This window comes from Dermacentor variabilis, chromosome 2, assembly GCF_050947875.1.
Source record: "Dermacentor variabilis isolate Ectoservices chromosome 2, ASM5094787v1, whole genome shotgun sequence".
NCBI classification, from domain to species: domain Eukaryota; kingdom Metazoa; phylum Arthropoda; class Arachnida; order Ixodida; family Ixodidae; genus Dermacentor; species Dermacentor variabilis.
Genome location: NC_134569.1, coordinates 43,474,228 through 43,535,175, shown reverse-complemented (window position 1 = coordinate 43,535,175; position 60,948 = coordinate 43,474,228). Strand labels below are relative to the sequence as shown.

At 45.2% G+C, this 60,948-nt stretch overlaps 1 protein-coding gene across 3 annotated transcripts; it reads left to right on the top strand.

Moving 5' to 3' along the window:
* The first annotated feature begins 794 nt into the window (after positions 1-794).
* LOC142571715 (uncharacterized) lies at positions 795-33,991 on the top strand. Of its 3 annotated transcripts, XR_012825929.1 has the most exons (8): positions 795-924; positions 1,644-1,765; positions 10,086-10,495; positions 13,556-13,769; positions 15,391-15,764; positions 25,447-25,493; positions 29,616-29,673; positions 33,878-33,991. XR_012825929.1 is itself a non-coding variant. In XM_075680263.1 (6 exons), the coding sequence occupies exons 2-6, from the start codon at positions 1,656-1,658 to the stop codon at positions 24,200-24,202; spliced, it is 1,197 nt and encodes a 398-aa protein (XP_075536378.1). In that variant the 5' UTR covers positions 795-924; positions 1,644-1,655; the 3' UTR covers positions 24,203-24,323. The 3 variants fall into 3 exon arrangements, 2 of the variants coding, with proteins under 2 accessions (XP_075536378.1, XP_075536377.1); XM_075680263.1 differs by lacking the exons at positions 25,447-25,493; positions 29,616-29,673; positions 33,878-33,991 and adding an exon at positions 24,114-24,323; XM_075680262.1 differs by lacking the exons at positions 25,447-25,493; positions 29,616-29,673; positions 33,878-33,991 and adding an exon at positions 21,921-22,489.
* Positions 33,992-60,948: the final 26,957 nt, after the last annotated feature.

The window sequence follows — 60,948 nt, the reverse complement described above, 5'->3', positions numbered from 1 at the left end:
CGCCGTTTGGCCACCTCTCCTATTCTACCACCTGGGCGGACACTTTTAGTTCGTACACCCGAAGAACAACAGGCGTACGAGAAGCGCCGGTGGGAACAGCATCGGGAATGCAAACGGCGCCGGCGCGAAACGACCACCGACGAAGAACGTTCCCGCAATACTTAACGAACAAATGACTACCATTCCACTCTGTGGAAATGGAATGGCAGCGAAAGCACTTTGCTTTTCGTTCGAGAGCTTTGACTGTCGTCAGCATTCGCTGCCATTCCATTTTTAATAGAATGGTTGTCATTTTTTGAAGCAAACGCGCTCCTTTCAAGCATCATCACGGGCGGGGGGTGGTCGCGACGGCTGGTGACTCAGCGCACGGTGTTTACGTGGTCAGTACCGTGATAAAACCATGGTCAGCACAATCCTTGGGTGTGCATCAAAGATTTGTTGTTTGGCACTAGAACGGCTGTCGCCTATAATGCCTGCGAACATACGCTGAAATATGATGAAGGTTAATGGCCTTCGGGATCGGCTCGCACGCGTGAGGAAGACTTCGGAAGTCACGCGAGGTAGCCATAGGTAGCCATGAATGAAGAAACAACAGGTAGTGCCCAACGGTTCCGACACTAGTGGAGAGAAGAAAAGAGATAGAGTTTGGCAGCGAGGCAATGCCTACGTCTACGCTTTCTTTCCTCCATGACTAAACCAATATAGCATAATGTGTTAAATAACTTATATTTATCGTGCAATTTTTTGCTTATAATAGTTTTTTTAAATTAAAACAAAGTAAATAGCGTCCGCATTTACAAGTACGTAGTTCACCACCAGTGGCGCTTTTATTGCTACCGGCAAACCGGCGCCGGCGTCATTTCTTTCCCGTCATTCATCGCATTTCTTTCATTTGGTTGTCCGTGTAGAATTCCGGCAAAAATTGTGAGTACTACTTGTTATTCTTATACGTCACGTATATACTACTTGGTGCTGACCGTATGAACCAACTCTGAATGTTTCGTGTGCGTTGAATGCATCGTTAAAGTGTCGCGCTGACTTACCCGCGTGATCATTCTTTGTCGACTATGAACTAGGCCTATCGCCGACGCCCGAAGACTACGCACTTGTTCAGTGTCACAGTACGAACTTGTTCGGAGTTGAAACTAGTGGCTTTCTGAGTGCTGTTTAGGTGCGACCTAGAAAAAATTGTCTATGTATGTTTGCTTTTTTGATAGGGTTTGCTGGTTTCATACCTGTCAACTCCCAGAGTAGGCCTAGCGTCGTCCTCGCTGCCGAGTGGGAAAATGGTGATGCGTAGTGAGAGGTTATGGTAATAATGACCTCACTGAGCGCTGCGGCTCCTCGTTTACATTACATATGTCGCCGTGGTCGTCGTTACGATATTGTTCGGTGAAATCTTGTTCAGGACTGTAGAGTGCACGCTTCTCGGAAGTTGAATCTATAAATCTGCACGCGGAATTTTATCTGTCTGCACCAAACTGCGAAAATTGCTATGGCAAGTACGTTCGCCAGACCGGCAATTAGGAGAGCAATTGGAACTTGGTTTTCGTACAAGAAGGGTTGCGTTTTGCCTTTGTATATCAATCGTGACTGTTAGCTTGACCTCATGAGTCTATCGCACTTCTCATGTTTCGTTTCAGCAACCGTGAAAGATGGATGGTGGAGGAATGCGTGGTAGAGGAGGCTACTCCAGAGGGATGAGCCGAGGGGACTTCACAAGAGGCCGCGGTGGACCCACCAGAGGCCGCGGTGGACCGCCTGGGTAAGCACTCGGCAGCTTTGTTGCATTCTATTTTTCACACAAGTGCGCATCATTGGGACCAAGAGTATGGCCACACACATTGCATGGAAATGGTACTCTTGAGGCTAAACAACCCGCTGAAGACATATATGTTAAGCCCAAACCCCATATGAGCGATTTTGCTCGAGACTGCGACGAAACGGGCAGTCGCGCGACAGATCGCCCGGTTATGGAAATCTTGAATTCGTTGCCCGGAAGTGCTATGAGCGACTAGCAATAGCGCAAAGCCGGAACTAGGTATACCGCGTCAACTGAAACGAACACAGGAGTGCACGGCCAAACCATAACTGAAAGTATAGTGCCGTCCAGTCATCGCCATTTACAGGTGCACTCATTTGTGTGACAGCACTGCGCGATGGTGCGCCCCCTATACTGCAATATATTTGTTTCTGTTCAGGTCATGCTTTATTTGACTGTGATCAAAAAGTATCAAAGAAAAGCTGAAATATTGCAGTATAGGGGGAGTCTTATAGCACAGTCCGGCAAATCTGTATGTGCTATAGCGCTAAATTCAACAGCGGTGCATATGCTGCAGCTTGCACAGTCATCTTTTTTCCGCTTTCAAACAAGAATCAAAACAAATGAAAATATTGTAGTATATAGGGGGAGCATCATTGCGCAGTGTGGTCTGATAGGATGTGCACGCTCGTCAGTGGTTATGACTGGATAGTGCCACTATACCTTTGCAGCGGTGCGACTATCTCCTCCAAAGCAGAGGGAGAAGATAGGCTCACATGCAGGTAGCGCGAGAATAGAACACGCGAGTGCGCCCAACACTGCGGCTGCTAAGGATGGAGTGTACTACTGTGACCTATTCTCGCGCTTCCTGCACGTGAGCCTATCTTCTTCGCCTGCTTTCGAGGCGATAGTTGCCCTGCTACACCTTCATTCACGCTTTGGCCATGCGCTTTGCTGCTCATGTTTGACATGACGTCAGTTGTACATCAGTGACATAGCACTGGTGCTTGCACGAAGTGAACGCGCAACTTAATTTTGATGCATGCAAGGGCATTAAAAGAAACATTGCAATACCTTCAAAAATATTTTATCCTGCTCTCGACAGCAAAACAAATAGTTACATTAGAGCATGTATTGTACCAGTTTCAGTTCATATTTGCTGCCCTCATACCAGCAACAGACAAGGTGATGTTACTTGCATCCATGTGGTTCAACTTGTAGGCAACAAGTTGACACAGCAGCTATCCCATTGCATATCTTGTCATTTTACACAATATTGCCTACATGGAGGTATACTTCACAGAAGTCTGAAACCATGGTGTTGGGCTGCTGAGCACGAGGTCGCGGGATCGAATCCCGGCCACAGCGGCCGCATTTCGATGGGGGTGAAATGGGAAAACACCCCTGTGCTTAGATTTAGGTGCACGTTCAAGAACCCCAGGTGGACAAATTTTCCGGAGTCCTCCACTACGGCGTGCCTCATAATCAGAAAGTGGTTTTGGCACGTAAAACCCCAAATATTATTATTAAGTCTGAAACCAAATATTTATTGCTAGTTCAGCTATGCAGAATGTCTGTTGTGGTAATACAGTCGAACCCGGATATATCAAACCTGCATACAGTAGAACCCCGCTGTTACGTTCCTCACTGCTGCGTTTTCCCGGCTGCTACGTCGTTTTCATCCGGTCCCGGCATAGCTTCCATAGGATTCAATGTATAAGGAACCCCGCTGTTACGTCGTAGCTGTGAAAACGTTCCCGCATGATACGTCGCAACTTAGCACCCCGAACCCGCCTGGGCTGAAGTAGGCAACGCGCTCCAACCGCCATTTTGGCTTTTGACGAGTTTTGGCTGGGCTTGGCCGGGCTTGGCTATGGAACTGGCTGCAAAAAGCCGCACGCCAGTTCGAGAGGCCGCACTAAGTGGCCATTCGTGAAAAATGCTCTCACTATCATCACTGTGATTAGGGTCACCGCATGGTTGTTGGACGGGTCGACTCACAGAGGAAGGAAACTCGGGAGAGGCCCTCGCGTCACTCTTTGTGAAGCAAAAGTGAAACCGGAAGTTGGCGTTGCTCGTGGCGTTGCTCCGCCTACCGGGACAGCTCTCCTCTCTTGTTTACATTTCTCCCACGCCGCGCCGCGCGCAACCGGGCTGCTCGGACGCGCGCGCTCCGCAGCAATACTAAACAGTCGTTAGCGGGTTAGCATGATTACGCCAAAGAGGGCAAAATTTCCCGCGGATATTCCTTCGTCCGTTGCAATTGCCATGGCGCGGTGACGACGAGGAGCACGAGCCGCATGATGCCGGGCAGTGGCCAAATCCTAGCTTTCGAGAAGCCGTCGCGGCTCTGGACCTCCTCTGCAGATACGTCGCACCTCACAGCGACGCTGACAGCAATTCGGCCTTCCAGGCTATTGAGAAACGTGTGGCGATTTCTACCGAGCGAAAGAAACGGCAAGCCATCATTCTAGGCTTTTTTAAGTCCTAAGCGCACTCTGTGGAAATAAATTGTCTATAGTTGAAGCTGCCCTTTTTTTCATTCATTTTCGGAGCTTTCCTCACTGTTGCGTTTTCCCGGCTGTTACGTTTTTTTCCCCCGGTCCGGTGAAAAACGTATGAACGGGGTTCCACTGTATTTCGAATTATTGGCCATATCGAACACACAGATTACCCCCTTGAATATACTATGTAAAAGTATAGGACAATTGCGTAGTATATCGAATTCTATTTTCGTCGGGCATTCGATATATCGAACGCCACGCCGCGCCCTGGAAGGTGCGCTTTTCCCAAAGACATTTGTGTCCGGGCCTCAGGGGAAAACATTTCCGCAGAGTCAGTCAGCAGGCTCCTCCTCTGCGCATGCGCGGCCGTCGCCTAGCAACTGAGATGCAGAGCTTTTCCTCCGTTCTTGCGCCCCACCGGCGCGAGCTCTCTTGCTCCTCTACCGCCGGCGTGTGCATTGGCAAGGGCATTGGAGCTCAGCGAAGAGTGCGCGGCACGGAGACGCGGTGACGTTTCCAGGCCACACTTCCTGGGAAAAGGGAGAGGGAGTGAGGGGTCGGCACGGTCGCTCGTGGGCCAGGGGAGACAAGAGAGCCAGAGAGGGAGGGCTCAAAAAACGAACACAGCGCCTTCGACGGCATATTCCGCCGATCTTTTTCCCCGCTCTCTTCTTTCTTTTCCCTTTGTTGTTCCTTCGCAGCCCCGTTGACTGCCGCTCGAACAGGCTTCGCTCGGACTGCTCCTCCTGCACATCACGCGTTTTGTTATGCATACCTCTGTTTCAAAGCGCCGTGTGTAGCGTGTGTGATTGCGGTCATCTGGTGAGCTATGGCATCCGCGGACATAAGAAAGAAAAAGAATCTGAACTTTGCAAGAAAGCTTGAAGTAGTCCGGCGTGTCGAAAATGGAGAAAAGAAGTCCTCCGTGGCAGACACATTCGGCATTCCGCAGAGTACTTTAAGTACATTGTTAAGAAACAAGCAGGACATCAAGCTTAAAGCAGGTGAGGAAAGTCGCTCGGGAGCGTGTCGTGTGCACCCTGCTGCTTTTGACTAAGTGGAGAAGGCACTCTATACGTGGTTTCTTGAAGTCCGAGCGAAAAATATTCCCGTGGATGGCCCGATGTTAATCGAAAAGGCCAAATGGTTTGCTACGGCTCATGGCAAAGAGAACCTTTGTGGTGGCACTGGATGGCTGTGCAACGGTTTAAAAACCGCCACGGCATTGTAGGAAAGGCCATTTCAGGTGAAAGTGGGGCTGTCAGCAGCCAGGAGATGCAGCAGTGGCTTTCTGAGGAGTGGCCAACGTTCACTGATACGTTTTCGCCTGCAGAGATCTGCAATGCAGACGAAACTGGTCTCTTTTAGCAAATGTTGCTGAATAAGACACTCGCTCTTCGTGGAACCTCATACCACGGTGGTAAAATGAGCAAAGTGCGTGTGTCGGTGCTGCTTGCAGCCAACATGGACGGCTCGTGCAAGCTTCGGCCATTCGTGATCGGGATGAGCAAGTCACCGCGCTGCTTCAAGAACTGTAAACAGCTTCCCGTCTGCTACGGCTGTAATAGGAAGGCCTGGATGACACGTCAACTTGTTGAATGGCTGCAGGCTTCGGACGCTGAGTTGGGCAAGTCGGGCCGCCGAGTTTGCCTTCTGGTAGACAACTGTTTGGCCCATCAAAAGACTTGCAAGCTGCAATTCGATATATCCGGGTTCGACTGTAGTAGCTTCCATTGCTGCTGTATGATAGCAGACAGTACAGTCGAACCTAGCTATATCGAACTCGTAAAAAACTTCGCTAAAAGTTCGATATAGGGTATATACTGTTAGAACCCATGTATAATACGAACCCGTATATAGTACGACGTGAAATTTGTGGGACACAAAATGGAAAAGAAAAGTTTTATCCATGTATAATAGGAGTTACGAAAACATTTCATGTATTTACTCACATAATGATTGCACCTCGAACTTGTTGCAGCAATATGTCGTGTGCCAAGTCTAGCTAATCATGATGATCGCGCTTGCCATTTGTCGAATGCTGTCAAATGCTACGCGAACAACTCTTGAGCATACCAAGCGGTCTGCATGCACCAAACATTCTTAAGCACATGCCCCATTTCATTCCTTTCATCACTTTCTGTACTTCCATAAAAAGAAGAAAAAGGCTGCAACCAAACTTGCCTGGGCTTTATTACTTGTAGGCTTCGTAGTGGTTTTGGCCAACAACGCCTTTCTCGTGGCATCTCGCGACCACATTGTTTTGGCAGCTCCTCACCTTTAGCCACTGTCTTGCGCTTGACGACATAGGGCGGGAGCTTGTGCCCGTATGCTGTGCATGACAACTTGACGGTAACTCGCGTTTTCTCGTTGCCAGTGGACCAGACTTCAACTTGTTTAGAGCCCTTTTTGTGCACAGCTAGTTGCAATGGCATGTCCAGATAAACCGGTGTTTGTTCAGCATTGCAGATTTGCCCTAGCTGGAAGTTCTTAGGCTTGCGCAGCAAAATAATGTGGCGCTGGAAATCCACAGGCAGCTCTTCGAACGATTTGGGCAGCTTTTGCGAAATCTCTTTTCCGAAGTTTCAGTTTCGTAGTTGTGCTAGCAGGTACCACATGTCAAACTTAAAAGGTCCCTGAATCGGTTATTTTGGACAAATTTTGTAGACTCTTGTACATTTACAGTAAAACATTAGTGCCACAATATAAGTGAAGCCTCTTGTATTAAGAGAGCTTCGTACGATTACAAGTTACCCTCCTTCCTAGCCATGCTTTTTCTGCTCAACTCGTTCGCCAAGTAATAAGGGCTAAGCTCAGTCTTCACTGGCTCTGCGTCACGTCGCATAATTTTGTCTATTTTTGGTTGTCTTGGAGCCAGCGTACAGCTTCTCCAACCTCTCCGCTAGCCTCCTGGCCATTGATCCCCTGCAAGAGCCATCCAAGCATTGTGTTGCTATGTTCTGTCACAGCACCGAGTGTGTGCAGTATTCCGGTACACATAGGCAAGCTGGACATTCTGACAGATGGGGAGAGGCATAGACTAGAGCCCCTCCATACTATTACAACTATGGTAAAGGAGCTTTACTGTAAACGTGAGCGGCCTCCACGGTGCAGCCACCTGGTGGAGCAGAACTTGACCAGTTAAATACAAAGCTATTTCTGTAACCAAGTGTAAAATGTTTTAAACATTTAAAAGGACATATTCACTATTACGTTCCTGCCGAAAATTTACACCAGCAGCATAGTAGAATACACTTGGTTACTGCTATATTAGCTCTGTGTGTGTCTGGTTGAGCTCTGTGTCACCAGGTGGCTGCACCAAGCAGGCCATTCATGTTTGTGCCTCCGCTCATCCGGCAAAATGGCCAGTCCACTTGTACTAGTAATCCTCCGGCGTGAAGTGACAGCTGCAAGGGCGTAGATCCTGGTGCGTATCGGATACCAACAGTGCGATGCACTGCAATATCGATGTGCTGCTATTTTGCAGCTTGTCATATCGTCGATCACTGCGTTGCAGCCCACAAAACAAGGGCAAACCACGGGGATCGCGAAAAGGGAGCTTGAGACCAACACTGAACCGCATAGCTTGTCAACACTGAGCACGAAACACAAGCACCCACTTGTTGTGTGCCGGAAGTGCTTGAGTGTAGTGATAAATTGACTGTGTATTCTCCTTCTGTTACTTTTTACAGAAACAAATTGGCCAACATTCCAACCTTTACGCACATTTTTTTTCACCACAACATGGATAAATTATCGGACGATAGGACCTGGGTAGCCAATCGTATAAGCTCGCCCAACTGATGCTACTTGGGCCAAACACATCAATTGGGATAGGGCAGCTGAAATCACAGGGGAGTGGCACTGCTGTGAGCAATAGCAATGTGCATTTTTAAAACCTTATAATAAATTATGCTTTACATGGAGCACCTTAATGTGTCACTTGGTCATCCGGATTTACCTGAACAACTCCGTAAATGTGCAAAATCATAAAAATAGTTTCAGGGTCCCTTCAAAACCTGTTTAACAGTTTTATGTGCATTTGAATGGTCTTTCTTTCCTTTTTTTTTTTTTTTTAATTTTTCCAATTTGAGCTTGGAAATGGGATTTACTTGTTGATGGGATGTGGTTGTCAGCGTGAAGTCTGGTGTATGCAAGATGCCTGGTAATATTCATAATTGGAAGCGTCAGTGAGACACTACGGTAATACAAGGGCATTGATTAGATAGAAATGGTCTATCGGTAAAGCCTTTGTTACGTGGAAAGAACAGGGTCAGCAGCCAAATGTTCTTTGAGCCAGTGTTTTTGATCTGTTGTAAATGCTAGACTCCTGGCATCAGAAATTGACACCTGCCATCGCACAAACCAGGTCAAATGGCCATTGAGCATTTGCTGTAGAACCAGCGAGCAAGCACTTGTGCGGTGGCTTTTTCTGTCGGGTAATTGCAGATGCTCTTCGAAATAATGACATGCAAACAAATAGTGGGTCACACAGGCTGCCAAAGGTGGTTTTAATGCAATCGCAATATACTTTGTGTTACATTGCACTGTTCGAGTCGTGCAGTGCTAGTTCACTCTAGGGTGTCTGGTAACTGGGAAATGTCAGAAAGAACCTTGAAAGATTATAGAACTGTCGAGAAGAATGATTAAGTGCACTGCCTAAAGGTAGACTTAAATGAAGCAAACTGTCCTGACTGGAATTTCAGCGGTGAGTGCTGGCATGGCAATACGATAGCATGCCTTCGTCGTGCCGCACACACATGCAACTAAAAACAGACGGCAGCTGGCACCGCGATTTCAAGTGGAAGTTGGATGAAGTCGAGCCCTGATTGGTCTACGCTGCCTGCCTGCGTTCGCCGTTTTTGGTGGTCGGCGGGCTGCCAGTGACAATATTATGCTTCGCTTGATCAGCGACAAACAGCTATGTTTTGGCCGCTGGCCACTGCGTTTCTGCTGGAAAATCACTCAATGTGTGTGAGCCTTAAGTTGCAAATTTCTGTAGGTTGGTTCCCCACAAAGCATTTAAGCTCATTGCAGCACCCCCAAACCAGCTTTCGTGCTCAATAACAATTCTGTTCTTGACCACCATTTAAAAAAAATGTATTTGCATGTTATGTGTAGCAGTGGCTTGCACGTTAATGGGCATTCTCTTAAATTTTGTTTCTCCAGATTGTCCAAATTTTAGTATCTTTGAAAAAATATTGTGTTGGATTAGTTGCTGTTGCAAATTTCTAAGTCTGTATTTTCTTGGGATGAAAAAATGCTTGGCATTGTGCTGATATGAGACTTGCAGAAGTAACAAACATATTTCGGACGTCTTAGTGACCATGGCTAAGCTTGGCTGAATAAATTTGGCTTGCAAACAATTTTTTTTTTTCTCTTTTTCCTCTCTTATCTTCTTCGGTCCAGGTGAAAGAAAAATATATTCTGGGGGGGCAAGAAAGAGTGCTCATGCTGCTTGTTCAGGGCTCAGGTCCATGGCTCAGGTCCTGGGTGGTTTGAATGGTCCATCATGTATTAACAAAGCATTTCATGCAGGTTTTAGTTTCGTCGAGAGAACGTTTGCAGTTTTTGATGAGTTTGCATGGCAGTAGGCTCTGGCCACCTTGTTCCATGTCACTAGCGGTGAGAAGGCTTGTACCGCTGGTAATAAGTACTTTCTTTGTCCTGGTTTTTGTGTACGGGGTGTTGACACTAATAATAATGCTGGTAACCGGCTTGCTCACTGCTGTCAAAACTAGAGTGTTCTGTCAGCCACTTTGTTTTGCTTGCCTCGTTTATGTCAGCAATGTTACTATGTTGGCATTTGTTCATTGCAGTGCTTTCCGAGGTGCGCCACGAGGAGGCGGGGAATTCCAAGGGCATGGGCGGGGTGACTTCACACCACGAGGTCGCGGAGATTTCTCACGAGGTCGGGGTGGTGCTGGTGACTTCTCTTCACGAGGCACTGGAGAGTTTGTCCCCCGAGGTCGGGGCTTTACGCCGCGTGGACGTGGGGGGCCTCCCACACGTGGTGACTTCACACCAAGGGGCCGCGGAGACTTTGCACCAAGAGGTCGTGGGGACTTCGCACCAAGGGGCCGCGGGGACTTCGCACCAAGGGGCCGCGGTGACTTCACACCAAGGGGCCGCGGTGACTTCGCACCAAGGGGCCGCGGAGACTTCACACCAAGGGGTCGTGGAGATTTTGCACCCCGTGGAAGGGGTGACTTCAACACTGCGAGGGGAGGTGAGTGCACGCGAGCTGTGGAGCCTGATCTGTCTGTGTTGTTTCTGGCTACATCTAGTGCTTGTAATGGATCACCAACAACCCCAAGTTGCTGTCTCTGAGTAAGTGCCAAGTGTGTTCATATATATATATATATTTGCTCGTTTTACTTCAAAAGATCTAATTTATGTGTGAAACCTCGACTGCACAACGCTGGCAATTTAGGCTGTACAGTCAACCAATTCTTCGGGCATGCATAATTTGTATGCTTTCACCGCACCTCCTCAAACCCCATAGAGCCAATGTATAAGAACAGCTGAAACCCTTTGCCGTCCAATTTTCGAGACATTTCTAGTGAGTGCAGTTTCAAAACAGCTTTAACCCTCTCAGGGTCAATGCCGTATATTTATGGCACCATCTGTGCGTTTAAAAAGCGTGCCAATTTCCTAACTTTTTCTTTCCTGGCATGTGCTGCCACTTTGGGAGTACAGAGAGAGAGAGAACGTTATTGAACATGCCTGCAGAATCGGTTAGGCTCCCTCCACGCAGGGAGTACAAACTTACTGCGACGCGGCCACTACATCAGTCTCGTACGTTGTGCTCCTCGAGGTCTTGGTCCCTCGCTACTTCCACGGGTCTGAGAGGGCCGCCGCCCCCTTCCTGGGGGTGCTACCCCCCTTCTCTGTTTCGTGCGGTCGCTGCCTCTCTAGAGCAGCCGAGACCTGCTCGACGGCCTTGAGTTGTATCTCTTGATCTTAGCTCCTTGTTGGAGCCTCTAGCTGCGGCGGGATCGTCTTCTGTGGGAATACAGGGAATATTTTTCTTGCTCCTCCCTCTCTCGGTTTTCGTTGCATGGTTTGTTTTAGAGCTGTAGCACGTCTATATACCACCGTGCGAGCGGGCGTCAGTTTGTTTTGTTCCGCAGGTGGTTTCGGCTTCTTGGTGGCTATCTCGACACTAATCGCTCAAAGGGCGACTGCCTGTTACTCGCTCGTTTATTGCTCATGGGGTGCGCATACGTAAAAGATGCCACCATGCATGCTTTTTTTTTGACTTGCGAAAACTAATTACTTCTGGTTGGCGATAAGATGAAGATTAGCGGAAGTTTGTCAGACGTTTAGCTTTTTTGACAGGCACAGAACCACGCAGTCTTCTTGAGTGCAGTCACCTACGCAGTTCGATTACACTATACGTAAATATTGGTGTATGAGCAGGAACATTTGATAATTGCAAAATATTCTTGTGTGCGCATTTTCTGAGCCTTCAACTATGTGTATAACAATGCATCAAATTTTTAATCCTTATAAGTTTATTTCCTTTTTATTGTTATTTATGAATGAGCAGTACATATATACCAATGGAGAATATCTTTTTCGAAGTAGGTCCCTTTGAACTTAAATCTGCAAGAAAAAAAAAATCGACCCTGGGCAGTCGCATGTGGCGAAAGATGCCACCACAACTATTTTGATTATCTCACAGCGTCTAACCAGCTCTCTCGCACTCAAATCCGCTGGCAGCCATAGCCACCTCTACAACTCTAACCCTAACTGCTTCAGCGTTCACTACCAAGCTTCCTGCGGTTAAGTGTCAGGTTTTTCATTGAAACAATTCTCCGCCGTCAGAAATGGCGCTGACTTTACCTTTGGCAGGAGCCATCCACAATCCTCGTGGATGGCTCAGCTTTGCTGCAATGCAGTTAGGTTGCGCAGTGAAAATGCAATATAGTGCGGTGAAGCATACCAAGAAACGAAAGGAACCACTCATGAAACAGGAGTATGTACAGTAGGACGTTGTTCATGCCTATTAGAAAAAATGCGAGAAAAACGTACTGCCTGGAAAAACGCACGATCCGAAGTAACTAAAAATATCGGCAGATTCTACTATTGTTGACATCTATGTGATACAAAGAGTCGCACGGATCGTTGTGGTCCAAGGCGCATCGTTGTTTTCCTATTGCGTGGTGTTTTAAGAGGACTATCGGAAACCGAAGCGAAATTGAGCTGGTGGGCAACGTCGGATGCTGCCATAGCGAAATGTGATGCCCACATTGCACCGTCTGCAGCAGGGAACTGTGGCGCATTTGTATTATCGCCTGCTAAAATATGCAGTACGCTGCCAATGACACTGCGTGCCACACGCCATAAAACCGATAGGTGAAAGTGCTTATCGCAATAGGATTGATGGTGGTAGCTGTGAATGCTGCATGGATGACCCGGGAGATTTGCTGGTACCAAAATGAGAAATAGGGTGTGCACCTGCTCCCTTCGATGCCGCGCCCGCCGCGCTAGTGTCGTTGCCCCTTGATCCATCCGCCTTGACAGCCTGCTTGCGAGCTGCTCATCGCCTTGCGCTATCTTTTAGATTTTCGTGTTTTTTTTTTTGGTTTTTTTTCTTGCTGCTAGTCTTTTGCCGCAGCCATGCTGCCAACGAAGCCCAAGACAGTGCAGATGTTCGGTGCGCGATATGCGACTTGTATGAGCATCGAACTTCGATCTTCCGCAGTGAGTGCCGACTGCATAGACGCTTTCAACGGCGGAACTGTGCTGTCGGCTATCGCCAGTCGGAAATCCGACACACTGAGTGTACTTGGAGCCGCAAGCGCTAATTAGAAGCTCGTCAGGAGCCTTCTAATAATAAGGACGTGTTCAACTTTAAGGCCCATTTTCTCAGAATGGATTTTTTCGCTAGTAGTGGTGCTGGGGAATACGATATCTCAAGAACCGCTCTTCAGATTTGTGTGCCGTTTTTTTTTTTTTTTTTCTGTTCCTGAATGACTTTGCCAGGGAGTAACATGCTTCTTTTTTTGAAAGCTGATGCAGTTAAGGGGGAACACGGCTCTTTGCGGTGAAAAAAATCAATTTTTCGATTATGATATTTAATTTAAAAAATGGCACATTTAAATTAAATTAAGAAATTTAAACAATTTAAAAAATAATGGCACATTGCCATTGAAACTTAGCTTACACTGCTTAAGTTCGCCGTAGAATCCAAAAGCACCATGTCTAAAGAATAATCCTTTCCGTGCTTTTTGTTTTGTTTTGTTTTGTTTGCTAATGCTTGCATCCCCTCTTGAATGTGCAGGTGGCTTTGTGGGAGGACCACCTGTAGCTGGTGGACCACCAATGCGTGGAGGGCCTGCCTTAAGGGGAGATGCCCCACCGGGAGTTGGCCATGGCATGCTACCACCACGTGGTGGCATGGGTGCTGGAGGACCACCTGCTAAGCGGGGTCGCTGGGAGGGACCCCCGAATACAGGCGCTTCCTATCAGGACAACTACTACAACAACGGAGCAAGGTGTGGAAAAGGGGTGTAACCTGTCTTGAAACATAGTTGCTCTTAATGCTTCCACAAACAACCATCTGTCGGTTAGAACGAGGTTTGGGTAACTGTAATTTGGAGGTGTTACCCACTGAAATTAGCCCAGATGTAACCGCCATTTTTAATGCAGGATGCTTGTGCAGTAAACGTTGCAACCCTGCTAGCAAGAAGTGAGAAAAATATTAATGTATGGGCAAGGGAGAAAAAAACGAAAGCCAACCTTTCTGGAGCTCCAGGGATGTTCAAGGTCATTTTCTTCCCAGGCACCCTCTATAGAACAAATAGAAGACAGCCCAAAATATGAATGAAAAAACTGGCACATCTCACGTCCTGTCAGAATCGATGTGATGCGAAGCAGTGTGTGGGGAGCCTACCAAGTTAACAAAACAACCATGAAAGCACCAAGACGTTGGCAGCTGTTTCATGACCTACACGATGCATGTCGGGGTCAGAACGAAACGATCCAGTGTCCTTCACTAAGACCTCACTATTGCAACACATTGAGAATATTGCTATCAGAAGCAGCAGAATCACTTTCAGAAGACTTCAGCGGTGTGCAACGCATTTTCGGTGCCATGTTTGCAAAAATTCGATGCTATCTCCTCTGCTGCCCCTTTTTTGCTGGAGCCCTCGTGACAGAATGCAAAAGAAAATGTGCACTAGTTCTTCTATCACTGGTTAGATGGCGTTAGGTATCCGTAAGCACGAAGTCTTATTTTTGGCGGGCCATTTGAAACCATTTATCCATAGTGATCGATGCTCTAATCACGGTAAGGATTTAAGTTTTGCGTGGTTTGAGGCTAGTTGTGTGTTCAAAACTAGTTGAAATTAGTGAGCCCTGGCAGCTACGACACCAATAAGCAGGGTGGCCAAAGTCCTTACGCGGTGGCCAAGCGTGAACAGACAATAGTCGGCTTCGTTTAGAAATGCGTAATTATCGAAATTTCAGATGGTCACTTCTGCCTGTTAACCTTGTCAGTAAATATACACAGTAGCAGTAGGAAGAAGCAGAGTAAATTAACACCCTCCTTTATGTAGCTATTGACCAAGAGCAGCTGTTTATGAGAATCTGCTATACTATGAAATAAAGCGCGCAAGGAAGAGTGAGGAACAGGCTACTGTTGAAAAGTCTGCTTTTGAGAGAAAGGAGACTTTGAGTGCCGCTTGTGAGATCCATATGCTGTGCACGACTGCAAAATTCAGCTGAGATGTTCACAGCAGGATATGCTATCTGCTCACTTTCTTTTTGCCATGCCCAAGGGTTCAGGGTGGTCCCTGCCCCCTCCCCTTCCCTGATTGAACAGCTTTGCTAACGGGGACACCCTATATAATAATGCACAGGTTGGCAAGATCAAACAAAACACAGTCACAGTCAAACTGTTACTATTTTACAGCATAATTTCAAGGTTTTGACATGATGACAAAACTACTAATGAATGGACTGGCATATTAATAGTGATTCATATTTGAAAATTCATATTTGCACATACCCTGAAAGCAGTGTAAAATTTGACTTGCACTAATCTTTGTGAGCATTCAATGACTGTTTGTAGTGAACTTTTGGCATACTCTCATTACTTCTGCATTTGTTTCACAGCCAAGATTATGGAAACACTGGTGGCTATGATGATGGCTATGGACAAGCACCTGTCAGTCGGAGCACCTACCAGGACTCGTATGCAGCACCTTCAGACATGATGGGCAATGGCTATCAGGGTCCCGGAGTTGGAGTAGGTGGCAACGCAGGCGGTTATGGCGAAGGTGCTGGTGGCTACAACACGGATTACAACAAGCCCCCAATGGAGAGGGGAGGTGGTGACTTCAGAAGTGGTGGTGCTGGCTATGCACCCCCCGTTGGTGGCGTCGGTGGCGGTGGCGGCTACGCCAGCAGCTACGACGACAGGGGTTATGGGGGAAGGCAAGATGGTGGCTACGGGGGAGGACGCCCAGCGGCTGACAACTTCAGTGGAGGTAAGCTCTTTGCTTTCTGCTCCCCTGGATGAAGTATCTGCCTTCACAGCTGGCTGGCTCTTCAGGTGCATGTTCCCTATAAGGATGGCATGAAAGTGTTGATCACAAGCATTGTTTTATACTCAACTTTAACCCTTTCAGGCACTGCTGTCCATTTGTAGATTAAGAATATGTACATACATTTGAACCCACTTATAACGATATATCGCTTATAACTAGTGAGAAGCTGCTGCACCATCAATTTTTGTATGTTTTTCATGGTAAAATAACTTGCTTACTACAGTGCCCCGATACTGCATTATCGTTTATAACGAAGTCTGGCTGCTGGGCGTCCGAGCTGATAGGTAGTGAAATGCGAAATTCCTGAAAAGAAAAAAAAATTTCAAGCTGCTGCACGATGGGCCGCTGCTCCAACAGCCGCTGTGCTTTCATTTTCCAGTCATCTCCACGCATCTCTCTGCCGTCACCCTTCCAGCTCTCCGAACACAAATGGGCTACGCCCATAGCTCTACGCCACCCCACCCTCCGAAACACGAATAGGTTGCGCCAACTGCATTGCAAGCAGATTGCTTGCATGTTGCCACAGAACACCTGTATAATATTGCTCGGTAGCTCCTCATTCAGCGCAGTTCTCCAGAGAGCGAAGTCGTTCCTGGCACATGGTTTCTCAGCTTCGCTAAACTCTCCGTCAAAACGGAATATGGCTGATGCGCCCGCTGATCATTGGCAATGCATGACGTTGCCGGCAAAAAGCAAGTGCTTGGCTATAAATTTAGTAACTAAGTGCTTCTAACCAATAAGACGATCGGTGTGAACATGCTTATATCAGATAGCGACGGCAGCGATGACGCAGTAGGACAGGATGCCTCAACGTCGTCCTCACAGGAAGCCTGGCAGATTACTCAGTCCCTTCGGGGCTTCGTTTTCATGAGGAACCTTCTGTTACACTACGTGGAGCACTTGGATACCTTGGAGAACTTTGGCAAGCTTCGCGTATAGCAAGCAAGGCTGATGGACATAGGCTTTTCTCTTGCAAGCCACTGAGAAGTATGTGATGAGATGATTGTGGAGTTCTCTCCGCAGCGCTTCTTTTGGGTTTCTCGAGCTGACAGGCGCCCGTGCCAGCTTGCTCGCAATTTTTATAACGCCCTTTTGGGGCCACCAGAGCAATGCCTCTGCGGTGCCCGCATGTCGCTTGCCACCGGTGGCACCTCTTTGCAGTTGTTATAGCAGTGCCATTCTTTAACGCAGACAGCCGCAGCTTGTTACACGCGATCAGAGCACCCAGGAATCAGTTAAATGAGCAAACAATTAGCAGCCGGATGGAGGAAGGTGATGGTGGCACAGGCCTCCCCACCATTATAGTTTTCTCACATCAGCTCTGCCATGCTCCAGTTTTGATTTTTTTTCATGCAACCCGATTATAACAATGGAATTTTCGTGGCACTTGAATATTGTTATAAGTGGGTTCGACTGTATTTCTCACATTACAACATTGACCTCCGTGACGCCAAATATGATAGCGGCAGTGTTCATAGTGTACAATGTGTTATGGAGGTCACAAAATTGCATTGAAACTTCATGACACTTGTGGAATAGTTGCCTCACCCCAGTTGGGCTGTGGCGAGTGAACAGAGAAGAGCTTATTTTTATGCACTTGACCACTGATAATTTGGATCCCACAAAGAACATAAGTCCGAACTATCGAATGTCTGAAAAAACATAATTTAGTTTACTGTATTTACTTGCATAATGATAGCACTCACATAATGATCGCGCCCCTGAATTTTGTCGTCAGAATTCGATGCCTTCTTTTACTTTCCCGCGTAATGATCGCACCCCAAACTTGCTGCAGCAGTGTCATGTGCCAAGTCTAGCTGATCATGATCTACCGCACCTATAGACAGAAACTTGCCCATGGTTTCCCTAATTTACCATGCCTTTAGACAGAAACTTCACCACTTTTGCTGCTTGTCAGATCGCATGATAAGAAATGGCTTGCTGCTGCAAAGGAAAGTAAACATATCCTTGATTAAATCAAATCTTGATCAGGCAGCAGGTAGGACCCAGAAACTCCAGGCCATAGAGTTTCTAATAATGCCCTAGAGGGAAATGTGGCGCTAGTGTCTACGGGGCTTCTCATGAGCGTTGCCTCAACCTACATGGGAATGATGGGAAGTACAGGCTTCGGATTGACTTCGATCTTTAGACTAGTGGCATTTGCTTGCGGCGCATTAAACGAAGCTATACTCAAATATTATCGCATAAAAACTAATTTTATTTCTGCAGTATGTCATATAATGTACAACACGCTACATAAACTTTGTATGACTGTGAGATGGAAGCATGGTTTACTATGGTTTATCACCAGGACACACCAGGGTATGCATTCTTGTGCGATTATGTTCCCGATTCAACGCCAGAGAATAATTATTTATTTATTTTTGCAACAGCTATAACAACCATGCATTTACTTATATAAAAATACTCGTCAAGTATTGGAAATGTTGTATTGTGAGAAAGTTTTGCGCCCTTGAGCGGAATGCTGCAAGTGTCGTCTGCTACGACACCTGCTCGCTGCAAACGCGAGACATTTCTCGCAGACGACAGGCACTTGTGAACTCTCTTGCTCTTTCGAAAGGCTGCGTCAGCTGTCACGATTGCTGAACGTCTTCAAGTACTTTTAAGCACATCTGCTGCAGTGCTAGCTAGGACGCTAGTGGCCTCATACGAGTATGCTTCATCATACTTTATATTGAGGTACCGCTTCCGAAGCGTTATGGCGTGGCTTTGAAATTACCCATTTTGCGACCCTAGACTACAGCCAGGAAGCAGCAACCTGTCCTACCACAAGTAAGTTTGTGTTCTCAGAGACCTAAAACACGCATTTCAATGAGCACATAAACCAGCAATGCATGATGAAGCCGTCAATAAAATTTGATTGTCAAGCCACTAGAAGTACAACTGTATATGTCTTGTATCAGTAGTGCTTCTTTTCCCTATTCTGAAGTTTCATAAAGCACGTAACGCTACAGCGTCAACCTAACACACTTAACAAACCAAAGTCCAAACGCTCAAAACATGTTCTTTCAATGTTTACGATGCCGTCGCTTTCTCGTCAGGACTTCGACACCACATCGCGACACAAACATCGTCTCAGTCGCTGGCCCAGCGCGCTATCGCCACTTCGAGCAACATAACAAAGGCAGAGAGCTTGCGTTGCACTGTCCCACTGCAGGTTATAGCAATTGAGCTTGAAGCGAAACCAAAACTGAAAAAAAAAAAAACTTGTAGACTGGTTCGCCAGTCAACAGAACGCCAATCCGAAGCCTGCACTTCCCATCATTCCCATGATGGTCGAACGATCGCAGCGCCAGATTTCCCTCTAGGTATACTAATATGAAACTCTATGCTCCAGGCAGATTATGAAGTGTCTCTCTCCGAAACACTGAAAATGTGCAGCTCGCCACTGCAGAAAAAAGTGTGCAAGTGATCCAAACCTGTGCCTGCCAATGAGAGCGCACTGCATGCGCCATGTGGCTACAGTAATGAATTGCGACGCCAGTATTCTCTTTTTGCGATCACTTTCTCCCCTCTTTCGTATTTTCACTTTGCAGAAATGCAGTGCTGTGGGCTAATTTAAGCTTCGATTTCTTGTGTTTATGGTACTACCAAGATGGTGGTGATGCCGATGACACCTCCTGAAGCCCTATTTTCTCTTAATTTTTGATGACAGTGCACTGGGAAAGTGCCGTTTTTGCTATTTTTACTGTGTGTATTAGTATATTTCACCATGAAGTAAAATGCACAAAAAAATCCATGAGGATTGCACAAAAAAAAAGGAAAATCTGAACTTTTGACCAAATTGACCATTTCAATTGCTGCATCCCCCCTTAAAATGTTCTAGTGAAACATTTTCCAGAAATAGACATGAACCATTTTTGTTACAAGATTTACTTATAATTTCATGTTGATTACACAGAAATTAAGTGGTGTGCAATGCTACTGGCGTAAGATTCAAAGCTGAGGTTTTTGGCCATGGCCTCCAAGATTTCAAGGTGCACTGCACAGGCTGAAGGCCTCGGAGGCCATGTGTTGACCGCCTTACTTGTGCATTCAACTGCTGCAGTATATAACTTGGAAAAGCAAATAGTGTTGTGGCTCGTGCTGCAAGGTGTAATTGCGGCTGTGATGAAATGCTGCACATGTGCAGTCAAGAGAAGGACATCTTGTTCAGATGTTTGCACTTGCACAGGCATGCTCAATAAATGCTGATAATCTAAACAATAGGTATATTAGTTCGTGCTGAAAAAAAAACATTTGAGACCCTGCAGGCTGTTGCATGGTGGTTGGCTTACCCACTAGGCTTTACACCCAACCCTACCTTCCAACAGGCAATGTCTGTCAAGGCATACAATGTTCATAAAGAAGCATTTTCGGCTCTTTGAATTACTTAGCTATATAATTTCTTCTGGTGAAGACAGGAAATGTGAACAACAAGCTGTAGAAATATCCAGCTTTTTTTGGCATCCACGCATAAGCTTTTCACGCCTCTAGTACATCATATGATTCGGTGTATTTCTAAACCGCTTTAGCTGCATGGCTGCTCTGTGGCAGTAACATTTTCGTGACCTAAGAAATCGACCTTTTGAAAAATAAGCATCTCAGGAAAGCAGCCAAATAAGAGGTCAGTAGACAAATTTTGTACATTTTTCTTTATAGCTTTCTCTCAGCCAAGAAAGCCTTTCTATTCATTTCTGCAACAAACAGATCTCTCAACAGGAAAATGCTAGAAGGAAGTTGTTGGCTAAAGTACTGCCTTCTGTGTACATAGCACAAATGGCAAGAAACACAGTATTACCTTCTACTTGCTGGTGCATGTAAAGCTGCTTTCTTTGTCGTTGTATTTCATTCACTCGATTGTTGCACCCATTTGGTGGTGTCCTGCTGGGCGTCAATGTGACCACAGCCACGTGCCTAGAGGGGCTGCTGGATCAGCAATGCTCACACTTGCCTTGCTAACTTGCGCGATTCATGACGCTGTTTGCAAGCACCATTCTTAGGCACATGCACCATGGAGCCAGCTATTAAATGTGATGTTTAATCAGCATGCTCTAATCTGTGTTTTTAGTCACTAATGGTATTTCTGATGCTTTCATGGACTTGAATTGTAAGTAGCGAATGAATGTGACGTCTTTTAATTGGTTTTAGAATATCATGTGTGACCTCGCTGCTAATTTCAATGCTTTACAGAGTGGGCCAAGATACCCATCAACACATAAGGTTTCACACCAGTGCTGGCTAACATAGGAACGGCATGCCTTTGCCATATCCCTCCATAGAAATTGTCTGGCTTCTTTGTAATACTGAGTCCATATAAATGGTGTGCAACAAAACTAGAAAACACATAAAAATTAAAGCAGTACACTTAGAGCAACTGTCACGTGATGGTGACAATGATCATTGATTAACCGCACATACAAGTAAACCATTTTAATGGCTGCTCAACATGCAACCGCAGCAATGCTGGGTAGGATATGTGGTTCATGACTTAATGAATTCTGCAAATCACTGATATAATAGTTCCCCAGCATATGCTGCATCTTTTAAAATTTTATTCTGTAGTTCCATGCACAGTGATGGATCACGAAGAAGGAAGTGCAGGATTTAGTGCAACACTGATTGCAAATGGGCTGCTGAGGCTCATATTCTGATGCTGTTGTCACTTTCGCAGTAGACCTGAAGCAGTGCCTGCTAAGAGATAGCTGTTTTGCTGTACAAATGGAAAGAGCCGCTTGTAAGACTTCGAATGTGCCTTGTGAAGTAGGCATTGCTTTGTAGCAGAGGCACTAATATACATGCATTAGTTTTGCACATTGTAGAGTGTGAAGTAACGCACTGAGAATTTCGATTTCACTACACAGCAAAACAGCAGTAATTGCCGCTAAGTTATTATGACTAGTTTAAGCATTTTTGCTCAGAATGGTTCGTCACAGTAACTTGTAAAAGAGCTTCGGCTTGAATCTAGAATCTCAACGAAATGGCATAGGCCAGAAGTTCATAGGCGTTTAGCTGGTATGGTTTCCAGCCACTTGTTAGAATGCGCAAAGAAGTGTGAAGCGGCATAACAGTCTCGGTGTCTGTCGTTGCTTGCAGGTGGTCCCCGATCAGACTATGCCTCCTATGACAGCTATGGTGGCGCAGCGTATGGCCAATCTCGGGATAGCTATGGAGGGGCAGGCCACTATTAAGAGTGCAGCAAGCTGCTGTCCTTTTTTTTTTTCTTTTTGAGAGCAGGCGTAGAAGAGTGGCAGAGACATTTTTTCATATGAAAAAGCCTCCACCATGCCCACCAACATCCATCTTCAACATACCATCATGGCCTTGCTTGAAGAAATTTCTAGATGCAGGCACTGTGCTATATCTTTCCTCCCAACACCACATATGAACCTCGTGATTGTAATTTACCCTTCATTTCTCATTTTCTCTCGTGGAACTTTTTTTTTCTCCCTAAGCATTAGCCAGGTGGCTCGGAAGGCCACAGTGCACCGTTAGGCACATCATAGTTTTATTTTTCATTTCAACCCATGGAACCTGGCATTGTCTTATGAACTTGGTGTTAGTGAGCGCTCATGTCATGAAACAAGCACATGCTACTGTCTCTGTATGTATTCAAAGTGGTCCAGGCGGATCAAATGAAATAAAATGTGGAGTGGAACCCCCTAGCTGCTGCAAGTTTGATTACTGAGATGCTAAGTATGCAGCGCTAGCCCTTGTGGGAAGCGTAGCGAACATCTACAGCCACACTGCAATGGAACGAAGAAATGAACAGGGCCAAGTGCCTGTCCGAAGCTGCTTTTCCATTGAGAACCGCATCAGCAATTTCACAAGGCTGTTAAGCTGCCCTGGTAAGCTTATCACTAAAACTGGAGAGCATCAAATCCGCTCCAGCTGTAACTAGCTCTTGACTGTTATTCATCATGTATTTGTTCTTATACAGCTGGAAAGTAGTAATTGCCTCGCGCACAGCTTGGCAGATTTGTCTGCCGGTGCATTTAAAATTTAAGATTAAATTTTAGTAGCAAGCACTTTTAGTCTTTACTATCTCAGAATTTTACCATTTTGATGTCTCCCATTTGCAATAAGCCGTACTAAATTGCTTGCTTTGATACTTTTACCAAAGGTAAAGGGATGGCACAGCTTTAGTTTATTAGTCTGCATCGGCAAACATATGCCAGAATTTTGTCATTATGATGCCTCCCATGTGTAATAAGCCCTACCGGACTATATGCTTTAGTGCAAATTTCACCAGACTGATGGATGGCACCATTTTGGTTTATTAGTGTAACAAGACTGCAGCTGTAGAGCAGTGCATTTTAAGGCTTGTTTGCAAACAAACTAGTGCGAATTCATTTAGCACTGCATTAATATGTTAATGAAAATGCACTTTTCAGTTAAAGGCACTGATGTAAGAAAAGCGGATGCTGCAAGCTGTGCTGCTGTAGCAATCGGGAGTTGATCTCGTGCACTTGCAACATTGTTACCTCTCTTCATGCTCCGATGCAGTACTACATCCTTCAGCATTGATAGAAGTTCAAATGAGTTCAGAAACAAAAAATTATGCCACAAATTGCTGGAAAAGTATTTTTCATAACAAAGACTAGCCGTTTAAACTCGATGTGGGCAGTGCTTCTGTAGAACTCCTGAATGCTGTAAAGTGCATTGCGGCAGCACCCGGCTTTGTAGGGTCAGGTTTGAACTTATTTTCACTGCATACTTGCCGCAACGACACTAAGGCCAATGTTTTATGATTGCAGTGCCCTTGAACTGAGACTTGTCTGGTCTGTCATTGTTTATTAACGTTGCTTTTTCTGGTGCCCTGATTTGATCGGAAGTGGCTTATTAAAAACACTGTGATACATTAAATGTACACAGTACAAAGCAAAATATGCCTGTCGTGGAATACATGCTAGAGTGCATGCAAATATACTGGCCCTTAACTATTGTGGTCCAAAGTATCCTAAGTGCTGCCTGAATAAGTATCAGGTGGCATTGTGCATACAATCAAGCCATGTAAATGCTTGTGACTGCTACGTTGGATGTCTCGCAGTAGCAGGTAACAGTTGCCAACTCTGCAGTCCCCATCTAGCTCGTAATGTTTTGTTAAAGGTAACTGAAACAAGCGTTCTGCTTGAGTTGTGTAATGTTAACTGTGAGACTGTTACAAGCGTTTTCACCCTAGTTGGTGCTGCCAGTTGGCACAGGTCATTTGCTTCTAGTAGTAACAGGCTTTTCCAGGATTTTCAATGTGAACATGCTTGCAAGGCCGTCTTCTTAAATCCTTCACAGCCTTTGCAAGTCCGTCATTCTATGGAGAGGGCACAGCACCAGTGGCTCCACAGGCTTACGGCCAAGTATTTCACACTACCATGACATAATCTCGTTCATGAAAGCCAGCATCTCGGCCGTTGCCGCTGCTACACAGAAGGAAGCCTCATGCACCATTTTACTCTTCGTATACCACATCTTCAAATGTCTATAAAGGAGTTATAATACATATGCATGGCTATGTGTCTTGCTTTAGTAATGCCTAATGCAGTCTAGGTGCAGTGACAAGTTCACGTAACCCTGTCTACTGCCAGTTGTGTTACCTTAACCTACTTATGCGAGCACAGCTTTCAACCTTGGAGTGTTTTGTTACTCTTTCACACGGCAGATGAGTAAGCCATACCTACAGTACTTGCACATGCTCAGCATGGCATCACTGTTGCAGCAAAGCTGCAAATTTATTACGAGTCTTTTGACCAATTTGCAATAAGTGCTGTGGATAATGCTGTGCTGCATACAAACCATTATGAATAGGCACTGATGAAGTGCCATTTACCTAAATGGCTTGGCGCACCTTTGCAGTAATTCAAGACAGTCTTGATTTGCAACCAAAAAACGAAGTTCCTTATTGTAAACACCTAATAATCCAGGGCACCTTTCATCATTTACAACTAGACATATGCTGCTTGCAGCTCAGTGCACTATAAACCTCTATTGAAGCAAGTATGCCATGCTGTTATGAAAAACGTCGCCTGCTTCTATATCCATTTGTATGCTGGTGCTGAGAAAGTGCAGCGAAGCGTTGCACGTGAACACTAGACCACAAAGCTTGGTTCCGCGATGCTGAAATCAATTGCATCCAAGGATGATAAGTACCACAGGTGGGTTAACAAAAGTTTCATTACATTGCCTGTCTTTAATGCTTTCAAACGGCCAGATTACGCAAAGAGGGAAAAGGGCTAATGTAAATAGGGAAATGGGCTCGCGCAAAACTTCCAACGTACATTAGTAGCCATCGCTACTGGCATTAGCACTGGATACTGCCACAACATATGGCAGCAAATAACGGCACTTGTAGCAAAGTTGCCACTCTCACATTTCTTAGAGTTCACACATTTCAAACTTGCATGTTCAGTGTTTAAGCTCTGAATGAAACGGCTTGATGCCTGGCAGCTTGTTCTGACAATACTTGCTGTTGCCAGTGTGCAGGGCCCGGAAGCCCAGTTCATAATTTCAAAACTCTTGTTTGATAGTCGGAATTGGCTTGTTTAAGAATTGGCAACTTCTTTTAAGTGACATTTCTTGTCCTGCAACTTTTTCTTTCATTTTTTTAACTTGCTCCTTTGCACTTCAGGTTGAAGCACCTTTCCTGTGAACGAGTGAGCATCAATCTTCTATAGGGTGAGTGTATTCTCTTGTTCAGCCGGTTTCTTCTTGCCTTTAGTGCGCACTTTTATATAATCTTTTTCTGGAGCCTTCATTGACCTCCTTATACATTGGGCTTTGTGGAATCAATATTTGTTTGTCCGCTGTTCATCCACCTGTCCACTGTTCATCCACCATAATGTCTCATTCACTGTTGTACTGCTTTGCACGAGGCCATTGGTTCGATTCCTGGCCATCGTAGTAGCTACATTCAGGTGGTGGCAGGATGAAAAAAACCCGAGTGTTGAAATAAATGTGCACATTAAAGAACAATGGATAAGATTCTGGGGCAAATTTCATGATCATTCGCTTGAGGGGATACGATCTCCTTTTACGAGATTTCGTATGGTTAGCACTGGGTGTCATGCCATCCATGAGCCTGTTGCCCATAGCTGCATGAGTGGGTGCTAGCCACACGAAATCTCGTGAAAATGATTGCATCGCTGAAAGTTGATCACCGACCACCCCTGGTCTTTGCTAGAACACAGTCCGATCAGTTTCAGTCAGTCTACGTGATACAAGAGGGGTGGTGCATTTCTGTTTGGGGCCACAATTGTTTCCCAGAGCCAGAGTGCATAACCAGAAAGTCCAAACTACCTGTATGCCTAGTGGCGTGGTACAATCAACACTCGAGATTTGTGTGATGCGAGAATGTGCCTTTACTTTTTGCACTGATTGGACGGTGTGCAATATTTTTTTTTTTTTAATTCGTTTCTCAATATTTCAACATGTTGAAGCACTGTCAACATGTTGACAGTGCTTCAACATGTTGAGGCACTGTCAACATGTTTCAACATGTTGAGGCACTGTCAGGGGCCCGAAAATTTGTTTGGATTAAAAGGACTTGTTTTTGAAGTATTCGTGCAACGCAGCACAATGAATGAACAGTGGGAGTCGTGAAATATCGCGGCACGCAAGCACACAGCAAGTGAGGACCACGAAACTGCCCATGCTGGCTCCCCGATAACAGCAGAAAACGAAACTTCAGTGAGCGGGCTAAGCTGGCACCAGCATGGAGGCGGGTACACACGAAGACCTTCGATGATGAGGGAGTTACAAGGGAGCTTAAGAGGGCGAGGGGGCATAGTTACAAGAAAGGGTGAGAGGGAAGCAGATTTGCTTTCCTGCCAGCTTGCTTGATGGCACTAATTCTGCCTCATAGTGCCACCGAAATGGCAGAGTTGCCAAGGCCAGAACTGGGCCTCTGCTGCTGCTTCCCTCTGCGTGCTTGTATTTTTTTCTTCCTCTGCTGACAGATAGGCACTGTTTACCTTCTTCGTCCTGTGCTCTTAATGAGAGTCATGTCTTATCAAGATTACGATGATAATCATGTTAGTGTGCTCCCTTCTGTTGCCGCATTCAAAAGACAAGGAGAATGAGATGCTATGTGTCGCATTTGCGTCCTTGTATTCAGGGTCTGTCTTGTACAGAGTAGGATATGGCGCACTGTCTCCTACAATCTTTCCATCGGGACATCCCGGTTTAGACACATCATTGTTAAATAAACGAGCGGGAACAAGTCCAACCAAGCCAACCAAAACAAGCGCGTGCGAGAGTTGACACGAGCAGAAGATAGTGCAAAACAAGCAGTCCGGCTGAACCAGACACGAGTACAAATGGAGTGGTCAAGTGGGTTGCATGATACCAGTTTCCCATGCATACGTCACTGTAGGGGCCACTCTTATTGGTCTTTTCTGATCGCAGCTCGCTTGCCGCCGCAGCAAGCTGTGAAAAATCGGCCCAGGACCGATCCCACCTGCGGTGCACATTTTGTTGCTAGTGTGGCTGTTGCGTTATAGTGCGGTGCAGAAACAGCGCGCTTGCCATTTAAGATAGGGTACAATTTCCAACTTTCTCGTTTTCTTTCTTCTCCCCCCCTCCCCGCGCTGCAGTGAGGGGTTTCTCCTAAGCCTTGCCTCTATGGTGGGGTCAGAACAATGCTGGTTGGAGGCACCATCACGTGATTTTACGCGCTGCTGAGCATTTTCGGTCTGCGGTGTATTTGAATTAACCGTCTCAAATGCCTGTGCGTTCAAATTACCGGGTGTTTTCGCCCATTAGAATACACATAGCTTTGACGGGATTGCGGTGTCAGTTCGAATTAAGCATGTTTGAATTATTGAGATTCGACTGTATGAGGCGACGTCTGTCAAAGCGTCCCATTGAGTGAAATCTGCCCACGTTGCCGTACGTCTCTTGTAGTCGCAAACTTAATGCAAATTGCCATTGCTTGCGAGGCACGGCAAATGCCAGGTACGCTGGCAACCAAGTGTGTCGTTTGGCTGAACAGCCAAACTGAACATTTATTTTTCTGAAAACTGAACAAAGCTGAACATTTTATTTTTCTATTAGTGTGTTCAGCCAGGTTGATAATGAGAGTGGCACCACCCCTGTGATACGAGCACGTCAAACCATTCCTGAATGTTGCAGCTGTGTTTTCTTATGAATTTTTTCACTTTGCATTCTTTTGCTCTTTTTCTTTGGTATCTGCACTGTTATTATCATCAAGATTGACCACCTGGCAGATTTTATGAAGGGATCAGAATCAGGAAATGACTCCTTAAAAAACTTGGTCCCTATATGTTGACAACCAGTATAAGCAGATAAAATTTTTGAGCTCTCTGAATATTGTAAGTGCATGGTAATATACTTGAATATCTCAATATAATGCGCTTCAGAAGACTGCAGTAAATTGTTCATTATTCTGGAAGATTGTTATAGTGAAAGCCCCAAAAATAACCATTCTGCCCATCAGTTCACAAGTTCTCACCGTATGAGCTATCCATGAAAATGTTGGCTCTCAGCCTGTGCTGTAGCTATTTTCCATAGATTCCGCTACCACGCACTACCGAAGCACCATATAATAAGAGTTAAGCTTGCAAAACAGATGCTGACGCCAAGAAAACTACCGACAGAAAGGGAGCTCCATACCACCTCTAAAGCGCACTGTTTGTTTTTCAAATTCCTTGTGATTAGCGCAGCAACTTTCTCGCTCAAGGCAGACACCTGAACCATTCCAAAGTGCTTGCATAAACGACACTGTCCGCAAAGCACGTGGCATCCCCGCGAGTACGGAGGTTGTATTTCTCCGTGCGTGTAGCTATACTCCATTTCAGGCATCAGATGCAAAGGCTAGAGAGAGTTTTTGCAGTAACTGTTTTTATATAGGCTCAGTATTGAATGAAGAAAGTCTTAATCCTTAGAAACAAACAAACTGGTGTACGGCTATCTAATTTGTTGTTTTAGATCAATTTGTTTTTAATTGCGTTCCTGTTCTTTTTTATTATTATTATTGGCAACCCATCACCGCAGCGTCACATGCACGCTCGTGCAAGTAAACGGCATTGGTGCACAGCAATCCATGGATAAAACATGTGGAGTGATACATTTTTATCACCAAACTTATTGCGTAGCTTCTACAGCGTTGCACCTGATGTCTGAAAGGGAGTGAGTATGGCTGCAGAAACAATGGCGAAAGAAGGAAGAGACACGCCTCCTTTGCCAGGCAACTCTGGTCATGGCGGAACATGCGCTCGCAAAACCTGATTTGTCCCCTCCTCTAAATAGGAGGGGAAATTTAATTGCGCTTCCCCCCTTTCCCACTTTTTCCCCTTAGGCGCCATCTCTGGTTTCCCAAATTCATGCACCACGGTGTCCACTTCCTGTGCCTTGTCGTCTGCTAGTCTACTGTTTCAGCTGCCGTGAAGGATACACATAAGTATAAGAATCCCCAGAATTCGGAATATTAGTTCGTAGTGCTGAGGTGTTAACATGACACGGAAACTTAATAACGGCCGTTATTCTGAAAAGTTGGGTATTCTGGAGTTGTAGCACTGAAATATTTTTACATTGATACTATAAAAAGTCTGCAGGGGATTTCTGAGAAGCTCGTTAATTGAAAAGTTTGTTAATGTGGTGTTAATAATAAGGTTTCACTGTACAGGTGCTACTTGTAGTGCTTGTTCTCACTTCTGTCCTGTTTGTACTGTTCACTGGTGCTACTACTGGCTTGGGAATGCGTTGCTTACAGCTACAGTAGCTCTTCTTTCTCTGTGTATGAAACATGCGTATACAATGCAACCCTTTTGCTACATGCAGGATGTGCATCATTGGTGGAGAGCCAATTGGAACCGAGTCCCACTGCACTTCAGAACTGGTAAGGCAACATTGTGTGGTAGGAATTCTCTATGTTCCCATGGATGCTTGTGAACGCATGCTTGCAATAGATACCACCTCTCATAGTATGGGTGGGTACCTGGCAGCGAAAAGTATTGGAAGCTGATAGGTGGGCTGTGCTTGTCTCATGTTAAAGTTAAGTTTACCAGCAGTTGCGTCAGTACAAACCTTTATCTCTCGTGTTTCCACATAGATGTACTGTAAAAACTGGAATATAGGTCGAATCATTTTTCTCCAGAGAATATTGTGAAAAGGTGCCTCTTGTCCTTGCCACAATGTCAATTTTTGTCTGGCCATTATGGGATAATGGAGAGAATGCATAAGCATTCTTGTTATTGTTGCCATTGCAAGTGCGTGAACTTAGCAAACTTTGTGCACACATGCTTTACTTCTGTCTAGGTGCAAATTGGCAGGTCTCCGACTCGAGTGCTGCAGTTGAAGATGATGTGATAGAACGCGCGGAAGCAAACTGGGCCATGCTGGCACTGCACTGTTTGTGAAACTTGACTTTCGCTGAAAACTTTCATGGCCGCTGCGCTTAACTTTGACACTTTGGTATGGTAGAATTCCTTCTTAAGCATCATACACGATTACTCCCTGTAATGGCAAATTTATATAATTGAAGAGGTGGCGTAAATAACTTGCGAGTGTGTCGCTTCATGAAACGGAAAGGCTTGTCTTTTATTCAGAGGAGTGTACGCAAAGCAGATGAGCTTTTAGTGTTTTGTACTAAGACTGCGACACAACTACTTGCCAGTACAAATTGACAATGTGGGGTAGGTCGCATTAGCCACTGCAGTCTGTAAACATGGCGTGAAAAAGCTGAACATGCTGAACCGCTGCCGGCAGGACACCATCAAAACAAATAAGTGGCAGGCAGTAATTTCATCGCTGCGTGTGCACCTCGGGTGCCCAGTGCATGTCAATCATTTCGACAGTGTCATGCAGTCCTAGTCATGCATAATAAGAAGCTTGAACACACCAATAATAATGCAAATGTAGGTTGTGAAAAGCAAGCACACATGTGGTTCTTGTCTTGAATGACAAATGAGAAAATTGATGGAATAAAGTATATACTGCAAACTGAATTGCAGAATTTTTTCCACCTCAAAGCAAAGGGCCGGCATATATTAGAGATTGGCCTACATTCCAATTTATACTCGGCAAGGCCGTGAGCCACTTCCTCCACCAGGCCCCACTCCTGTGCGAATGCCCTCATGATGGTAAACACATAAACCTGGACAGAGACAGAAGTGCCATCACCCGCTTCTACATCACCATCATGAACAACATGGAAGCACCAGAAGCTATGGAATCGGCAAACACGTCATGACCACCATAGTTTGACATCACTATCGTTGGGGATTGCAGTCAATGAAAAGCTGTACGCCACAAATTCACTATCGATGACCTGCACACACGACATTTCCACGATTCTGGGCTTCTACATGTCTAAAGATGGCAGTAAATACTGCACACTGTTTGGCATGCAGTAACGTAAGTGACTGCGTTAAATGGTGAGCCAATACATTAAATTCGACGGCGACAGGGTGGAGGATTCATTGCCTCTATATTTAAACTTCAACTACTTATCAAGTGAGTACATATTAACAAGGTTTTCTGTACCTTGATATAACATATCAACGAATTAAATCTGGTGTTTGGCTGGCTGGGCTTTATTTTACATTGGAAACACGGTTTCAGGTGGCTTTTTTTTCCCTACTCTAAAGATTTTGCCACCTACATTCATCAAGAATTTTTATATGGTGCCAACTCGACCCTAGATGTCTACACCAACAAAGGTGTTGATAAAGTAATGGATGAGTTGGGCACTAACACTTGCAAAGAAACCTGGAATCATTCGGCCATCGGATGCCAGGGTGTGGTGTTGGGTCGCTAAGCACGAGGTCACAGGGTCTAATACTGGCCACGTCGGCCGCATTTCAAGGCGAAATGCGAAAATACCAGTGTATTTAGATTTAGGTGCACGTTAACGAACCCCAGGTGGTCCAAATTTCCGGAGATGGCACTACGGCGTGTCTCGTAATCAGATCGTGGTTTTACGACGTAAAACCCCACAATTCAATTTTCTTGTTTACCCCTGGTGCCAGGGTATGGAGATTTGGTGCAAGCATTCACCGTACTTTATGTGTAGCATGAAAATAGCTGAAAAACAAGCTGGTCACATGCACATGCGTATCTGTGCGGCAAGGCTTTAAGATTTTAAAGCCACGTGTATAATAAGGTCACATTAATAAGGAAAGTACAGAGATAAATTAAGTTTTGCACTTATTCATGCTTTTAGGCACTCTTTATGTATCCAAATTACCAATGTTGGCAAGAGCAACTTCAAACAGCACTTTCTGGATGTGCATGTGCATTTTGACCAAAAAAAAAAAAGATGGCTTGGCTGACTTGACTTGCAAACTGCCAGCCAGCTTTCAGGTTTTGTTTGATCTCATGGCTGCATATTAGCAACAGTGCATCAGTAGTTCAGTGTTGTTCGGGTGCCATGTGTTGCCACAGCAAGCTGCTGACAAGCCATCACAGCCAAAAGGAGATTGACTGGCTTGTGTATGCTTTAAATACCGGATATAACAAAAGTAGTTTTGTATGAGATAAGACTTCATCATAATCAAAGCTGCAGTCCAGACTTGCAGCTGTGTCACAAGAACACAGTATAACTTTAGCTTTAGCTCGGGTGCTCCTGTCTAAATACATGTAAAAGGAGAGTTTGTTTTTCTCGGTAACTACTGCACCAAATTTGATGAGGTTTGTTGCATTTAAAAAAAAAACTGAAAATGTAGCGACAGTTTGTTTCAAATTTTTATATAGGTCGTCAACTTTTTTATTAAATATTGCCAAAAATTTAAAATTTTCAGGAAATGAAACAAGTTTACAACCATGTAACTCATCAAGGAAAAAAGATATCACAGTTCTGTGAATTGCATCTGATAGTACATCTAAAGCGGGCAAAATTGATATGTTACGTGAATCTAAAAAACTTCAGTAATATGGAAATACAGCTTTCGCGGAACCCTGTACACAACGTAAGAAATTCACGTAAGATATAAATTCACATATCAAATTTGTCCGCTTTGAATATTCTAATAGATGCCATTTACAGAACCACAATATCTGTTCTTAAAGCTGGGCTATTAGTAAACTTTGTGCGTCTTATCTTTCTTCCGCACTTTTGAATTCTTTAAAAATCTTTTAACAAAATTCAGGCCCTATTCCGCTTCCAACAGTCACTAGGATTTTTCTCTCTCAAATGCAACAATTTTCATTAAATCGGTCCAGGGGTTATCTCGGAAAAGTGTTTTTGCGTTTTACATGTGTTGGAATAGGCTGCATTGGAGTTGGGCCCGAGCTAAAGCTTCCTCTTAAGATATCTGTGGCTAATACCACATACCGTATTCATGTGTTTTCAGCAGGATTGTCATTGTATGCAGAAAATATGGAGCAGTAAAAAATCACGAGGGAATTTCGGGGAAGTCTTTATGCTTGCTCTAGCTTCAGCTTTCTTGAAATTTACAATCGAGTGCTATTGCAACAAAATGACTTCTATAACGCAGGAATAATTCTGTCCCGGTTCTATTGTGAGCTGTGTGGTGCGTGACCTTTACAGTGAAGTGACCTGTATAACGAATGATGATGGAGGCTCCAAGCACTTAGTTTAAAGCATTCGTCCACATGAATATTGCCGTTTGGTTTTCTTTCTGATAATTATTTAGGTTGAATGAACACCACTGTTCTAGTTTTGAGTGCTTGCTGTGACTAAAGCAGGTGGCCAGCGTCATGTTAAGGCTGCATAAGAATTGAAACTGGATACTAAGCGTACATTGTAGCTTTTGAGCTGGCACTTGGATGATGCCCTTAGTCACTTGTCTACATCTGTTGCGACAGGTCGCATGTGGATGTCTTACTGGTGGCTTATGAGAAGCAGCATGCCAACACTTGGAACAACTTCATGTGTACAGAATTTCTGTCAAATCGATCTGTATAGTGAATTGCTGGGCAGAATAAATATATATTGTTTAAAGGGCAACCCCGTTGTCCAAGTAACATGACCTTAGGCTTGCGGTTGTCTCACTATTGTTTGACTAAGGTCAATAAGCATGGCGAATTGTGCGCAAGGTTGTGTTTAACTGCATTACTTTCTATTGGTGGGCTTTGTGCAGATGGCAGCCTGTCAACCATGTTGGCCTGGCAAGGTCCCCAAGACCGGCAATGGGCACAAGTCCCCTGTAGCACCTTAATTGCACGTGTCAGAAATAAAAATCATATGGAGGTTTCTTGGTGGTCATCTAGCTCTGCACGGGGCACATTGCTGCATCCAGCCTTTCGTGCCACCACAAGCCTGCACCCTTTAGGGTGCCATACTACTAACACAATAGCATGCCAATCTAACTACTGTACTCCATTTCATATGTAGCAGGCCACACTACAGAGGCTAGAGAGACTTCAGTTGCTTCTTACATTTTAGACCAAAATTTAGTGGAAGGTGTGGGTATGGTATCATGTATTAATGTTTTATACTTGTATGATTATTTACTACGTGGAAATCATTGCAGGTCTGAACCTATTTACCACTGAACAAGTCTAGTTTCTGCAACCACTGGCCACACTGACCAAAACCTAGCATGTCACATACTGGAAGCACAGATTGTGCAAATACATGATTTTATGTAATCTTACATTCATAAGCTATTCTGTAGGAAAGCATTGGAGATCAAAATTAATGTATTGTCGATGGTGCTGTGTTAGACTCGATATATATCCCGTCGAAAACGCATATTTTGGCCCGCGTTAGGAAAATTTTCAACCATAAACTACAATGTTATTACAGGATTTGCCCGATTCTACTGCGGGTCTTTTTCTTGTCCTCTTGGGAAAACGACCAAAATTTGCGTGCGTGGTGCAGTCGGATACAAAACCAAAATCGCCTTTGTTGTGTTCGGTTGCTTCGCAGCATAACAAAGATGTACTGCAACGAAGCGGACTTTAAAAAGCCATGCGGCAAAGCTATTTTAGGAAGCTCGCCGGCATTGTGCAATACATATTCGGTCCTTGCAAATTCTTGTTGCTAAAATGGGGTGCTCATTAAACTTGTTTCAGCTTTGGTGTCATTTCTACGTTAGTTTTCCACTTTGGACATAAAGTGGGCGCGCGTTTCATACGGGGGCGTTTTAGTTCCTATGCATGGTTAATACGTCATTCCTGTCAGTCGGAATAACCGGGTAGACTGTGTTAGCGTAAAAATATATGTGGATTGTGAAGTTGAAGAGCGAGACAGTGCCAAAGCGAGTCACGAATTTACCTTACCAAGTGAAACTGGAAACGCAACGTTAGCGGCGTGTACAAACGTTGAAATTTTTTGGCTGCGGGTCAAATGCGTCGCCTATTCATGACTCGCTTCCAGTGTAATCACTAGCGCTCGCGTATGTTCCGGAATGTACAGTGCTTAGCGATTGATGCTTTGAGCGTGTGGCTGCCGGCACTTTTTGCACCACCGGTGGGCGCTGGGGACAACGAGCCGATACTTTGTATCGCATGAAAGCGAGAGCCCTATCTGATGCATCGCGATTCGATTAGGCCCCTCCGCGATCACCCAGCACTCGCCGGCCGCATGCGGTCCGAATATCGCGACTAATCGCCGAGCACCGTGCGTCCTATTCGCTAAGGTGCTCGGTGACCTCGAGGCGCCCTACTATGCGCCTCGCGTATGCATTCTAAATGGAAATTTATGATTGTTTCGCTATACAGTGTGCGACAACATTGGGAAATGTTTCAAAGCATCTTCGCGCGTCTTATGTCGAGCGATAACTGGTTAGCCGGCGAGGAAAGATTACCGTAGATAGAGAGCTTAAAGGCACACTAAAGAGAAAAATGATTTGTGCATCACTAAATTACCTTTCTACAACAGCACAAACACGAATCGTACCACGATAAGACGCTTAGTAAGCAAGAAAAAGCGAAATACACGTGGCGACGCCTCGTTGAACTTCCCGCACCAGGCTGCTGTGACGTCATGAATTTTGATAGAGTCTTCTAGGGCCTATTTACTCGTTTAGCGGTACAGATTGTAGTGTTCTAAAGGAACCAAATATTGGACATGGCAAGTTTGGGGAACCTTTACTGAGGCAACGCTGCCCAAATACGAAAACATACTTCGCAATCCCTGATGTCACACTGACGTACGGCGTAAAGATTTAGGCGCGAAATTCAAATATTGGTACTTTAACTTTCATTTTCTCATCTAATCTAATCATTATTTTGAAATGGCCGCCTGCAGAGTTCTCAAGCAATGCTTTATCAGTCTAAACTGATTTATTGTTTTCCTTTGGTGTTCTTTAAGTTTTCTTGCGCACTAGTGTGCTCGCGCCGCAGCAGGTTACACGAGAAGTGTATGCCAACAGCAAAGCTGGTAACAACCTCTTGGTGATGCAGTGTCTAATCGGAGAGCACGCGAAACGAATACTGCAGCGACTTGTATATGCTACTTTACTGCTGTAAAGTGTTTGTAGCAACATAGTCGATAATGTGCCGTACTTATACGATTTTCCGTCAACGATAACACTGGTGCAACAAAACGTTGTCAAACGCTTTGCAGTTTGAGAAATCGGCGCAAGATGTCGCCACCAGCTTTGCTACTGCCGTCCATGACTCGAGTAATCTAAACTGTATCATCTGCGAGTTTGCGGACAAGCTAAGACCCGAATGCCCGTGAAATTGGACATCCCTCCGCACTCTTGGCAGCCATTCGGAACGCATGCAGGTGGGTAGTGCGCTGCCTGTTAATTTAGGAGGGACAACGAACAAAAGAGAGATATGACTGCTATAACTAAATGAGTACAGATAGATTTTTCAAGTAAGAACTCCACAACCCTTGCACGTAAGAGTACGATGCTTAGCAAGTGTAAAGGTCGGTAAACATTTTAATACGATACCAAACTTTTTTTTTTTCGTATACGGCACCAAGCGTGCCGTATCCTGGCGTGACGTCATGACCAAATTTTGATGACGCTGCGACGACATCGGTGATTGTGAAACGACAGCTTCTGTTTCGTACTTTCCCGAACGTCGTGCGCATGCGTTAGTTGCGAAAGGGACATCTGGGGATTTTTGCGAGGTCTGCTGGAGACTTTCCTGGGGACTCTTGCTTCTAATGTGCTTTTGCGTAGGGACTACCACCCTGGTGCTACAAAGGACTGCGTGCATTGCCTGCTCCCTCCACCACAAGTAAACGCCGCTTAACCTTCCGTATAAACGGGATCATAAACGGCTGATGCAGAGTCCGTAATGGCGAAGCGGCTGTTTGTCGTCAGTGGGTGGCCCGTGTCACAGTGGCGTACGTAGCATAATGGTTGCCGCTTCGCAGTGCGTCTTCGGCGCTCTGACATGGTCGCGGCCGTCGGCGACGGCAGGTTACATGTCACTCGGGCACGCCCTGCGTGTGCGCCGCCCAGCCAAGAACAAAAACTTAAGTATAACCTGCAAATTAATGTTTTACAGTAAAACTGAATTCGCAGCAACAAAGTCATTTTGCATTGGTGTGCGGCCGCTGAATCGCTTCGCTCCCCTTGGCAGGAAAAAAAAAAAATCGCCACCCCTTCCATTACGTGAAGATGGACGAACAGCGAAGCTGTGTTAGTTACATTGAGTTGTTCCACCATGCAAGTCAAACTTCACCATACTTTCATCTCATTTTCGCTTTTGCTGTAGGCAGCTTCTTGCTCAGGAGTACGCTCTACTTCTTGCGACACCACTTCTTGCCGGCGCAAGAATTTGTGTCGTCTTCTCGTCTCGTGTCCCCGCCTAATTGCGCTGTTAACACCAGCAAAAAAAAAAAAAAAACAGACCTTTATATCGGTATTTCTCTACAGCTGCATCGGTTCTTTTCAAGACGTTCCCGAACGGCACTCCTTTTCGTGCCGCACGACGTGTTTGCATGAGAGAATTAATGTAAAACTAATTTTAGTGTGTAGCGCTGTGCAACTTCGCCTCGCACTGTTGCCATTTTAGCGATTTTGTCGCTAGATTTAGCGACCGGCGACATCTTTAACGCGACAGCGTTAAGGGCCCCGTGTCGCAAAACGTACGATGTCGGACGTCGCTTGGCGAAAAATTCTGAACCGCAACCACGCAGGCCATCCGACTGGCGCAGAGGCGTTACTGAATTGAATTTCTCGAGGTAACATGCGTCAGAAAAATCGTAAAATACAATCTAAACACAATCTACAGACCGGATAGCGTCGGATTGTAATTTGAGTATACGTGAAAGCATCATTTTGCTACGGGAAAACTGCAACACCAACCCCTTTTTCCAGCATTTCTACCATTCACAAGGTGGCCATGGCCTCCAAGATTTGCGTGCGTGCCAATCTCGGAGGCCACGAAGCGGCGCGCCCGTTTCCTTGCAACACCTCCAGATGGCGCTCGCCTCCGCCGCCCCGCATCAAGTGGAAAGTCGGAGAGGCTCAAATAATCATGAGTGGCGGCATGCAGTGGAAGAGAAGCCTGCTATGAGTGACTACTTCAGAGTAAAAATACGAAATCACGAAAGAAACAATTTATGGTAACTCCAAGGGAAGATCACTACTTTTCTAAACGAGATCAGGATGCCTTAGAAGACGCACTTATAAAACGATATATAAGAAGGAAGAAGAAGTATGCGCTCGCTGCTGTAAAAATAGGGAAACGATGGAGCATGTTTTATTAGAATGTGAAGATATCTGCCCAGCGGTCGATTCAGGCATCTCTGGCCTCCTTGAAGCCCTTACGTTCAGCGAGAGCAAGGGGAAAGTAAACATGTCCGCAGTCGAGATTTGTAAGCGGCGACTGGAAGATTGGTGGAAGAAAAGTAGGGAGACGACAAAAACGGAGGCGCGCAAAAACCAAGTTCGCAATAGGGGTTCAGAAAGTTTGGTTATGGGGATTCATGGTGGGTCTTTCTTTTTTTCTTTCATTTTTTTTACTTTTTTAACATAGGTAGGGCATTAGGCAATGGTATAACAAGAGCTTGCTGGCGCAACTCACCGTCCCGTTCCAAAGGGGACGCTCATAGCATCCATCCATCCATCCGTCATCCAAATTTGAACCATGACCACCATGGCCAGCCCAAATTTGAACGCTGAGCAAATAACAAACATAGTCACAATATTTAAGGAAAAACTTGGCAAATGACCAAACAAAGAGTGGGTATATAGTGAGCTTCTCGGTTTAATAACGACAGAAATGCGGAAAGAGAAGCAACATGCTCTTTGGAAAGAAAAAAGGAAACCGAAAAGCTGGTGGAACAGGGAGATACGAGAAGCGATCGCCGAACGGCAGAAAACGTCCCGAGAGCGCAGAGAGGCTATATATATATATATATATATATATATATATATGTAGTCATATCATAAGAAGCCAACAAACACTGACACCAAGGACAACATAGGGTAAATTACTTGCTCTTAATAAACGAAATAATGAAACGATAAATTATGGGAAATTAAAGTAGATGAAAAAACAACTTGCCGCAGGTGGGAACCGAACCCACAACCTTCGCATTTCGCGTGCGATGCTCTACCAATTGAGCTACCGCGGCGCTGTTTGCCCCATCCACCTTATTGGGTATTAATGTGTCCTAGTAGAACCCTGGAAGGTTGTGGGTTCGGTTCCCACCTGCGGCAAGTTGTTTTTTCATCCACTTTAATTTCCAATAACTTATCGTTTCATTACTTCGTTTATTAAGCACAAGTAATTTACCCTACGTTGTCCTTGGTGTCAGTGTTTGTTGGCTTCTTATGATATAACTAATAAAAATCGGGCCCCTCGGTTAACCCCCTTTCTTCTCGCTTATATATATATATATATATATATATATATATATATATATATATATATATATATACCGCAGTTGCCGCAGGATGAAGTAGCCAGAAAATGGGAAACATACCGGGAAAATAGTGGTTCAAGCGAAGATAGAAGGTGAAAGTGAACGTTGGTTGTCAGAAATGAGTGATAAAAAAAGAAAGACCGCACCTAGAATATTTTGGAACCACATGAACTTATTAGACAGGAAGTTTGGAACAATACAACATATCCTAGACGAAGATGGAAATAAACTGGAAGGGGACGCGGCATTGAATTACGTCCGAAAAATAACAGCCGAATCTTTCCAAGGCAATGACGAGGTTGTATTTGAGGAAAAAAGAGCATGAAAGAGAACCAGATGGTAAAGCAGCTGGTGCTGACAAATGTCAACTGGAAGAAAGCCGAAGAGAAAATTCCGAAGCGCACAGCCACAGGTCTAGACGAGGCTCCCGTTAGGCTGATTAACTAGGACCAAAAGGTAAGCAATCTCTGTTGAAAACAGCAGAAAAATACTTTTAAGAGATAGACGAATATCAGACAGTTAGCGACAAAGTAGAATGAGTTTAATTTGTAAAGGCAAAGGGAAGAAATATATAATTCACTCATATAGACATTTGACCAGTACGTCGCTAATATAGAGGTTAGCAATTCAGGCAATTATAAGTTAAAGCTGCAAGCATGGGCCGAGAATAATGACATTTTGGGAGAACTTCAGAATGGCTTCAGAAGAACGTCTGGATGTTAACTTATTTGTCCTTACTCAGCGTGTTGAAATATCCAGAGTACAAAGGAGGCCGTTATATTTGTCCTTTTTAGACATTACAGGAGTGTATGACAACGTAGACCGCAAGATTTTGTGGGATACTCTGGAAGGGGAAGGCTTGGGCGATGATTGTATACAGCTCTTGAGAGACATTTACCTTGAATATACCGTTTGCATTGAATGGGGAGGTATGAGGAACGGGGAGAAAGTTGATATTAACAAGGGACTGAGGCAGGAGTGCGTTTCATCCCCATTGATGTTTATGATGTACATGGTGAGGATGGAAAGGGCGCTAGAGGAAAGTAATATCGGGTTTAATCTCATACGAACAGGCGGGTACTGTAGTAGAGCAGCAGCATCTAGGTTTGTTTTATGCGGACGACATTGTGTTGCTAGCTAACAAGCAAAGAGATGTGCAACATTTGGCTAATATCTTTGACAGGAAGGCGAGAATTTAGGTCTGAAATTTAGCGTTAAAAATCAGGTGATCTAGTATTCAATGAAAACAATGAACAGACAATGTCAGTTCAGGGCCAGGAAATACATCTGATAAAAGAATATAAATACCTTAGTATATGTATCAACGAAGGCAATAGATATATGGAAACAGAGGAAAGAACAACAGCAAAGGGAAGAGAAATGCGGCCATAATGAAGCGGAGCATTATGGGGATACAATAGGTACAAGGTGCTCAGGGGTATGTGGAAAGGTGTAATGGTTCGCATTGGGTGTTCACGGGAAGACTACAAATGAAGCTGTGCAGGGTGATATGGGCTGGACAACTTTTGAAGTGAGGGAAGCTCACAGTAAAATTAATTATGAAGAACGACTGAGGAATATGGAAGAAAGTAAATGGGCTGGGAGATTGTTGAAGTACTTGTACAGGAAAAACATTGATTCACATTGGAGTAAAAGAACAAGGAGGCTTACCAGCAAGTATGCGGCCTGTAGGGTGAGCAACACAGCAACAAAGAACGTCAGGCGGCAAGTTAGAGAGGCTGAGATAATTTCATGGTTTGTGGCAATGGAAAAGAAATCTGCTATAAGGTCAATCAGTCAGTCAATTTATGATAACTCAAAGGAAAGCACATTACTTTGGAAGCTAGATCAGGGTGTGTTAGAACAGCCACTTGTGAAGCGAAATATACCAAGAAAGAAGAAGCATGTGCTCGCTGAGGTAAAGCTAGGAAAACGATGGAGCATGTTTTATTAGAATGTGAAGATATCTGCCCAGCGGCCGATTTAGACACTTCTGGCTTCCTTGAAGCCCTTGGGTTCAGCGAGAGCAGAGGGAAAGTAAACGTGCCCGCAGTAGAGATTAGTAAGAAGCGATTGGAAGATTGGTGGAAGAAAAGTAGGGGAAACGACAAACAACGGAGGCGTGCAAAAACAAAGTTCACTATAAGGGTTCAAAAAGCTTGGTTATGGGAATTTATCGTGCATTTCTTTTCCTTTCCTTTTTTTTCTTTTTAACATAGCTGGGACATTAGGCAATAAGTTAATAGCTTGTTTCCGCAACCCACCGCCCCGTTCCAAAGAGGACGTTCATAGTATTCATTCATTCATTCATTCATTCATTCATTCATTCATTCATTCATTCACTCATTCATTCATTCATTCATTCATTCATTCATTCATTCATTCATTCATCCGTCCGTCCGTCCATCGCGTGCCGTTTCTACCAGAAAGCTCGCCTTCGTGCATAGCATTCGGCGCCGGCGTTTTCCGGTAAACATTACGGTTACATAAGCTGCAGTTGCCGGGAAGCACGAGAAACATTCAGGGGCCTTTGAATGCTATCGCGTTCCACTCTTGAAGGGCCCCTCACCAGGTCTGGCCATTTTGAGCTCATAAGCGCCGTGTATACAACGCGCGCTAACGATAATGTCTACTAAGTATTACATCGCTAATCGCCGCGGGAAGAGCTGAAATTTCAAACCGAACGCCGCTTGTCCTTCTCCTCGCGGGCGCCGTGCTACGAAATAACTTATTCAATTTACACTGAGCCGTGGTGTCCCATACTAGATGCCCATAATGAATGTGACGTACAAATAAAGCATTATAAATTCATAATTACATAGAGAAAGGTAAAGTGTATCTGTTGTGATTTAAAACCCTTGTTGTGCGGCTAAGCTTTTGGAGTACCGAGCATACATGGTCGTCCCATTGCAAAGTACTTGTGCAGTGTACCCCTGACACCTTTACAGTATGTATAATTTCTATATTTGTAGAAATTCACGCCAATGTTAAATCTGAAGGAAGACTCGTGCCTTTGGTATGAAAAAAAAACAGCCTCTGTTTTCGCCGTATTTACTTTTAAACAGTTTTCTGTGGACCAATGGGACAGACTGTGCAAGAAGCTATTTGCCACAGTAATTAAATTGGTGCAAGAACCGGACGAGATGAAAGCACTTGTTTCATCTGCGTTAATGATAAATTTCGCGTTTTCGTAGATAGAAGTAATATTGTTGGGTTACAAGTTGAAGAGCAACGGGCCCGAAATGCTGCCCTGTGGGGCGCCAAAAAATATTTCTTTGGTTAGCGATGTATTATTGCCTACAGAAACAAACTGGCGTCTGTTATTAAGAAAATATTTTAATAGTTGAAGTGGAACGCCTCTAATTCCATAATTCTCTAGGTTGTAAAGTAATATGTTGTGATTAATATGGTCAAACGCTTGTGTAAAGTCGACAAATATGCCTATTGTTAATAGCTTATGTTCAAAGTTCTGCAATATAATTTTTTTTTTGATCGAGAAGAGCTAATTCAGTGCACCTGTTTTTACGAAAACCATATGGAGCATCTGAAATTATCTTGTATTTTTGACAGAAGGAAGAAAGCTGACTTAGGATAACTTTTTCAAGACCTTTTGAAAAATAACAGAAGATCGATATCGGGCGATAGTTTTTATATCTAATTTATCACCCTTTTTAAATAATACTGCTACCTCAGCAACCTTCAGAATTTCTAGAAATACGCCTGTGGAAATACGCAAATTGTATATATATATATATATATATATATATATATATATATATATATATATATATATATATATATATATATATATATATATATATAGTGTCAAAACAGGGGCTACATTTTATATAACAAAAGTTGTAGGTTAAGTCTGTAGACCATCGGCATCGCAACTGCGAGAGGTTCTGAGTCTTATGTATACAGAACATACATCCGAAGGCATGACTGGTTAAAAATATATTCTGTTTACGTTTGGTGTAATGTGCACATAATGCGGCATGGGGTTATTGAGATCAACGTCTCTGCGTACAAAATAGTCATTGAAAGCGTTCGCCAAATCCTCCGTTACCAAAAATCTGCCATTTAAACGAATATGTTCAGTTGGATCACTCCTCTGTTTTCTATTCATGAGAACGTTTTGTGTATTCCATAGTTTCTTTGATTCATTCACACAAGACGAAGACATCTGCAGAAAATAGGCATCACGTGCTTTTTGTAATTCTTTGGTTAATTTGTTACGAAACATTTTGAATGTTTTTAAATCCAGAGGCTCTCGAGTTTAGATAAATTTTGCATATAGTTTGTCGCGCTTCTTCATTTTTTTACAAAGAGAATTCGTTAACCATGGCTTTCTTAGGTATGTTTTTTCTACTATTGATTTTGTAAACAAATGCTCTTTATACACAGCGACATACCTGCTAAGAAATATATTACAGGCTGATTGAGCATTATTTTCTTATAAAACATCATTCTAGGTAATTTGCTTCAACTCTATTTGAAAAGCTGTTGGCGCATGCATCCGCGGTTACTTTCTGGAAGGTTCCGTTTGTGTGTCTGTGCAAGGTGATAGCTATTTTAGTTTTTACAAACATGCAAATAGGCATATGGTCACTTATAGCACTATTCAAAACAGCACTTGTGATACACAGAGGATCGTAATTCGTTATAAACAAATCAAGAGTAGCTTCCGTATTTTCTGTTATTCTAGTGCTAGAGGGAACTGTATATATACAACCATTTGAAATGAATACCCTTTCAAAATCAGACCGGCGTGTTCTATCCAAGCCAATATGTACATTGAAATCTCCTCCAATAATTAAATTTAGGCGGTTTTCATTATCTAATGATAACGGATCATCAAAAATATCAAGAAAATCGGCAAGAACGCCAACGGGAGGGCTGTAGCGTATACAACAAAGATGTCTTTCTCTGCATGAACACATATCACTTCGTAATCGTCCGTTGTAAATCTGTATCGGTAGCTTTTCCTGTTGCTCTACAGCTTTATCATTGACACTTTTGATCTAATTATAATAATTGAGAAGTTGATTAATTAATTAAGACTAATTATGTAATTCGACGGAATGCAATAGTATTATATGAGTATCGTCAAGCGACGGCAAACAACATTACTTTGGTTCTGTCCAGCTACGTGACACTTGCATATATTTACATCTTGGTGGATGATAGTTGGGACATCTTGTATACGCAAAGGACGGCGGCGCAAAACATGCAATATTCATTTGGCGTCGCCTATATTTATATGGACTCGGATATATGGGCCCGTTCGCTGCAGCGTTCGTGCCAGCCAATTGTGATGTAGGAAATATTATTAGCCAAGGTGATCAGCCAATGAAAAGCAGCACTTAACGAACGAAAAGCTTTGTGAATTCGGCCCGCGAATTTTTGTTCCCAAGTGGCCATTGCTTCACGTGGTGTCGCGCGATCACCTGCATGTTTCGAATCCACGCGGCGGCGCGTGGCATTAAAAGAGAAGAGGAAGTTGCACAGCCTTCAAGATGAGCCAGCGTGCGTCGCAGGCCCCGTCGGAGTGCCACCACCTCCCGGCAACGAGACGCGACCCTTCGAAACAAAAGCAGCGGAAGCGCACTGCCTACCCCGAGCAATCCGAGTCCGGGCAATACCGTCTCCTGCTGGTGTTGGCCTCGTGCCTGGTCTTCTCCGTGACTGCCTTGGGCCTGCTGCTGGCGCCGCTCATTGCGCGCACCTACCTCGAGTCGAAGCCCGACGCTTTCGCGGATGGCGAGCGGGAAGTCTCTGCGACGCCGTTCGTCCAGGACGGTCCGCGCGTCGATGGGCGCTACTACGGAGCGCGGCGCCGCCACCCCACGACGCCAGCGCGAGCCTCGGGGCATCCGTCCTTCGCCGCCGAGGTCGTCCCTCCGCCCAGGAGCTCCATCTTCTGCGTGCTCGAGGCGAAAACGGCAGCCAAGGACGCCGCGGCATCGACGCCGTATCGCTTCTGCTCGCACGTCGTCGTCTGCTGCGGCGCCGTCGACCACTTGTGGCTGGACGTGGAAGGAGATTCCCTGAGCGCGGCGGTCGCGCAACTGCGGAGCCGCCACTCGTACGTCAAGCGCGTCTTGGGCATCGGTGGGCCGGCCACGAACGCCACCGTATTGGCCAGGGCCATCGAGAATCGCGCGACGCGCGCCAGGCTGGCGACCAACGTGGTGAAGTCTTTGAACAGGCTGGGATTTGACTGGGGCAGTCTAGTCCACGTGCCGCGCCCGGAGCAGCTAAAGGGGCCCGAGAAGGTCGGGCTGTTCGTGCGGGTGCTGTGCGCGCTGGCCGCGCAAGCGTCGCTTCGCACAGCGGCGCTCTTGCCGGCCGACCCCGATGTCGAGGCAGACATGTACGAAGACCTTCAGGCGCTCAACGCTTCGAACTACTTGATACTGATCAAAATGGCTCGCGCAACGGATGCGAGGCGCTTCTCCGCGGGTCCGCTTCCGTGTTTCGTGCCGGACAAATTCACGGCAGGCGCCGCGAAGACGGCGGAGGTGGGTAAGGACGAAGCAGCCGCGCCGCAGGGATTCGAGCTGTTCGTGAGCCTCTCAGCGGCTGCGTTTGAATTCGTCTCCGTCAGCAAAGGAAGCGCCGCAACCGAAGTTAAATTTCGACGAGCTGCGAGCCGCGACGAGCTGTGCGGTCTCAAGGGCTGGAACGTGCGCCGCTCCGACGGCTGTGTAGTGGCGTCTTCCGGCTCGCTGTCCAGGGTCGCGATGGATCCGCAGTCCGACATGGGTTCCTGGAGGAAAGCTCACGGCGTCGTCATCTTCGACATGAAACTCGACGACACTCGCGGAAAATGCGGCCCACCGTACTCTTTCACGAGATCCGTCTACTTCGCGCTGGAGAGTCACGCGGGAAGGTGACGAGGGAACCTGAAATGGGCGTTGACGTGGCTTCCTTCTCGGTTTTACTCTCTACATTCGACACCCAGTGAAATTCTGTGTATATAGTTTTGCTTTTCTTATACCTTTGAGTTTTGATGGTTGTGAATGAGATATGTCGTGTACTCTGCGTGACCAATATGGCCGTCCGCGCACATAATGAAGCGCCTATATATGGCCAATGAAAGAGTTCATTTGTTTGTGGAAGGACGCGTCCTTTTAAATAACGCGTCAGTATACAACGCAACTTCGGCAAATACGGAGCAAAGGGTTCAAGGCATGCCACTTGTCGTACAAGATGAGCAAGATGTTACGAAAGAATCCGGTCTTTGCATATGCGGGCATTATATACTTATATAAGTCTCCCGAAATGTACACACCGTTTCCGAAGTCTTATATATGACGAAGTTGACCACTCCGCTGCACGGGTTTCGTCGCACACGTCTGCAGTGGGCTCATCGAGAAACGAAAGCGCAATTCACAGGACTGCGTACGTGAACAAGACGCAGACGCGACAGGTGACATTCGGAGTGTATATACATCCGGTCTTGTATAGATTTCTTTTTCTCGTGTTTCTGTGAATAGCTCTTTCCGTTCTTAATGTGCTTCAACTGGCCCCGAAAAAGAAAAAAAAAAAAACCCTTCGCCTCTGCGGGGCATTGCGCTGGGCTTGAATGCGGAATTTGTCGACGAAACGTGCCACCCGCGCGCGCGATGATGTTCTTTCCACACTTTTCATGCGAGTCCCGCCCTTTCTGTGCGCTTATGTACACCCGTCCTGTTACGCAACCATCCATGTTGCTGCTGTTTTCTTTTTCCCTTATTTTTTTTTCTTTTTCCCTCGCGTCGACGCTATATCGGTCCTCTCGTCTCTATTCGGAGCGCTATTGCCTCGTTCCCGCGTCTGTCCACCGCCTTCGCTCTCGTTTCTAAGCCCGAGCGCCTCGTCTAATTTCCGCCAGCTTGGATGGATTACCCGCGGCTCACGCTGAGACAACTCATCAAGCGCTCGCCCCCGACGCCTCCGCTCCGCCCGATTTTGCTTTCGCTTCCACCACGCTCTCTCCCTCTGCTTTCTCTATATCCGTTTCCGGCGTCTGCGGCTCCATCAACGCCGCGCGCGATCTTTGTGGCGAGGAGGCATGGAAGGGGCTGCAGCATCTCGCTGCGTTCCTCTCGCCTAGTAGCAGCACTGAAGCACTCCCGCTTGCATACATACAGTATACGTGTAAAGGCAAGGCCTCTATACGGTGGCCGCGTACATGCTAACACATGTGCCACTGTAACAAAATTTGTGCTGCTGCACTGATATAATTTCAGTGGGAGACGAGGAAGCGTGCGAAAAATAAAGGCTGCTGGTGTCTGTCGCCCTTCTGTCTTGTTGAAAGCATGATATCATGTTGAAAGCAGAGTCAAATTAAGGAACAAGACACGAAGGCACTATATACAGCCTGATGATGGGGATGTATACCACGCCATTTATTGCGAGATACTGAAAAACCTGCATTAGGCATGCAGTGTTACGATTGTACTTTCCTTTCAATGACTATTCGATAACAGTACGACGTGAAAAAATAACTGCGACAGTAGTTGTGCAATTCTCTCATATTCACTTCCATCAGGTCCTTCAATTAGCGCGCACTTGAGGGAACATCCACAAAAGTTATTTATCAGGAATGGTGTCCTGGTTTCCACAGAAACGGATGCGCTTGGTCACGCTACCTTGTCAATAGTTGATGTAGTTACAGGATATATTTATTTCGTTCTTTCTTTTTGCTGATAAATAAAAGTAGCCTTGCACTTCGGCATTTCCACATTAAAACTCTTGTTGCGGCGAAGCCAACCCGCGCGCACGCTGTTATCATTGTTGGTGTGTTCCATACAGCCACTCATTTCACCCGTGTGCTCTAATAAAATTGGCCTACATTCTTTAATTTTTTCCTTGCTCTTCCTTATTCTGTTCTCCTTCCTGTTCTTACGAACAACTTATTGTTCGTACTATCCGTCGCTGTTATTTGTATTATTGGCAACACGCGGTCCGCTTATGCCATTGTCCAATTAGACAGGTACTCCCACCAGAATAACGTCACTCCTTTAGGTACCTTATTTTTGTGCCTTCGTGACATTAACTTTCTTAGGAAACATTCGAGCGAATTCTCTTCTCCCAATCTTTAACATTTTACTACGCCTAACTTGCAAATAACACGCATGTGATTGTTCGTTTACCCCTGACCTATAGCCCTTTTCTCGATTCCTTGTACTCCACTAGCTTTTTTTTTTAACGTCATACATGCACAAAAAACGTATTTTTATTGGCAGCAGGATGTTTTCTGAAGATTTTATCTGTGGCCGCGTGGTACCCAATACAGTAACGACGGGTCGTATAGACTGTTTGCAGAACATTGAACGAGACTCAAGGCTTTAGAGAGGCCACTATATGTGTAATTATAATGCAGTTGGGAGCAAAAAGTTTCTGCACCATGTTGCCAGTAAAAGATATAATTTTTTTTCTAGTACAGCTGTGCAAGGGGAAATCGTTTCAATACATTACGTTTGTCGAAGAGGCGCACGTATCATATAGGCCGTTCCACTTGCTTTCAACCTGCATGCTTAAGCTGCAAAGAAATAAACTCAGTTTGCGGCAGCCGTTGTCCAGAGACGTTTGCTCGCGATTGTACATACGTGTCCAGTTTATTGTGCGCCCCCCCTCCCCTCCTCATCATCATCTTTCATTATTCTTTTTTCGTTCCCTTTCGTCGTTCCCATGTGCAGAGTAGCAAGCGTACTGGATCTCGCTGACCTCTGCCTTGACTATAAGAAATTATCTCACTCTAAGCAGTTAGAGAAAATAATCAAGGTTTTAAATTTTGAATTGAGGGCACGATTTCCGACAGCAAATTCTGGTATTGCGTCCTAAAGCAACCCATTCACTCTTTTTCGTCGCGTTATGTGCTCTGTAATTATTTGCTTTACTCGTAGCGGGCGAATAAAGAAATGCCGCGTGTTTGAGTGCCCTTCCAATAGAAATTTGGAGAAACCAACTTCGCTCATTGCCTCATCTCGGCAACCACCTATTGCACAGGCTGGGAAGGCCATGCGAAAGATGCAGCTCACGATAAGCGGGAACCTACACCGCCATCTTGCCGCTTCCAGACGATTTTAGGAAGCAATTATCGAAAATCTTGTCGTGATTTAAAAAAGAAAGTGCTGGTTTGATTATTATTCTCTAATTAGCGAAATAATTAGGATACAAAAGTTGTCCTGGCGGCGGAAGAGGACTGATTAACGAACACCATGCATGCATGGGTGTCCTTATCCTATAGATTGTGCCAGTTCTTTAACAGTGTGACTAACGTTTATATATGCCATGGGACACCCTGCGTTCATATATATGTAGGTGTGCTCTTTCAGCCTAAATCGCGGTTATCTAGGCTTATATACGCTTTCGAGCAACCCACATGCCACGGTTTGTAGACGACGTCAGTCATGGTCAGCAAGCATCGGACATATTTGCACCGTGGAAGGTCGATCTTTGCACCGCTATGCACTCTTTCTTTAATAAATGTGACCCAAGGGACACGCGGCCTCGAACTCTGAAACAATGAATGGACAAGCAGATTTGCTTATGTACTTGGTCCTGTTCTTCTTTTTTTTTTTTTTTTTTGCGATTGCTTCATTTCTTTGAGGCGCAGTGGTGGTCTTCTTTCTATCTCTCTGTTGAAAGTTGAACGCTTGTGTTTTCCTGCTCCCCGTTCTTTGTCGTCTTTCACGCTGTTTTTATCGCGCCTATCTTCGCCATTTCCTCAACTGTCAGTGGACTATTTCAGTACAGCATTTTTGTTTGTACAAAGTTTTATTTGGGCAACATGAATACAAGGTTTGCCCGCAAGGTAAGGCAGAAGGAGGGCGTAATGCTCCTGACTAAGGCCTTTACCTCGCTGGAGCAGCAGAAGTAGCAGTCAACTGATAACAAAGTACAACTAATAAGACACAAAACTTCAAAACTATATAGAGCAAAATTTTAAGCAGAATGAAAAGTAACAACCGTTTGCCAAATAGCAAGTAACTAAATAAATACAGCACAGGAAGAATAAGAACATTCTGTTATTAACAAAAGTTATACATTCAGAATAGAACATTAATAACATTACTATTGTCATTAAACAAAGAAACTTTGTTAACATTCGTTAAACACACTGTGATCAGAAAATATAATGTATTGTATTGCATGTCTAAATTTGTGAATTGTTCTAGAATTTATAGCTTCGTCAACAATGTTAGGGTACATATTACATAAAGAAATGGTTTCATATTCGATAGCGACGGATGCCTCTCACCGCGCACGTGCGGAGTTTACCGCACATGTGCAGTTGGTGGAAAGCTGCAGTGATAACGCAACACTGTGCTTATTTACTCGAATATACTGACAGAGGATATATATCCCATGTTGCGGCTAAAAGTTCGAAAACCACTCGCATATATACGCCACCTCGGTGCAGTATATATCGTCGTACAATGCATACCGGAACCTAGCCCCATCACCGCCATATTGGGTCAGAGCAGCGCTCGAATCACGTCACCTGAGTCGGAAGGAGTAACCAAACGGGTATGAGTGTAAAAGACTAGGGTCAAGACGTCCTGTCCATTCGTCACCGCTTTTCTTTAATTTTTTGAAGTTGAGAGACGAGCTGTCAAGCCATCCTTTCTCTCATCTTTTTTTGGCAACATTCGTCTTTCGTATTGTAGGCACCAAGGCTGCTTTTGACGATGACACAGAAGCACAGGGGCTGGTCCCGCATTCTGTTTCAAAATAACGTGGCACTGCTCTGGACGCCACAACATGCGCCATCCAATCAGGAGCGTTAACGCGTGAATGCATGTCCCAGCGTCTCTCTGCGTCATAGCGTCGTCTGCTGTCTCGAGCGCCTGGATACGGCTCTGCACCTCCAATTCAGTGTCATATTGCCGCGGGTACAGAAAGCTGCAGGTTAAAAGAAAAACTAGATGAAATAAACACGAAACGTTAGAATGCAGCAGCTGCAGCGCCATTTATTCACTGATTAAAACACTCGCGAAGTCGCGATTGTTACTTTTTCGTTCGTACTGTGACTCACGTGGGGGAGAGAGAGAGAGAGAGAGAGAGAGAGAGAGAGAGAGAGAGAAGAATGATACCTGTCTGCCCCGCGCACCTCTCATCTTTCCGTTACCCAAGTCTCACGACGTCTGCGCCGGACGCGCGCACATGTCTGCTCGTGCAAGCCGCTGTGGGCGCTCTGCCGCGCGCAGTGTTCCGGTGACGTCGTCGCCCCCCCTGTTCATAAACCGCGCGCGCGGCGAGCAAGCCAGGGGAAGACCCCTCCCTGCCAAAAACACAGGCCTCGAGGGGTGAGGGAGGGGTGCCAGCCGAGGCGCGAGGTTGCCGAGGGAAGGGGGCGTTGTCCTGCAGGGCTGCCCCTTACCCTCATTGGATCCCCCGCTGCGACCTTGGGGCGTGCTGCTCCGCCAATCGGAGCACTCCCTTGCCCACCGGGCGCACGTCATTAGCACGTGCGTGGCGACCCTCTCCCGGTGTACGCATCGCCCTCTGCCTTTCTTTCTATTATTGTTCCAGCGGGGAGCGGTTCACTTTAAGATATCTTTTTCTTATTGTGTGTGTGTTCAATTTCTTTTTCAGCTCTTTATTATTAGTAATCGTAATCTGGGACTCGCTGTTTGGTTCGCTGTAACTGCGGGCTGAATACTACTCTCATGCACAGCGTATGCGACGTTTATCTCGGCTCCATTCTAACCCGTAACATTTTCCCTCCCCGTGTTAATCGTGGCTCGCCTGCCACAACATGGTTTGGGAGCTCGGTGAAACTTGGGTGAAACCCTCTTTTCGTGGTTTTCGGATGACCTGCCATGTCCGAACGTCTGATCCTGTTCCGCTGAAACTGCGATTGTTATTTTTTCCTGTATTTTTTTTTTCTTTTTTATTTTTCTTTTTCTAGCACGCGTCTGGGGGCGAACTTTTAGTCACTCAAATAAATTTTTCTGGCAGGTATTTTTTTTTTTTTTGCTCTCACTAGCTGCAGCACAAGATTACGAACTTCATTATTTGGTTTCCTTTAACTTTTCTTCTTTCTTCAGATTGGGAAAATGGCAACAAAATGAAGTCTCTCACAAAGGGTTAAACATTTCGCGAAAATTATTTATTTTATTTATTTATGAATACTGCAACCTCGATGGGGGCATTTAGCAAGGTGGAGTTACATTTGCTGGGTTTTGCAATTTGGCCAACAATGACACAGGGAAACGAATTACATATTTTGTCAATGCAGCGCAAAGTTTCACTAGAACGGAACATTTCAAACAGAGCACATCATATGGGACAAGTCACTGCTGAATTTGTAAGGCAAACAGGTGTAAGGATGGCTGTAAAACCGCTTCGTTAGTAAGTTTATTCCATTAACTTGTCCAAGGAAAAAAAAACAAGAAAAAAAAACGGATCCTTAAAGGTGTTATTACGTGTGGAGAAATGAGTTCTGTATACTTAACGAGTGTCTCTGCCTTGTAGCATATTTTATAGATTCTTACGTATGATAATTATCCAAACCGTGCTTTCAATTATGATGCATTATAGTATGGGCGCCATCTGGAGCTCTATACACCAAAACCAACCATGGCTGCTATTTTTTGCATGCCTCCTCTGCGGATAATCGCGACCTTCCCCCGGATAATTATTATTTCTTGCAAAATTACTAAAAAAAAAGAAACATGTTAAATTACACTGGACTTGGGTGCTTGTAGGGGATATTGTTAGCGGGTGAAGGGGCAAATAGTTTGGTGTTATAACCTTGACCGACTATGCATGCATTACGTACCGAGCAGAAGAAAATTCCGAATTATTTGTATTATGCGTGGCATCTGGAGCGTCAGAGTGATTGAAAGAGTATAGCAGAGATGTCCTTGACATGACAGTAGACACAGGATGGGAAAGTGATGGCTGTGACGGGACGACGACGATGATGATCTTAAATATAGTCCATGGCGGCAGCTATATATACCCATTAAATGGGACGGGCCAAGAATTGAGCAGATTTCATAGATTTATTAGAGGTATGAATTTACAAACATGGGGTCATGCTAAGTGAAAGCGAATAGCATATAGTGATATTTTCCTTAACAGTCATTATGATGATAATAATAATGATGATGATGATTTTCTTAATATGATCGAACAGAAGTTTCTCGCTTCTTTTCTCCTTCCTGTTCTCGTGAATATCTTTTGCAGTCGTCGTCGGCCATAAGGCAATTACCTAAAGAAGTTAATTAGATAATATTTTGTTAATTAGTCGATTATTCATCTTTGGAGGCAAGTAGTGTCCACTGCTTCGAGTAGACCACCGCTTCAGCTAGAATTGTGCCATCTGCCACAGGCAGCACTTAAGAATTTTTGGACGTGTTCGGTGAAACACCCTGTATACAGTTGTATGCTCTTGTTATGTGGCAAGAGGCCTCCGAAGTCGCCTCAAGGACCCAGCGCCTCTCTTATATTTATGCAGCGCGTATACGTAATGTGAATAAAAAATGAATGAAATGAATGCATGAACGAGTTCATTGATTCATGCATACAATCAATCAATCAATTGTTACGTAGTGACTCAATTGGTCAATCAACCAACACACCCAATCAGTGAATCAATCAATCAACGCAACGTATAGGATGTATAGCCGAGCGACGTGCACTATATATGCATGCGGTTTCGTGTACAACGAAGTGTGCTGTATATATACACAGACACTCGGTCTGGCATCCGGCGCGACGTGGTGCATTCATCGACATTCGCGCCTCATCACGGCTGGACCTCTCGTCTCGCATGTTGGCGCCTCACGGCCGCCGGTGCTGCGCATCCGGAGAGCGCCGCAGGCACGACGCGTGTCTATCTCTCGGCGCATAATGCATGCGTGCCGAGCGCCTCCCCGCATGAGCCTGCATATGCACGTGGCGCACGCGCGGAAAGCCCGCGGTGGGTGCCGAGCGTCGTGCTGTATACATTGTATGCAGAACGCGCGCCCCCGCATACATTTGGCTCGCGCGATGCATACACGCTTGATGGAACGGCCGCCGCGGCCGATATCGCCAAGAAGTGCGTGCATATACATATACGCAGCCGTCCTCGCAGTCGCGTACACATTTCGCCACCGAGCTCCCGAACACGCATCGACACATACATATGCCGGCAGGATTTGGCCCAGGAACGCGTCCTCCTCTCCCCCCTCCCTTTATTTTTTGTCCTGCATAAGCCACAGCTAGGGTTCGTTACACTTTCATTTTTATTCGGACACGCTGCGAGAAGTGCCCACGGAGAGAGGCAAAACGATGTGTCCTGACTGTGCTTTTACGACCTCTTCGTGCTGCACCTCGAATAGATGCGGCAAGGCATAACGCAGAACAAAGCGGCATAGTATATATGTATAGTATAATGTTGGGTTTTGATTATCAGCGTGTTCATAAAATTATTTTATAGGCTGCCAATCTGATTGGAATGGAAGTATAATGTGGGCGTCCGAGCAGAAGGCTGGAGAAGTTGTTGCTCGGCGGCACACGCACCGTGTGACACTGAATGTGCGACATGTGGCTGTATACGTATCCGTCAAACCCATTCAAAATTCGTGGATATATAGAATAGAGTCGCGTCTAAAATATGAAAGATGTTGACGCACAAGATGCTTCGAATCGCAGCTGCAAATGCTGCAGTCTATACAACTGACGCATTTGGTATTGCGGCACGGTATATATAGGTTAACCATTGTGATGGGCGTTAAAGAAATTGAAAGGAAAAAAAAAAGAAAAGGACAGGTGTCCCAAAACATAGATTACGCACTTTTTCAAGGCAAACGCGAAGATGATTTCATTTGGTTTTTTATATGCCCATGCGGCTCATTACTACGTTCTTGTTGTATCGTTGCCCAGTGAAGCCTACATGTGTTTATAGTGCCGTCATAATGTGGGTCGGCGCAGTCAGCATATATGGCTCACTTGAAGCGCGAAACAACCATACGGAGGAGATCGCACCCCGTTGGCGTCATCGATCGGGCCAGTGGTGCGCGACCGTCGTTATCATAGCCGCTAACAAATTAGGTTAAAGCCGATGAATCTGCATGCCGGTCAACCCTATACCTATAGCAGGGTGCATAATACCAGTCATCGTATACATTCGTTTCAGAGCAAGATCTATGTATCAGGGGAGGTAAGGTCATTCATTCAATTATTCATTATTAACGCGCATATAACTGTCATAACAGACAATATGTGTACTGTTCTATATATAATAGTTGCGTATATTCGACGTTCTTCTGATTCGGTTTCTTCAGATGACAAACCTGGCAGTGGCGTATATTTGATTTGATATCCGGGACTTATTTCGCGGGGTCTCTGCATGCAGCTTGGCGTTCATTTCGAGGAGTGTGTGCTCTGTCTGCCAGTATAAGCTGTTTCCTGTCGCTTTCACAGTTAATATATATACTTTATACGGGGAACTTCTGACACAATAAGTAACGCCTCCTGCCACCTCTTCGCTTGTCTACGTCACTCGCCGTCATGTTAACGATTCTACGTGGGCCCATGTAGCAATTTGCAAACTCCATGCCGTGGATGTCAGCAAGCCGAATCCACTTAGAACAAATTCTCAGGATGACACCAACAGTTCTCGAGCTATTAATTCCCGAACTTTGCAGAGAATCACATTCGCGTTCCAGTTGCTTTTGTCCTTAAATGCCTAAAACGACGTTTTGTTAAGGAAGTAACTGGAACGCCAATGCATTTGTCCGCGAAGTTCGGGAATTAATATCTCGAAACTTGTATCAATCTGAAAATTCGTTCCAAGTAAATCCGCCTTGCGAACGCCATGGCTAAAATTTGTAAATTGCATTGTGCGCCGTAAATTAATTAGTTGGAAACTGAATTAGTCATTATTTAATTAGTTGATTATGCATTTATTTCTTTTTGTGTATGTGTGTGTCTGAAAGTAATGTCCGCCTCTTTAAGTAGACCAGCCCATTAGCTAGGATTATGCTATCTGCCACAGGCAGCCTTTAAAAACATGTTTGAAAGTGTTCGCTGAAGCAGCCGGTGTACGTACTTGGCTTCGCGAGCGCATCAGCGCCAGCCCGCGTTTGTACGAGTTAATAATATTTGGGGTTTTTACGTGCCAAAACCACTTTCGGATTATGAGGCACGCCGTAGTGGAGGACTCCGGAAATTTTAACGTGCACCTAAATCTAAGCATACGGGTGTTTTCGCATTTCGCCCCCCATCGAAATGCGGCCGCCGTGGCCGGGATTCTATCCCGGGACCTCGTGCTCAGCAGCCCAACACCATAGCCACTGAGCAACCACGGCGGGTTGTTTGTACGAGTTGTCTCTGTATTGAAAGACGAACCTATATGAATGTATACGATGACGCGGAGGAAATGTGAGGCACATTACGCATGCAATATTACGCGTATATGCCTTCGAACGCTTTATACCGGTGTCACACGGGCACCTTCAATCGCAATCGATCCCGATCTCGCTCGGCTGCGATCGAAAGTGCCCATGTGACAGTGGTGTTAAAATGCGAACTGCCGTATACATTCTTGTTCGACGTAAATTGTGCAGAGCAGTGTAACAATATGTTTGTCTTAGCGTGTTCAACGCGCGTGGGAGAAAAAAGGAAAAATAAAGGAAAAATCGATGCCATAATCGTGAATGAGTTCCCGAAGTTTTCGCCATTTCACGCTCAAAAAAGAATCTGTAACCGTAAATTTTCGATGATGACAGAACTAAACTGACGTTGCACTGGTATTATGTTGACGACGCATGTTAGCATAAGCTATACCGGCGTCTTAAAAGTCTCAGTTTATAGTATCGCCTGATTTCCCCGCCACTATCCAAAGTTAGTCCGTATCTCCTCGAATTGAATTGTCAGTATTTACAGCTCCCCGGCTGCGCAACGTAAACGTCCATCAAAGGTGCTTGAGCGGTGCAGCGCAAAGCGTGTCACAATAATGAATCATCCAAAACAATGCCGTACTTGGCACCTCCCCAAACCCATTTCCTTCCTTTTATTTCCTTGATAATTACTTCTTTTTTTCTTTTCTGTCCCATTGCTATATATATATATATATATATATATATATATATATATATATATATATATATATATATATATATATATATATATATTCTTTTTTCTTTCTTACGTTTGCTCCCAGCATTCCCGTTGTCATTGGCAGCGCACGCTTGCCGCTCGTTTCTCTCGCAACGCGGCCCCCTCTCCCTCGGCGCGCACGTACTCCCGCTATTTCGCGCGGCCCTTCTTCATTCTACGCCTTCCTGCGATTTATCCGTTCCAACCAGCGGCCGCCGCGTACATGTAAGCGCGGTCTGTTTTGAATGGCCTTTGTTACGACGTGCACGGGACGTATTCCTGCGAACATTACGCGTCTTTTATTTCTCCCTTTCTTCTTTATTTATTTTTTATCGCGTGTCGTCGTCATCCTTTGTGCGCCCTGCCTTCTCCTTCTCGCGTAACACCTTCCTTTCTTTTTTTCTTTCTTTCTTTCTTTCTTTCTTTTAGCGCTGCGTTCAACGAGCCCCGCGTGGGTTTTTCTTCCGGAGCGACGCTTCGCTCCGACCCGACCGTCCTCCGCACGGGTCGCAGTTTTGCTGCGTGCCAGCCCGCACAGAGGGCGTTGCTTGCCTGCAACTCGCATAGGGCGCCTCAATGGCAACTCGGTTCGCTCGCCGGCCGTCGTGGAAGTGTGGTCGCGCGCGTGATGTATGGCGAAGGGGACGAGGTAAGGGAAGACACTTTAGCGGGCGGGGAGAGGGGGTACGAGAACCCCCCTGCCGCTTTCCTTGTTTCTCCAGCCTTGACAGTAAGGTTGCGCATTGCGTGCACGGAGAAAACACGTTGTGGCTTTTTACCGCAGAACATGTCTGTCGATGGCCGTTGGAGTTCGTCCTGGAATTTTTACAATGTTTTCTTGGAGAGATCGAAGTTCAGTACAAGGTGACAAAACTTATTCCAATTTATGTCACGTGAACTGAGCTTGATTCGGCATCGTTGTAACAGGGAAAATGTAAATTGAGGAGTAGATCTGCGTGATTTTACTTGCACATACGTATACGTACAGGAGCTCGTACTTCACTCGGGTGACCGTAATGCTAGAAAATTGTGAAGCCTTATAATTTGATGATTACGACATCCAAATGAGTTTTTGTACTAGCCCAGGGTCATCTGTAATTTACTATGACATTACTATGTATCAGGCACGTACCCGGGATTTATTTTAGGGGGGGGAGGCAACCCAAGGTAACTTCTATGCAAATGAGGGTGGGGGGTGTACGTATACTAGTACAAATGTGAATTACGTCCACCATTCGCCATAAGAACGCGTAAACCCACAAAAGAGAAATGAAATAAGGTGTATTTTACGGGCACGTCTGTGCGATACACCTCTCCTTTATTTGCAAACAAGCTACTACTACGTCAGATGGACTTGTGCAGAAAAGAAGCGCAGGAGGAGTACTGCCAAGAACAAGTAAAGAAGCCAAAGTGTAAAATAAAGATTACTTTAGTAGAATACAACTTAAAAAAAAACAGCAGTTGGCAACCAAGGCACACAAACCGCGCGGAGTTGTGTTACTTCTTCAGCCAATCACAGAAGCAAAGAAAATCGTCGTCATGCGGCCTTTTCAAAGTAAAGTGGCGTCGCACTTGATTCCTCCGGAGTGTCTGCTGCTCTTGAATAGTCTTTTCATCGGCGGAAGAAATGAGATGTGCAACAGACATGGGCAAAGTGTATGAAGTCTGAGCATTTCACTCTTCAAAAGTCCGCGGTGCCGTTAATCTCACTGCTGAACCTGTTTTACTCATGAAACTTCACTGCCGACGGAAGTGAAACTTGACAATAAATGTTGTTATTTCAAGCATGTTACTTCAGTTCAGTCAAGGATTAGGCTTGGGCCATTCCACTATAATAAGCGAGGGAAAAGGTACAAAATTACCCCCTAATATTTTCATTTTTGTGGTTACCGCCTTATGTGGGTAACAGGAAAAGTTTGAAGTACGAATTATTTGCAGCCTCGTGGAGGAACAGTGGCTGGCGGTTATGAGGGCATGGGCGGGGCTTCGCTGCAGACTTAATTGGCCTCCGACTACAGTAGTGTTTCGGAATTAGCTCTGGAATATTTGTAGAGAAGTATATATTTGCGGAACAATCACAGTTCTTTTGGATCCCTCATTTACTGCTCTACCAAGTTCCACAACCGACTCGTATTGTTAGTTGGGAAGTTACGTAACGATGCGTGGCTGCCAGTCCCGGAAAACCGCGTAGGGCGCAGGACACTGCGATTGTAGACGTACTGCGCCCACCCCGGAAGGTTAGAAAAACACCTACATAAGCACAGCAGAAAAGTAGCTACGTTTGGCTGCTCGAATGATAACTGTAGAAGAGTCAGGCAGAACACACGGAACTGTTCTCCACTTCCTTTTTCTGTTTTACGTCCTTTTTAAATAAAGATATGTTGATCCATAAATATTTTCATAAACAACGGTTAAATTTGCTAATTTCCGCCTTTCATTCCTGTTTGGCTCTTGCCATGGCTCTCTCCCTTAGTAGATCGCTTAATTTCTCAACTCCTTGTGATTCTTGTTTCCAGTTGGGAATTTCCGAAAAGAACTCTACAATTAGGGAAAAATCAGACGAGTTAACGGGTGACGGTCAGATTGCCTATGGGTTTAAGGGTTATTGCAGGGTTTGATGATGGACGCTGTCTCACATTATTTTATTTTCCACCTTATCTAACCCATATCAGGGGTATATTCTTCCGAGGATAATGAAGCAAAAAAAGGAAAAGTTAAACGGAATTGGCGTTTTCTCTGGCCGCAACTCGTTCCACGTGCATGCAGACCTGCTGACCACGAACCGAATCCCTTTCGTGGCCCTTGGATCAGTTTAAACAAAGAAGGTTGAGCTAACGAAGCAACAGCGATGTGAGTGACTGTCGAAAAGACGGTGACAACTGAATGCATCTCGAGTTAATCGCGTGGGCACCGAATCGATGAGTAAACTGGCCTTCATACTCCAGGAGATGCCGATAACTACCGCCATCCAAAAGGAGTCAGAAATACAACAAAATGCTGACCACCGAAGAGCTGTCAAGTTTCAACATTGAGGTGGCGGCGCTTTAGGAATGCGTGTGAGAAGTGGTGGCGTGAGCGGGGAGGGGGGGCGGTATGTGTCTTAAATTCGGGGGGGGGGGAGGTGCCGGGCCCCCCCTTGGGTACGTGCCTGCTATCTATACTGCTGCTGTCTACGAGTCTACAGCCTTACCTATTGATTTCTCTAAACACCACAGCACGACTGTTTTTATTTCTTCTTGTTGCTGTTTAACACGACGCATACGTAAACTATACGCATCA

Excerpts from the sequence above, each read along its gene's own strand:
- LOC142571715 (XM_075680262.1), top strand. The coding sequence starts at position 1,656 with ATGGATGGTGGAGGAATGCGTGGTAGAGGAGGCTACTCCAGAGGGATG. Across the intron at positions 1,766-10,085 it reads GGCCGCGGTGGACCGCCTGG|TGCTTTCCGAGGTGCGCCAC; the intron begins GTAAGCACTCGG and ends TGTTCATTGCAG. Across the intron at positions 15,765-21,920 it reads GGCTGACAACTTCAGTGGAG|GTGGTCCCCGATCAGACTAT; the intron begins GTAAGCTCTTTG and ends CGTTGCTTGCAG.